This window comes from Ailuropoda melanoleuca, chromosome 6 (assembly GCF_002007445.2).
Source record: "Ailuropoda melanoleuca isolate Jingjing chromosome 6, ASM200744v2, whole genome shotgun sequence".
Lineage (NCBI taxonomy): Eukaryota > Metazoa > Chordata > Mammalia > Carnivora > Ursidae > Ailuropoda > Ailuropoda melanoleuca.
This window is the reverse complement of record NC_048223.1, coordinates 9,150,612-9,222,700: the sequence shown is the minus strand read 5'-3', so window position 1 is coordinate 9,222,700 and position 72,089 is coordinate 9,150,612.

Sequence of the window (72,089 nt, the reverse complement as noted above, 5' to 3'; positions counted from 1 at the left end):
ACATGGAAATAGATGCATTTATTTTAAGTAACTTGTAACTCTGGACGGGAAGGCCCCCTCTTTTCCACCCTTCAAGTCTGTGTAAATTAGGGCTCGGAAGACAGTGGCGTTGGTGGTGATTTTCCATACCCTTTGGGAAAACCACTCCGTAGGTGAAATTCCCAGTCTCTCCCTGAGGAACCAGAGTGGTCAGAACGACCCCGGGTGTCTGTGTGGGTGAGCGAGTGTGCTGGGCACAGGGTCCGAGGGAGAAATGCCAAGCGGTCAGCTGGGCTCACAGCCGTCCCTCGGCCTCCTGGCACTCCTGCCCAGACGCTGATCAGGACATCTGTGATGGCCACCCCAGGGGCTCCAGGGAAGAGATGGAAAAGTAGAAGGACATGACGGAAGCAGCTTTCTAGCACGAAATACCCTCCCTGAGGCCAGTTCAGTCTGGAGCGTAGATACCTGCCAAGCGGCCACATCTTCCAAAGAACCAGCAGAGGGAGCTACGAGTAGAAGCCAACCCACTCCCAGGGCCTTAGATGGGAGCATTAGCAATTCTGATTTCCATCTGCTTCTCTCCGGCGTCCACAACTCACAAGTAACAAAGGACTCCTCCTTGAAGTTGTGGGTGGATTTGCGTTCTGACGCTGATAGGAGGCGCGAGTCCGGCTGGGTGGCGGGCTTCCCACGGAGCGCGGCTTAACCGCGCAGGTGCTGCCCGACCCCTCGTGCGAGTCCTGGGCCCAAGCCCCCGCGGAGCAAGCAGCGTGCTCCCCCCGCACCCCCGACCCCTGAGGGACAGGGTGGCCTCTCAAGAAGGAGGCCGTTCCAGGCAGACAGGTTTTCCAGAACCAATGCGAACAAAGCCAGGTGGGAAAGGCTCCGCTCTTCATTAGAGGGATGACAATTTCCTTCACTGGAAGGATTTTCTGCTCAGCCAGGATTGGTCGGGGTGGGGAGAAGCTTGGGAAAACTTTATGAGAAAACTTCATTTTATTTTACTGTTACTTTTTCCCTTTTTATTTGAAATACAATATAAATATCATAAAAGGCATAGAATACACAAATCTTAAGTGCACAGCGTGATGGCTTTTTACCTTTGTGGACGCCCATGTAACAGCATCCAGATCAAGATATTAAACATTCCCTTTTTTTTTTTAATATTTGATTTATTTATTTGGCAGAGAGAGACAGCCAGCGAGAGAGGGAACACAGTAGGAGTGGGAGAGGAAGAAGCAGGCTCATAGCAGAGGAGCCTGATGTGGGGCTCAATCCCAGAACACCCAGAACGCCGGCATCACGCCTTGAGCAGATGCTTAACGGCTGGGCCACCGAGGCACCCCCAAGATATTAAACATTTCTAGCATCCAAGAAGGTTCCTTTGTACCATTTCCCATTAATACCTACCCTCCAACAATAATGGCTATTTTGACTTTGTCACCATTGATAGATTCTCCCAGCTGTTGCATACATCCAGCATGTTTACTTTTGTGTCTGGATTTTCTTAAATCCAGTATGACATCTGTGTGATTTGTCCATGTTGTGTTCGCCACCAGTAATTCATTCTTTCCTAATGCCAGGTAGCATTCCATTGCATGAATATACCACAATCTGCTTATCTGTTCTTCCAATAATGGACATTCTGGTTGTTATCAGTTTTGACTATTATAAATCAAGCTGCTATGAACACACATTCTGGTACAAGTCTTTGTGTGGACATATGCAATCATTTCTGTTGGGTATACGTTGAGAAACAGAATTGCTGGTTATAGGGTAGGTTTATGCTTAGCTTTAGTCAATATTGCCTAACAGTTTTGTAAAGTGTTGAACCAATTTACACTCCTGCCGTCAGTGAGGGGAATTCTACTTGAGAGCTTTTAAGCCAAGAGTGTCACGGCCACACCTCTAACCTGACTCCCCAGTGTTTTCCTGGCTCTCCTGCGGACTCCACTTAGGACAGCACCTGGCCCTAGTCGTGACTAGGATCATGGGTCAGGAGCTCTCTGAATGGTACCGAGCAGTACAGTGAGCTCAAGGCTGGAGTCGGTCCCGGTCAGTGTTAGGGATCAGTGTGTAGCCAAGAAGAGAACAAGTCCATCTTCTGATCCAGGCACCGAACCAGCCTTTTTGCTGACACTCAGTGCTCTTCATTTGCTGTGATGTTGGTGACAGGGATGCTGGTGGCTGTGGGTACCACTTAGCTCCTAGCACGGGCCACTATCTCTCCAGTCCCCCGAATAATCTGATGTGGGGATAACATTATCCCTGCTTAAAAACTGAGGAAACCAAAGCTCAGCAAGGTTAGACAGCCCCATCCCAGGTGCTCAAAATGTGGAGGGGCTGGGGTTCATAGCCTCATGTAAAACTCCTGCTTTTCTTTCCTTTTGTCAAGTTACTTATTCTTCGAGAATATGCATTTGGCACAGAATTGAAAAGATACAAATAGGAAACAAAGAGTAAGCCATCCTTCTACCTCCTGTTCCACCTAGCTCTTCTCTCCCAGAGCCAACTGCCATTACCAGCTCCTTGGGTGTCCTTCCAGAGACTGTGTATTTACAAACACAGACAGGTATTCACAATAGTATTCTTCCTCCACACACTGTCCTGCATCTTGCTTTCTTAATTTAACAAAACATGTTGGGTAGCTTCTCATTTAGGTATACACAATGGTGTCTTTTCCACAGCTATACTGTAATTCAATCATTCCTCTTTTGATGGACTCAGGTCATTTTCAATAATTTGCTATTATAAACAATGCTGCCTGAAATATCCCTGTACCTGTGCCACCTTGCACGTGTGCAAGTGTATCTGTATGATAAATGTCTGGAAGTGAGATTTCTAGGTCAAGGATATGCACATCTGAAGTTCTAAATATTTCCAGTCTGCCCTCCATTGAGCAAAGCCAGCGCAACAACCCCAGATAATCTACGAGACATCGGATCTCAGAGAATTGAAATACTCACCATCATCCCAATCTCTAGGCTTGGTACATGGCATTTGTTGAATGTATCAAGGAAAGAATCATTCCCCTTGGCCAGACTTTGGGAGGGATTGCTGTGGCAGCTACCAGCCCCCAGCACCAGGGCTATTCCTTCACTTCTCTCTGATGGTCTTGCCCTTGTGGGGTTGTCTCCCAGATTAGGTAGGAAAAAGACAACTAGAAAAGATAACTTAAATCAGGCTCTCTGAAGAATGCCAAAGTTCCTGGTGCTTTTTCTACTCTTCACTCAACCTTCTTAAATTCTCCCAAATCAGGGACAGGATTAGTCTCAAACCTAGGTTTCGGAGTGAACCCTGAGAGCGAAGCTGCCTGTGGGTAGGAACGAACTGAGCCACTCCTGGTGGGATCTCAGGCACTGTATCAGATCAATGGCAGAGAGGCACGGGGTGTGGGGGCTTCCCAGTGCCCCTCAGACCTCATCTACAGATAGCTGTCCACACCCAGGCTCAGCAGGTCTTAGCCTCCATCCTGAACATTTCCCTAAATAGCAGGCTGCAGGGGAGGAGATACCTCCTTTTCCAGGACAAAAGGCACCTGCCAACCACAGTCTTCATTTACATTTTGTCGACTTATTAAAGTGAGATCCAAATGTTTCATTGCTCTCAATTACACTTATTAATGGAAGCTAAAAGCTTCTGAGGGTGAAGCTTATTGGAACATATGGTCAGCCTTCCATTCTGAGAGCCTGGGGCTGAGGAGCACAGGGAGGCGAGAGGCTGGGATTTTAATAACCATTTGCTTTTTCCTGATCCTCCTTTCCCCCAAATAATTGAATAAAAAGAGCTCTCCTTCTTAATTTATGAGGAAGGATTGGACAATTTAAATCAGAAAAAAAATCAAGAATAAGCTAGGAGATCTACTCAAATAGTATTAAATAATATCTGTGGACATAGAGTTCAGAGTTATTTCTCGGACTTTGCATTATTTCTCAATGGTTTTAATACTTGGCTAGAAAAAGATTGTGAATTTTGGGCTCCGTGAAAGACTCCATCAGGGCCTCATTCACAGATGAGCAAACTGAGTCTCAGAAAGTGACCATGTCCAGAGGAAGAGCTTGAATTGTAAGAAGTAGAGAGAGTGGCTGATGGGTTGGGATCATCAGGGAAGCTTTTTGGGAGGGGGTGGGTTAGGGTTGTGATTTGAAGGATAGATAGAATTTGGTCACATGAAGAGCAGGGAGAAGGTACCGAGGCGGGGGACACTGATTGAGCAAATGTGCAGAAACAAGGCCCGGCAAGATGTGCCATGTAGACAGTGAACATGACAGTTTGGTTCTAAAGAAAGGTTCATGTAGGTTAGTGGGACATGAAGCTATAAGTGGAGGTTAGGACTTTGGAGGAAATGGCTCTATGTTTGCATTTTATCTTTGAGTGACCTTTGGGGGCTAGCACCTAGGGGGTAGTGAAACAGATGACCTGGGCATTCAGCAAGGTCATTCATCTTGGATCTGACTCAGCAAACATTCACATAGTACGTGCCAGGCACTGAGGTTGGCGCTGAAGACACAAACAGGAAAGTGCCAAGTGCTGGCCATGAGGACCTCACAGGGTCACGAGGGAGTTTTGGTCCAAGGTGGGAGCCAAGGAAGAGTGGTTAGGAAGGAAGTCACAGGTGTGAGAAGATGTGGTCTTTTGTCAGGATATTTGTGGTGGCGATTGGAAGGAGCACAGATGAGGAAGGCTTTCGAACAAGGAGGTAGAGGCCAGGGGGATGATGGGATTTTGATGAGGAGGTTGGGGGCTAATGTTGCCTGAATGCTCCCTGATAACCCTGAGAGCAGGGTTTCTCAACCTGAGCACTGCTGGCAGTTAGGGCTGGGCACTTTGTTGTGGAAGCTGGATGTTTAACAGGATCCCGGGTCTCTACCTACCAGATAATAGCATTCCCCAAAATTTGTGACGATCAGAATGTCTCCAGACACCGTCAAATGTCCACCCTGGGCAAAAAAATCACTTCCAGTTGAGAACCATTGCTCTTTGAGGTAGGTGTGTTATAATCTCCCCTTTGCAAGTGAGGAAATTAAGTCTCAGGGAAGTTAAGTGACTTCCCCAGGATCCCTTAGCTAGGAAGTTTTGAACCCTAGCAGTCTGGCTGTGAAGCTTGTGTCTTCACCACGGTGAGGCTGGATGAGTGGGAGAAATAGAACTGATTCCAGCTAGGACTTGAGGAGAAGTGGCTGCTGAGCTTGCAGCCTCCCAGAAGCCATTCCCTGTCAGTGCACTTGGACGGGGCTGGATAGCAGGGCAGGCAGAGCTTGGCACTTAAGGAAGTGGCAACTGGTCAACCAGAACACTCCCAAACCAGTAACCCTGAACATTAAGGAGTCAAAGAGAGAAACATTTAGCTTTCTGTAAAGCCAGGCTCCCAGGCTCCAGAGTATCTGTTACTGATTTGTTGCAATATTTCAGAAGTGATTACCCAGGCTGCTTTGGATTAAAAATGCATTTTGTGATTAAAAAGTTGATAGGAAAAAAAAAATCTAAATCTGGAGATGATGTTTGCTTCTCCCCAAATCTAATTCAGGCCTCACACTGCCACTGTAAAATCTTTTGATCCATCGCTTCATCTCACACTGAAATAATGTAGAGTAAGTTTATAAACTAAAACACCTGGTAAATCAGTTAAAAACACATTGCTTCTTGGAACACCTTCCCGGCCTCTTCCAGCCCGTTCCATGCTGTTTCTTAGCATTCATTTATTTATTTGACAAATGTGATGTTGCGAATTTAATAGCATTAAGTTTGGAGCTAGAGGTATGTAGACGAGATACAATTTCTGCCCCCAAGGAGATCACAGTCTATTGATCAGTGTGGGACAAGCATGTGCATGAGAGCAGGGGCATAGGACATCCCAGGTGGTGGACACAGCAGGTGCCCAAGCTGGAGGCAGGACAGAGCTACAGTTTTAGAGGAATTGTGTTATCAGTTAGGATGGCTGCAAGGCAGAGTGTAGGTAAGAACATAGCATGCATTCTAGGCAAGGTGCTCCCCACAGGGTCCTCGTTCCTTTCCATTCTGGCTTTTGTTTCTGTGTAGTGGGCCCCCTGTCTACCTTCCAATACTTTGCTGCCTTTCAAGTATCAAGTCCCCCATCCACAGAGCCTTCTTAAGTACTGTTCTCGGCCCCCTCTCAGACTCCTCATGGCTCCCAAGGTCCACACCCTCCTTTTGGTAATAATTTAATTTTTATCAATAGACTGAGGTTCTTTGAGGGCAGGAGTTCTCTTACAATTCTCTGGTCTCCCCGCAGACACTTAGAAAGGGCTGTACTCAGCAGACGTTCTATTATTTATGTCTTCTGGAATTTCAAAACATCAGCCTGAAGAGCTGGTGTTGTTCATTCCAGGAGAATTTGACTGAACTCTCACCTGTGGGCATTCTGGTTCGTAGGGTAACACCTGATATCACACGTTCCTGGGTTTCCTCCCATTTTCTTTCGTTGGTCCTTCTCGGTCTTCCATGACAGTTTCCTGCTTCTGTATGGCCTGGTGATCCCAGGGTTTTGGTCTTGGATCTGTGGTCTGTTCACTGTCTGTTTGCTGCCTGGCCAACTTCCTTCCCCATGGCTTTAGCTACTGCTCTCTTGCTGAAAATTCTCAGTCCAGCTGAGAGCTCTGCATCCCAGACCTGTCTCTATCAGGACTGCTACTGTCCCCAGGACCTCCAAACTTACCAAATGCCAAATAAAATTTATCATCCTCACCACCCCAAATTCCACGCCTCCTCCCCTTTCTGTCTTCTACGGCCTGCTCAACAGCACCAGTGTCAATTAAAGATGCCATCCAGGAATCTAGGCAACACAGAATTCCTTTTCCTACCGCAATCTTACCAGCAGAGTCTCCCATCAAATTACTTCTGGAACCTGCACTTTCCTTTCCATCTCTCTTCACTATTAGTTTAGAATTCATTCTCTCCTGCTGAGATACTTGCCCTCGATGATGGCTCTTCCTGTCGCAATGGGAGTCCCACTATCTTTCTGAAAACCAAGACTGATCTTTTTTATTCTTCTGTTTTAAATTCTTCAGGCAAATTTTAGGGATGATATTTAAAGTCTTCAGTTGAAAGCTCCTAAACTCCCTCCTGCCGTCGTTTGCATTGAATTATTAGATGGTGGAGACCGGGGAATGCAGGGACTACATAGTGTTTGTTGAATGAATAAACATGTTTTGATTCTCTTGGATGTGATGTGAGTGTATTTTTAGCTTGGGGATGGATAACATAACCTCCCATCCAGCATCATCTCAGGGCCTGTTGTGCAGATTAACAGGGTCTGACCTGAGACCTCTCTGCGTGTTCTGACATGTCACTATCTGTCCCAGAGAAGGTGGATTTCCTGTCCTGCCATTAGGTCATTGTCCAATGTCCTGCTTTATCACTCAGGATATGTCAGGGATGAGTGTTCTTCAAACGAGAACTGGCCTCCTTTTTATTAACAGGCTTGGCTGATTCCATAAAAAAGAGGACTTCGAGCTTTACTCTATAGTATTTGTGAGAGAATCAGAACGCTAAGAGATTTTTATTTGGTAGGAATAAATCTATCTAACCTGGCAATGCTTGCTGGACTATTTATTACTTTACTAGCAATAACAATATCTTATGTGTTAATGCTTTTGTGATATAAAAGTGCTTTCTCATGCAGTGTCTCATTTTTATTGTTGATCTTTGCGAGGTTGGAATGGCAGGTTTTACTGTCTGAGGAGCAGAACTGGGATTTGGACTTGAGTTCAGTGGACTCCCAGTCCAGTGCTCATTAGACTAGGGCCACAGTGTTCTCTTTGAAACACAGCCCACCTTTGTGACATTGCAGTTTCCAAAGTGGCCTTGTGTATGTATATTTTTCTAGTTTATTGTATTTAAGGAAAATCTTTCACTTTCTGCCTTTTCCCTCTTGATTTATACCTCATCTTCGGCACTGGTAAGGTAGCTGACTAAGATAGTGGCTGAAGTTCTTCTGTTGAAGCATTTGTACTGCACACTTAAAAGTTGATTAAGAAAGTCGATCTCATGCGCTTTTTTTTTTTTTTTACCACAATAAAAACATTTCTTAGCTGAGCACTGAGAGGTATCCTTGCCATATGTGGGCACCAAAAAGCCATTGCCACCCAGAGAACCAAGACAGGGGACCCTGCTAGCTGTGGAAGACAGCCCTGCATTCCAGATGATGAGAGCAAGCTCTCCTGAAGAGAAGAACTGCAGGGCCGGCTGGATTGGTGGGGGGCTATCTGGTCTCGGGGGGCCTGGGTCCGCAGGGCTGTGGAGCATGGGCGGCACTGTGCAATGCTACGGGAAGCACTGCCCGGTACACAGGGCCGAGGAGGACACCACAGGAGCTCAGCACGTCCAGGTTCACTTTCTCTGTCTTCCAGCTCTGGTGACCAAATTCTCCCTCTTCGAAACTCAGCTCTAATGTCACCTCCCCTGGGAAGTCATTGCTCATCCCTCAACTCACGGTGAGTTCTTCCTGGCTGGGTGATCCGCTAGCACTTTTTGGTTCTGTCTTTCAGGGAGAGGCAGGGTAGCATCCGGCCCAAAACTTGCTCTCTGCAACCATGCTGCTGGGTTCAAATCCTGATTCTACCACTCACTAGCCATGTGACCTTGGGCGAGTTATTTCACCTCTTGACTTTATTTATGAAATGGAGATGATGATGATACCACCTATCACAGAGCCACTGCAATGAGCGACACATTTAAATGCCCTGTGACCACCATCATGACTGGCATGGTTTGGCCACAATTAGAACTACTTATGTGAGTCCACTGCATTGAGCATTTAATCGATTTAAGTAGGTATTTGTTGAATTCCAGACTTTACATAATAGGTAGTCAATAGGCATTTGTTGAATTGTTTATTGAGTTGAAATGAATCAAGACTTATACAGGAAAAACAGTATTGAATCGGCCAACCAGTCAATGAAAATTTTCTTAAGTGCTGACCGAGGGACTAGCCCGAGCGAAGATTTGTAGGCCTTAGTATAGTATAAAACGCAGAACTCTCTGTCATATCTTACTGGTGTTTACTCTAATGACAATTAATAAATTCCTTACAGGACCAAACTCAGTCTACCACAGAGCAGGGTACTTCATAGACATTTAAGCAAATGTGTAGTGAATTAAATTTTCTTTGAGCTTATTTTTTCTTAAAGATTTTATTTATTTCAAGAGAGAGAGCATGAATGGGTGTGGGGGTGCAAAGGGAGAGGGAGAAGCAGGCTCCCCGCTGAACAGGGAGCCTGATGTGGGGCTCAATTCCAGGACCCTGGGATCATGACCTGAGCTGAAGGCAGATGCTTAACTGAGTGAGCTACCCAGGTGCCTCAAATTTTGAATTTAAACTAAAAGGATCAGTTTATTAAAAAAAAAAAAAACAAAAACGGAGTCACCCAAATGCTTTCAGGAAACAGTTCCCTATGGAAATGGTGATAGCCCCATGGTGTTATGTGCCGCTTACTGAGGAGCATAGAAATTACTGGTATCTTAAAAACTGGAGTCTCCTTTGATTTTTTAAAAAGATTTATTTATTTATTTGGGAGAGAGAGACAGAGAACAGAGAGTGAGTAGGAGGAGGGGCCGAGAGAGAGGGAGAGAAGCAGACTCCCCACTGAGTGGAAAGCCCAACGTGGAGCTCTGTTCCAGGACCCTGAGATCATGACCAGAGCTGGTATCAAGAGTCAGACGCATAACTGAGCCATCCAGACACCCCTTCTTTGATATTTCAAAAACTTTTTATTTTGAAATAATTACAGATTCACAGAAAGTTGCGAAGATAATACAAAGATGTCTCATGTCCTCTTCACTCAGTTTGCCCCAATGGTTACAATTTTTATGTCATTGTAGCACAATATAGAAACCAAGCCAGTTACGTTGGTACGATGTGTGTGTAGTTCTCCTCTGAAATATGACTTCTTCTAACGAAGAAAAGTAGGGAGAAAAGATTCAGTGGAGAGAGCCCCAAGTCCCCTGAGTAGGCATTGGCCTGAGAGCCCCTGGAGTGGGGGTGTCTCAGCCCCCCGCATCCTCTAGAGGCCCTTATGAGATGTTAAGGAGCTGGCAGGTGGTCCAGGCTCCCCACCTCCAGCTAGGCAGAAAGATGGGTAAGGAGGAAGGACATTTCAGACCTTGAGATGTGTGTGCTGGTTTTTCTAAACCCTGTCTCAGCTTGCTTTTCCCTCAGCTCAGAGATTAACCGTGTCCCAGGACATAATTCTTCAAGGGACCCCCAGTCCCAGGCTGGGCTTGGTGCCTTCTGCTAGGCTCATAAGCACAGGGTTCCAAGGGCTTGATCCACATTTATGAGAAGGAGCCGAGGAAGAGCCAAGTGTGGCTGAGACACCCACAACTCGCCCTGTTTATGAAGCTGCAAATAACCCGCTTACCGAGGTGTCGGCGATGGTATTTTATAGGGGTTTAGAACACCTCATAAAGGACTTTTATTTAGCATGCTTAATTTTAAATAGATCCTTAAATTGTAGGGCATCTAAATGCCAGTGTTCTTTGAATATTTATATACCTTCTCTGAGGAGAAAAACGGCAGAAATGGCCAAAACAAGGGGAAAGCCCAGGCTGCCATCCCCAGCTGCTTCAAAGGGAAAGGTTTGGAGATGATGGGAGGGTGCTCTCTCTCTCTCTTATTAGTGAGGCTGGGAGAGAGATGTGGCATTTAAGAGCTCTCTGGCATCTGGTGCTGAGACTGGCAGAGAAACCTCATCCTGCAAATAACACGCCCCCCACCCCGAATATATCATGAATCATCACTGAAGCAGAGCCCGGTGCCAGGCACATAGTATATGTTTGACCAATGCTAACTCCCATCAAATGGTATTATTATTATTATTATTATTATTATTATTATTAAAAACACTTATTGAGCACTTACTGTGTGCTGGGCACTCTTGCAAGCACTTTACAAGTCTTAAATCATTCGATCATGGGAATAACCCTATGAAATGGGATCTTTATCATTTTTTAAAAGAATTTATTTATTTATTTGAGAGAGAGAGGGAGAGTAAGAGGGTGGGGACAGGGGCAGAGGGGGAAGGAGAGGGACAAGCAGATTCTGTGCTGAGCACGGAGCCTGACGTGGGGCTCGATCCCACGACCCTGAGATCAGGATCTGAGCAGAAACCAAGAGTTAGATGCTTAACCGACTGCACCCCCAGGTGACCCAGGATCTTTATCATCTTACAGACAGAGGTGGAAGGTACAGAGTGGTTAACCGAGTGGCTCAGGGCCACACAACTAGGTGAGTGGCAGAGCCGGGGCTCAAACCCAAGCACTCTGACTCCAGAGCCTTGGCTCTGAACCACTGCTCAGTGCCGTCTCTGTTGTTAGGTTTGCTGCCTCCGGGATCACCGGGTATCGATGGTCTACAAGCATTGCTGGGTCTAGACTTGAACATGCACCAGTGTTACCCGAGGGCTTGTAATACAGACTGCTGCCCCCACCATAGAGTTCCCGATCCAGTGGGTCTGGGGTGAGATGTCAGAATGTCCATTTCTGATAAGTTCCCAGGTGATGCCGATGGTGCTTGTCTGGGGACCTTACCTTGAGAACTATGGGGATAGAGCAAAGGCCAGGCGTATCTGCTCTTGTATCCAGCATGGGGTGGGCTGTCACAGCCTTTCTCCTCCCCTTGCCTGTCCATGGTGTCCCAAACTTCACCTCCTCCTGGTGTTTGCTCTGATAACCTGCTTCTCCTATTCTTCTTTTCTTGACCCTGTAGGGAGCCTATGGTTGGTGACCCTCCATCCAGCCCAGGGCCAGCTTCATGGGTGTAGTCACACAGGGCCCTCTGTTTAGAAGACCCCACACTCGGGGTTTAATGCTCTGTGACTGCCGTCTTGAAATTCATAATAATCCATCTTTGAATCTGTGTTTTGTGAGTGAAGTCTGAGGGGACGATGGAGTTTTGCCCATTTTCTCATTCATACATTCATGTATTCATTCATTGAACAAACCTTTCCTGAACAGTGATGAGATTTAAGAACGGGGCAGGGGGGTAGGGGGATGATAAGAGAATCCCCTCCTCCAGAAGCTCATACTCCAATGGGGAGGGGGAGGGGGGCCGGCACCTAGGCTATGGGACGGTGACGCTGTAGCAGGGAAGGGTGAAGAAGACGGGCAGCAGAAGGCGGGCGTGATTCCTCAGCCCCAGGTCTGCCATCTCCCCTCCTTGCCTCTGCCCTCTGCCGGAAGGACCGATTTTTATGGGGGAGGGGCCTTTCGCTGTATGCGAGTGATCTTCAGAGAAACGAGAAAGCGCTTCCTTGCACCAGGTGCGCTCAGTCAGGCTTTCAGGGCCCCGGGGAGGACTCTGTGCTTTCTCTTGCTTTTGCCGGTGAGCAGACGAAGGATGAGAAGGAACACCAGGAGCAAGTTGTTCTCCTGCGCTGTGTTCGGAGAGTGCTAAGCACAGTTCAGGAGATGGCCCCGGCAGAAGACAGTCCGGGGAGGCTGGCTTCCGGGTGAGTCCAGACAGAGAAGCTTCTGGGCCTTCTCTCGTTCGAGGGCCAAGCGCATTCGGATAGCTGCAGAACTCTGCCCCGGACTGCGCGTTCTCTGAAAGTCACTCCCGCAGGGTTAGCATTTAAATGTGGTGTGCACGGCCTGGAAGGGGGCCCACGACAGCCACGGGCTGCTCCGCCGCAGGGCCACACCTGACTGCAGGAGAGGGAGAGGCACGTGTGCTCAGGGCAACCATCTGCGGCCTCAGCCAGGGGCACCTGTCCCGTGAGGCCAGCACCACCGCAGTGCAGGGCAGCCGTCCGAGGGAACGATGGGAGCCTTTAGGGTAGAAAGCCGGGACACTCAACAGGCGCGCCTGCTATCGTGGTGACTAGACAGCGATGTGTCACCCTGGGAAGGATGTGTTTTTGTTTCTGCCACCCTCTGCCTGCACTAAGGCTTTGGCTGTCTTTGTCACCCACCAATTAGCTCAGTGAGAAATATGGTCGCGGCCACCTACAGGTGCTGCGTGCTCCTCACGGGGATGTGTGGGGACGCTGCCGAGCTGCGCCCATCCAGCGGGGAGACACGGGGTGCTGCACACCATTTTAGGCGCTCTGTTCAGAGTCTGCCTGTGTGGCTGTGGGGAGGCAGAAGAGAAGCTTCTGGCAGAGTCAACAGGGGTCAGGAGAGAGCTTGGAAAAGAGGGGAAGCAGGAACTGAGTCCTGAGTGATAGGAGCCCAGCCTTGAAATATTCAAGTTTTAAGACCATTGAATTTGTGGTCAAAGAGATCTCAGGCTAAAATCCTAGTTCTGCCACTTAGCTGTGTGACCGTGGACAGATTAGTCAACTTCTCTGAGCCTTGAGTTCCTCCTCTGTAGAATGGGTCCAATACAGCACACTTTGGAGTAATATAATAATAGTTCTCCTTAAGTGGTAGCTTACACTGGGACACAGGTGTGGGCAGAGCAGAAAATGCATCCTTGCTGTGGGAAGAGCCAGAGCGTGGGTGAGCAAGGCAATGGCCAGCACTTCAGGATGGCTGTCATTTAACAATGTCATACTAGTTTCAGGTGTCCAGTATAATGATTCAATAATTCTATACATGACTCAGTGCTCATCACGGAAAGTGCACTCTCGATCCCCATCACTTATTTCACCGTCCTCCCACCCACCTCCCTTCTGGGAACCATCAGTTTGTTCTCTGTAGTTAGGAGTCTGTTTTTTCCGTTTGTCTCTTTTTGTCTTTGTTCGTTTGTTTTGTTTCTTAAATTCCACATATGAATGAAATCATACAGTATTTGTCTTTCTCTGACTTGTTTCACTTAGCGTTATACACTCTAGGTCCATCCACATTGTCACAAGTGGCAAGATTTCATTCTTTTCAGGGCTGAGTAATATTCCATTATATACATATATACACCACATCTTCTTTTTCCATTCATCTATCGATGGTTGCTTGTGTTGCTTCCATATCTAGGCTATTGCAAAAATGCTGCAAAAAACATAAGGGTGAATATATTTTTTTGAATTAGTGTTTTTGTTTTCTCTGGGTGAATACCCAATAGTGGAATGACTGGATCAGTTGGTGCTTCTATTTTTAATTTTTGGAGAAATCTCCGTACCATTTTCCACAGTGGCTGTACCGATTTACATTCCCACCAACAGTGCATGAAGGTTCTTTTCTTTCCACATCCTTGCCAACACTTGTTATTTCTTGTGATTTTGATTTTAGCCATTCTGACCTGAATAGATAGTTGTCCAAAGAAGACAAGGAGACGATCAACAGGCACATGAAAAGATGCTCGACATCACTCATCATCAGGGACGTGCAGATCAAAACCACACTGAGCTGTCATCTGACACCTGTCGGAATGGGCTGTGGAGGGTTTTGGAGCAAAGGTGTGGCAGAGTCATGTGAAGCACTGCTGTCTGCATGTGCTGAAAGGCCCCGAAAGACCTCCCTTTGGGGCCCTGGGTTCCGGCAACTGGCGTTGTAGAGAGAGGTTGAAATGAAGGGAAGCACTGCACCTTGTCCTCCCTGCCACTGTCGACTTGTCATGCGCATTTTCTCGGTGGACATGGACGAGGCAGTTGGTCGGCACATCCCTGGAAGGGCAGATGGTGTCACAGCATTGCTATCTACACCAGGAAAAGCCTCCAGTGGAGCCGGGTAGAAGGGAGCCAAGAGCTGGCACAGAGAGAGAAGTCAAGCCCAGTTCACTAATTATACCAACTTCAAAACAAACAGAAGATATGGGCTCTGCACACGGCGTGGGGAAACATCAACATGCATAAACAGGAAGGCATAGGAGCCATATGTTGGCCACTCTCCACCCACACAGCTTCCCCAGAAGCTGGCCGTTCATCCAGAGCCTTCTGAGGATGACTGGCAGGGAAACATACATACAGATGGGAAATGAGCAGACAGATCAAGTCTGCAGTGACCGCTGTCCTCGTGGCCCCATCTCTGCTGTCTGTGACGCCTTGGACACTAGCGCACATGGCGGGGAACGTCTTAGGATGTTCCTAAGGTAGGATGACCCACCTGGGGGGAGTTCACGGGCTCTTCTTTTGGCAATCTTAGGGTCATGCGAGCGCAGACCCTGCCATCAGAAGCGTTGGGTTTAGGAGTTAGTTCAGCCCCTCACTGGAAGGGTAATCTCGGTTCAATGGACCTCTCTGACCTGATTTCCCTTAACTGTAAATGGAAATAATAATGCCCACCCTACAAATGAGCCACTCATTCTTTCAGCAAATATTTCCTAAGCGCTTACTCTAGCTCAGACCATGTTCTGGGACTGACAGACAGATGGGGGATAAATACGACAGGCCCACAAGGAATTTCCAGTCTAGCAGAAAAGCAGCCCCCCAAATAGGTGCTCACACATAGGGCTTTCTGGCAGCCAGCAGCGGGCATCTAACCCAGCTTGAGAGGCCATGAAAGAAGCTTCCTGGGGGGTCTCCACTTCCGTGTGAAGCAGGGCACAAGGGCTGAGAGCAAGGAGTGTGAGGAGTTGTAGGAATGTAAGGAAGATAGGAAGGGTGTGAAATGGTCAATGAGGAGAATATGAGAAGCAGTCAACCAGGGATGGCCAAAATGGTGGCCGAGAAGATCACTGGGACAGTTGAAGGGAGAAGCTATGTGGATGGAAGCAAGTGATAAACAGCTAAGAGCAATAGTGCTGTCAGTTGTGTTGGAACTTACTAATATTTTCCCATATGGAACCTCCGCTTGGTGTACTTGTTGGTTAAAGTGGCCTCCCTGCTCTGTGTTCCCTGAAGCCTCCATGTGTATTCCTGCCCTGTCCATTTGCTCGCACGCCCTGCTTTCCCTCTCCATTCAGGTAAAGCCAGCCTATCCTCCAAGGCTCTTCTCTGGGCTGACTTCCTCCAAGAAGCCACCCGGGAGCCACTGTTGCTCTATTTGTTGTGTGAGTACCTTCCCTTCTGTCTGGGGCTGCAACAGCCCTGGCTGACAAGGCCTCTCACTTGGCTGAGTTCATTCTCCCTTGGGTCTCTCTCAGGTAGCTTCCTGACTCCAGAGATGCACTCAGAGACCCAGCTGAGAAGAACTGACGGGAGGGTCTGCCCTCAGAGAGCCAGGTGATGTGGTGGGAGACAGACCATCGTAAGAGCTGTCATGTCTGTGGAATAAGGATTCTTCAGGCCCTGCAGGAGCGGGGACCACTTCCTGTCCATCTCTGGATCCCAGATCCCAGCACACACAAGGAACTCTGCTTCCTCCTTCCCTCTCTTTCGATTCCCTAAGACTTTGCTGAGCACAGACCCTGTGTAAGGATCAGACATTGTCTGATGAAAAAGAGTTGAAAAACATTGTCCTGGGGCGCCTGGGTGGCTCAGCCGTTAAGCGTCTGCCTTTGGCTCAGGGCGTGATCCCGGTGTTGTGGGATCAAGCCCCGCATCAGGCTCCTCTGCTATGAGCCTGCTTCTTCCTCTCCCAGTCCCCCTGCTTGTTCCCTCTCTCGCTGGCTCTCTCTCTCTCTGTCAAATAAATAAATAAATAAAATCTTAAAAAAAAAAGAAAAGAAAAACATTGTCCCCCAAACTGTACAGTTTTAGCTGCTCTGGTTCCTGCCATATTGTAGCCACTTCCTAAACATTTGTCAGCCTGAATGAGATGTCTGCTGAGGAGAAACTTCTGGCTCTCTGAGGATGAGTCCCTGACGCCTCTTCGTCTCCACCACTACTTGGTTCACAGAAACCGCTGAGCTTCTTCTCCATGCTCTGGGGTCTTCTGCCCTCAGGGATGAGTGACCAGTGGGGAGATGGAGCAAGGGCCTCAGAACCTCAGAGAGCAAGCTGTGGGGCATTTCCCCCAGTACAGAGGCTTCTGGAATGCCTGAGTGCTCCACCAGGACTACATTTTTTACTCTTCATGCTCTAATCTGCAGGGTGTGGGACTATTGATGGTCTGGGGAACTGCGGGTGGGTGGATTTGCTGAATGACTCCGTTGCTATTTGAGGAAGAAGAAGGCAGGAAGGTTTAAAACAGAGGGTATGACAGAGAGCAGCAGAGACCTAGTGCCCTCACGGCAGCATGCATGGGTGAGGACCTGTTTTCCTCTGAGAAGGACATACCCAAACACCCGAAGGGCAAAGGGAGCCAGGTGGGAAGGGTGTCTCAGTCACTGGCAGCATGCTAGGATTATTTTGCTATCCTTCCTGGGAGGTGCCCATATGTTGTGGAAAGGAGGTACACTTGAAGAAGTGAGAGGACCAGTGAGTGATGGAGCTGGGCGCAGTCTGGGTCTGCCTCAGTCTCTTTCCTGGGCTCTTCAAGACCCGCAGCAAGTCAGAAAGGATTTAAAGCATTATCAGAATCCACATGGGACTTGGTCAGGTCAACAAATCCATTAAAGAATCAGATTCTGTTCGTTATACTTTTGCCACCTAAGTGTCCAGTGCTGAGCGTAATGGGGGGCAGGTGGGGTGGGCACCAGGTCGGAAGGAGAGGAAGGCCCAGGCAAGCGGTCTGGCTAACTGCTATAGGCCCAGCCACTTGAGGGAGGGTGTGAGGGCCATGCTGAGGCACTCAGACTATCCTGAAGGCAGTGGGCCTGTTGAAGCATTCTCAGGAAGGGCAGGCAGTGAACAGGACTGTTTTAGGAGGACCTGTACATGGGAGAGGTGGCAGGGCTAGAGGCTGTGAGATCAATCAGGCACTGTTCTGTGGAGGGTCTATGCCAGGTCCTGTGGGCAAACAGCCTTGGAATGTCTCGTTGCTGCCCTCACAGAGCTGGGGGACCAGACCTGTGCAAATCCTTGACAGGTGTTCCAATATCGAAGTTGAGGTAGGCCAGGGAGAGGGGACAGTAAGAAACCTCAGAGGAGAGTGAGCAGGGAGGCTTCCTGAAGGAGGGGGCATGCACACTGGGCACTGAAGGAAGTAGGAGGCCCTGACAGGTCCATACAGGTAAGACAAAGCAGGCCAGGATAATGCAGGAAAGAGCAAGGCCTAGGGCATAAGATATGGCTACATTCAGCAAGGTTTTCTCTTTGGCCAGAGGAGAGCAGGACAGGAACTGGAGCGGGCTCTGGGGCCTGCTAAGGAGTCTGGGCATCATTGTGACAACTGAGGGCCTCAGAAGGGCTCTGACTCCTCGGAGGGTGTTGTGGGAGGGCGGGCTGGCAGAGGGCAGCAGGGTGGGGCACTGGATCTGACAGTCTGGTGGGGGAAAGAAAGCTGATGCCGAGCCATTGTGGGGAGCAAATGGCATGTGGTAACAGCTTTAGCACCAATGGCAGCTGCGAGCGCTGGTGGGGTGCAGGACACAGGGGAGAAGCTAGCTAGCCTGTGTCGGGGGCTGCCTTCTGGGTGCTGGACCTGTGGGAGTTAGGCAGTTACGGCTGGAGATGGCAGCCGGAGCAGAGGGCAGGCGATTCACACTCTGGTCTCTCTTCCTCCTGCCTTCCTCACTGGCTGTCAGGAGCTTGGAAATGCAGCCCTGAGGGGTCAGCAGAGGTGGGGAAGAGCCAGTGTGCCCCCCCCGCCGCCGGGCCAAGGCTGGCCATATCACAGACCCTCCATGGATATCCTGGCTCTTAGGCCCTGGCCCTCACGTGCCATCCCAGTGTCCATGGAGTCCTGGCCTCAGCAGCCTGGTGGTAAGAGAGCACATGCGAAGTGACCCCTCCTGGGATATAATGATCAATGAGGCCTGCCCATGGGCTCCAGGCCTCACCTTCCACCACCTCTGGATTCCTCATTGCCCACACCTCTCACTCCCTTTTTGCCCAGTCGGCACTTCCCTGCCTCTTCACAGTAATCACCATTGACAGCTATCGACTGGTGGCGACCGGCTGAAATCTGAAGGTGCAGGGGCGGGCAAGTTCCTCGCGTTCCCGCTGTGCTGCCCCAGATACAACAAAGTGAGGCACTTAGCTCTCATCCACTTCTGCCCAAGCCTAGCACTCCCTCACTTCCCATTTCTTTTCCTAAACAGGGCCTCTTTGATGTGTAGGTAAGGATACCATGACCTCCTCCAGAAAGGCTTCCCTGACTGCTCTAGCCTGCCGTGGCATCTTCTCCTCGCTGAAGTCTGACAGCGGGTGGGATCAGCATGAACCCTTCAATGCGGGGACTAGGCTCTCTTAAGGCAGAGGTTCCCAAACTTAGTGTGCATCACATCCCTGGGAGGGCTCCTTGAACCACAGACTCCTGGGTCCCACCCTGGTATCTGTGATTCAGTAGGTCCCGGATGAGCCTGGAGCATTTGCATTTCTGACAAGTTTCCCCCATGCTGCTGTTGCTGCTGGTCTAAAGTAATAATTACGGCTCAGTGGGCTCTTGCCATTTCCTTAGTGACCCAGCAGCAGCCTGTGGGGGAGGGGACCCTAACTATCACCAGAGCACTGACCTAGTGCTCTCTTGGTAAAAACAGCTGCTTAGTAAGTCACGGGTCATAGAGTAACTAGGAAAGATTTCCTTTTTCCCTGTGAGTGATGGGGGCAGGGAAGAGAGAAGAGTTTGAGGTTATTGGGCTGAATTTATTATGCTGTAAAATCTGAAACTTACCACGTATAACGTCTCTTTCCTCTTCTGTTAAACGAGTTAATACGTGAAGTGTTTAGAGTAATGTCTGCAATGTGTGAAGTGCTACAGAAAAGCTTCTTATTATCACTACCGGTGCGTGTGTGTTGGGGGGTGGCGCTGGAATTCTGCCAAACTCCTTGGCCTAAGGAACAATGTCTGTGCCAGGACACAGTGGTGACAGCAAGGGCTGCCTCAGCTTTGGACTAGTTACGCTCTTCTCTTTTCCCTGGGGTGAAATATGCCCAAATGTCACAGCACCTACCTTCCGAGGGGTGGATTATGGATGAGTTTTATTTTCTTCTTTATACTTCTCTGCACTTCCCTAATTTTCTACTGCAAACGTGTATTATCACCATTATAAGCAGAAAAATGTTATTTACATAACGCAGAGTATCTCCAGTACAACGGTACACAAGACTCAAGTTCAATCACTTTACCACCAGTATGAATACTATATGGTTCTATCGGGGGACAGGGGGCTACCAATCATTCATTCTTTCTTTCATTTATTTATTCATTCACTTGAAATATCGATTGGGTATTCAGCATGTGTCACCCCCATCCTAGGATTCGAAGATACGAAGGCAGAGGAGCACGCAGTTAAGGGCGTGGCTTCGCATCAGGAAGACCTGGTGTCTAATCCTAGCTCTGCCACCCACTGGCTGGGTAACTGGACAATTTACTTGACTTCTCTGTGTGTCTCCAGGTCCTCATCTGTAAATGGGGACCATAATGCTAGCTTCCTTCCAGATATCTGTGAGGATGAACTGTGGGAAAACCCATACATGCCCAGCATGTAGCCAGCACTTGCTGAATGCAGGCTGCTATAACCAGGGTCCTTGCTCTGAGACCTGGTTTCTGTCATGGTGTTGTAGTCATATCGGAGATCCAAGGACACCCCCATGGATGGCTTTCTCTGCTCCCCAAATGCTTAGTTTGGTGAGGATTATCACCCTCATCTTTGAGGTGGGGGACTATGAAGTCTAGAGGATGAAGGGGATGACTCAGAGTGCCACACAAGCCCTCAAATACTTGGCTTGATGGGACCCCTGTGTCATATCACTGGGCATGTAGCGTGACACAGTGTGGCAAACTTTCTCAGCTGATGGATTTGTTTTTTGCTTTGCGTCGAGGAGCTAAGTCAGTTTGGCTGCCTTTCAGGCAAATCTCTAGCTCCAACATCCACTAAACTAAGGGAGACCTTCCTTTCTAAGGAGTGAAGGCCAGAAGAGTGATCCTAACTTCGTCCACATCCCACACCTGCCACTGCAGAAATGAGGCCTCACGGCACTGGATTGTGCTGAGCAGCAACAAGACCCCTTAGGAGCTGAAAGCTGCCACCTGCAACTAAGTATTCTTATCTCACGAGCACAATGAAGCTTAAAACACTCATGAAAACATCCTTCAACATTAATAATAAGATTAGAATAAATTGGGCAGCAATGGCATGCTGATGAAAAAGTGGGTGCCTTGGGAGCGTGAGAATCAATGGGTTGCATACAGAAGGCTTGCTAGCTTCATGCAGGGTGTGCCATTTTAGAGAGGGTGGTGTCACTTCTCCAAGGGAGAGACCTTATGTGTCCATCAAAGGCTATCGGTGCCCTTCCTGAAGAGGAGCCAACATAGGTAGGTGGAAAACCAACCTCTCTGCAAGGGAGGTGAAAGACCCAGTCTGTGGTCCCAGCACCAGCACCAACCAGCGCTGTGGCCTTGGATAAGTCGCTCATGTCTGAGACTCAGCATTCTTATCTATAAAGTAAGAGTAATAATGGCATCATCACAGAGATGTTGGGAATATGAAATTACAGAGTATGTACAGAAGTTGCTTGAGACCTAGGGGGTGGCATATAAAGGCCATATAAATGGCACAAAAATTTGGTGAAGCTTCATTTTTGGTACTATTAGGGGCTAAAGTCTCCGAGAAATGAAAATTTTCAATTAGGTGGCACTTATGTGGGTTTTGTGATTTATTCTTTTATTGAGAAGGCTCTTTTCACAATCCCTTCCAAGCCTCTGCCTTCTTAGACACTGCCTATTGCTGGGGCTCTTTGTTTGTTTGCTTCTCTTCACTATGAGGCTATCACCTGTGGTTTTTTCTTTTATTTTTCATTATGGAAAATTTCAAACATATACAAAGTAGAAAACATAGCATAATGAACTCTCATTTATCCCTCATCCAGCTTCAGTAATTATCAATCCATAGCTAGAATTTCCCCCTCCATAGTCTCTTTATCCCTCTATACACTTTACCCCCATCCTTCCCCTCCACTCCAGGCAATTTTAAAGTGAATTCCAGCTATGGTATCATTTCATTACTAAATGTTTCAGGTTATACCTCTGCACAATAAGGACTCAAAAAAATCATAGCCACAATACCATTATCACTTTACAAAACTTAGCAGTAAGTCCTTAATTTCATCAAATAACCCATGCTCAAATTTCCCTGAATGATTCATACATTTTTAAAATAGTTTGAATCATGATATAAATAATGTCCATCCATTGTGATGGGTGGATAAAACACTTAAGTCTCTTTTTGTCTACAGGTTCTCCTGTATTTTTGTCCCTTGCAGTTTATTTATTGAAGATGCTGGTCTGGATCATTTGTCCTGGAAAGCTTATCAAGCTTTGGATTTTGTGGACTGTATTCTTGTACACAGTTTAATAAGTTCCTCTGTTGCCTGTATTTCTTGTCAAGTGGTAGTTAGGTCGAGAGGCTTGACTCTAGTCAGTTCAGTTTCTATGACCCCTTCACAGGTGGTGCTGTGTACTTCCATCAGGAGTCGGGGTGTCTGGCTGTCTCTCTCTGCCATGGTGGTAGACAGCAGTGCTCGTTGCCGAGACCTGTTAATTCATTGGTGGTGGCGAAATGTTGCTATACCAATTCTATCATTCCATCTTTGTTCATTAGCTGGAGATGTCTATAAATAGATCCTTCTCTTCATCAACTCTGCAGTTACCCCGAGGGATAGTTCATTTAGGAAAAGCAAGATAAATGCTTGATTGTTTCCTCTTCTCTTCACCAATTTTTAAGATAATTAGTTGGTTCCTTTGTGCCTTCCAATGATGACTAAATCATTTATTTTTGATTTTTATGAACTCATGGATTGAAAATATTTGAGGTCTATTAATCTATTCCAATTTTTGTCATGATTGAAACTCAAATAGTCTCCCTCCTGCCCAGTGCAAACCTCTTTAAGTTTCCTCCTGAGTCCTTCTGATGTGATCCTAGAAGACTTTGAGAGTTTTCCTATTTAAGTATGAGAAGATGTCCTAGACCCACCCTGTGTAATTCCTGCCAGAGCTTTGAATCAAACATTTCTACAAGAATTCTTGGTTTCTTTTAGTGGGAGATGGGCATAAGGAGTGCTTCATGTTGCTGGTTTAGTCCTTGTTTCTAGGGATTTTCAGTGGACAATAAGAAAAATGTATGTGTGTGTGTGTGTGTGTGTGTGTGTGTGTGTGTGTGTGTAAGATGAAGTATACTGCGAGTTAATATTGCTGCTACCAGTTCAGATTTAAGATGATAGGATTATACTTAAACTCATTGATCTTAAGTCTATATGCCTTTTCTTATTGTGAAAATATCATTTCTCAATATCACTCATCTGCTTTCTTGTACAACATATGCACAATAGTCTGAGAATAACAATACAAACACCACCATGAACATTAGAATTTAAACATTAAACATGGGTTTAAGAATTTTTCGCATTTCTTTTTGTCCTTAGGCTATATTCCACTAAGGATGGATGTAGAGTCAAGTTGCTGCGTTAAAATTGCACTGATTAATTCCTCTCTGTGTGGTTATGCTACCAACTAAGTATAGAATTAGGTTCGCTTATTTCATTTTGCTTTTGATTTTAAGGGAATTACTTTTCTAAAATTAAATTTTGTTTTCCATTTATGTAAACTATTCACATGGTTCCAAAATTCAGTCTATAATGCAAGGGATGTTTAAAGAAATCTAGCCCTGATTTACTTGTAATTTAAGCAAATACATTTTATATATTTCTCTCTATACATAGCTTCATCTTGTAAATAATTGGTAGAGTGTACATTTTCTTTACCTTGCATTTTACACTTAATGTATCTTAGAGATTTCTCCCTAGTAGTATATGGATTTATTCCTCCTTCCTTTTTATATATGATCTCATTTTTTACCAATATCATTATGCCTGTCTCTAAGCAATCGACCTTCTGCCCTAAAGTGTTGAGTCTTTGTGCTTTGGAATGCACATCTCCTAGCTTACAAGGATTGTGTGTTGACTAAGAGTTAACAGATTCTGAGTAAGGACCCATGGAGCTCTATAGTTAGGAATGGGTCTGGTCTTTCGGACGGGGATTAGAATTGCTGAGCTTCCAGTACGTTTGTTGCTCAATAAAATTTAGTTGAATCAAATTGCTTCAAAGTGTTTTAGACCATTTTGCAATGATCAGAATAGTCACTGTGACAATAAGAGCCACTACATTCCCCTTAGATGTATCCATGGCGTTTGGTCTCTTGGGCTGGCAATGACATTGGTGTCTGAGAAATCATTATTTAGCTATTAGAATTTCTTTTGGAAAACCTGTCATTTCTGGGGATCATGTAGGCGTAAGGATAAAAAACATCATTTGGCAGGATTCATCTTAATGAAAGGTTGTTCTGTAAACCAGGGAGGGGCTCATCGATTTTCTTCCTTAGCATAATTTGATTGATTGATTCAACCGTTCATGTATTCGCAACTTCTGAACCAGTTTTTTTGTGTGTGTACCTACTACCTCCAGATGCCATGTTGGAAATTGGACCTGAGGGAGTTGGCCTTCCTGCTGTGAGCCCATGGGCCTCTTTCCTCATTTTCCTGGAACATTCCTATATGACCTGTCCATTCTTGATCCCAGATGCTGATTTCTCCTTCCTAAAGAACACATTGAAACCCAGGCAGGGGGTGAGGACTGGCTCGGGCCTGCAAACACTTGCTCAGCTGAAAGGAGTACATCTTTACATCTGGATGCCTTCAGACACATGCCTTCAGTTCATCCAGCTGAAAGCATCTGTTTATTTCTCATAGTTAAATCTTCAATGAACTCAGGTCAAAAAGATCAGGTCTTCATAAAAGACTTAGGCATTTTTTTTTTTAATGAAAGCTTTTATTGGTTAAGCATTAATAATGTAGTTGTTTGTGGCATGAAAATAATCGGCCCTTTTCTAAATATAAACTCTTCTCTGTTTTCTCGCAGCTGACAGGGTCTTCAATTCTGGGCCACAGTTGGCCTTGTCATCTGCAGACCCAACTCTTTTTTTAACAAAATATAAATGGTAGGCATAGTATTGAGATAGGGAAACTGAAGGACTCCATAAAAGTCTGCCTGCTTGCTAGGACCCGCACCCCCACTTGACGCATACCTCATAATGCAATAATTGTGTGTGTCCTCCCTAGAAGGGACAAGGAGTTCATGATTTCTTTAGAATAGATAACATCTAAGGAAGGACCAGGTGAGAATGACCGGACAGAGCCATCATCTACGTATTCCAGCTCACTGACACTAGTTCCAAGGAGTAACACCTGGGCCCTTGTCTTTGTTCTCACCTGTTCCTGGATGCCTGAGAAGACACATACACCAGACTGTCATCCTCAGTCAAAACCCTCAGACCCTGAAGAGAGATGGAACTCTCTCTCCTTTCCTTTCTGAGTCTGCCAGACACTCTGTCTGCACCTGCACTCTCTCCACACCTTCACTAGACTCTGCTTTCACCTCCTGCTGACTGCCATTTGATTTCCATCCTGCACATAGCCAGGTACCCTCTTGGCTGGTTCTGCGGACTCCCCTCTGGGCTTCCAGACCCAGCCTGCCAGCATCAGGCATCAGTATGGCCATTATAATGCTGTGTCAACCCTTAAAACAATTTGCTTTTAAAGGCAGTTACAAATTATTCTCTATACACCTTCAGCCTGCATTATTGAACTGCCTCTTGGGGTTACGTGAGGATGCAGCAAAGGAGAGAATGTGAAGACCGGCAGGAGGCACTGCCCACTGGGAGGGGGAAAGGTAGGACCTCACATGCATGTCCTCACACACACATTCATGTGGACACACACACATGCACACAGATGCACTCACAGAACACATGCTCATGTGTGTGCACACACATTCACGTACTTCACATGCACAGATTCACGCACTTGTACACACGTGCAAACTTGTACGTGCACACACTCATGCATGCTCCAATATACACTCTGCTAATACATGTATACATAGACACTCACACTCACATCTACCCACTCACACACTCATGCACACTCATACACGGTCATAAAACACACACTTATACATATGCACACACACTCCCACCCAGGTTCAGAAAAACACATACTCTTAGGCCATTTTTCATCATTATGGAAGTTCAAAATGGTCATTTAATACAGAAGCTACTCCATTTTCCCAGGGCTATCCTCTCCACTGTGTTCAGAAATGAGACATCTGGGTGCAAAGTCATCTACCGCCACTAACTTTGTCCTGAGTGTCCTACTGGGCAGCAGGCTCTCTATGGTAAACCCAAGAGCCTGGTTTTTGCAGCAAACTCTAGCCCCAGAACCAATGTCTGAGTCAAGGGAGCATAATCTCTGCTCCCCGGCTGGGAGAATGAGGTAGAAGGAAGACTGGGATTTGCCCAAGGTCATCCATGAGGTCACAGATAGCCTAGAAGCTGGCTCCTCCAAGAGCTTGGCCAGTCCAGCTTTGAGCTGATGTGACTTGCTTGACACTCCCAGGAAAAGATGCTTGTTTCTGGTTTCTAAACATTCCCTGCCATTAATGAAGCCTTTAATCAAACTCATTCATTGTATTTTTCATTATCTAAAATGACCCCTGGAATAAGGCCCCCTACACTGTTCGGAGAAAGTAGCTGTATATTTTGCATCTCATTTATCAAACTTTTATGAAATAGCAATTATGTGCGTGCTTCACGAGCCAGGCACGCTCTGAAATTGCTGGGAATGTAATTTTTCTGAGCACTATTTCATCGCTGCCTCTCCAAGTGACAGAAAACAAAGCTGATCGTACAAGGGAGACTCTGCCTTCAGAGGGGAAATTAAAGAACCGTTTGCCTAACACACATCCTCTCCCTGGAAGACCAGATTTACACTGAGGCTTTGTTCTGGACGGAAGGGACCTAAAAGTCAACCCTCACACCCTGGGAGGGACCCATTCCCTGTGTCAAGTCACACGACACAGAGCGGCCACACTGCCCTGCCCTGTGCCAGCCATCCCTCGCTCGGCACTTCTTTCAGCCTCCCCCTCCTGGCCTTTGAAGGAGCTGGAGATAGGAGATTTTATTAAGAATCATTGTGCATTTCTCTGAGTACCCCAGGGGTCTCCTGTGTCAGGCCCCTGCTGACTACTGACGACTGCGCTGTTAAACCATTTCCCTTCCTTTCTTCCAAGCAGTAGCTGGAGGTCCCCCTACCAGCAGCCTCAGGATTCTCCAGGAACACTTCGAAATGCAAATGCCCAGACACCCAGAATCAGAAACTCCGGCGGGGGGGGGGGGGGGGCCCCCNCCACAGTGATCTGTGTTTAACAAGCCCTCCAGGTGCTTCTGATGCTTGCTCAGGTCTAAAAACCACTGCTCCAGAAAAGAGGGGGAAAGAGACATATATGTCAGCCTAACGAGCATTTTCAGAGCTGGCCTCAGTGTTGGAGAAAGAAAATGTTGTGAGCAGCCATGGCCTACCCGGGCCTGGGTAGGGGGAAGGAACTGACGCACTGAACCCTGCTGCAGCGCCAGGCGGGCTCGGCGACAGGGTGGGGCAGTAAAGGGTCCCTTGGCCTCTTGCTAGAAGGGGGCCTGCCGAGAGCCCTGCCTAACCCAGGGGCTCCCAAACTTTATCGCATGTGGGAATCACCTGGGGACCTTTAAACCTACTGCTGCCTGACTCCCACCTCCAGACATTTCTGGTTTAATTGATATGGGGTGTGTCCTGAGCAATGGGAGTTTTAAAACTCCCCAAGTGATTCTAATGCACAGCAAAGCTGGGGAGTCAGTGGTTTAACCTGTTGGTGGACTTTCAGACGGTGGGGAAGGGGGAGGGGGAGGAAACTCAGCTGTCCTTCTGCGGCCTCTCAGGTTACAATATTTAGGGGGTCCACTGTCCTGCCTGCGTAAAAAGCTGGTGTTGGTGGTCAGTATTACCTAAAATAAATGCACTACACGTATAAAAAGGAAGTTGCCGACGAGTCGTGACTTTTCTGAGGCAGAAAGCATGCTGTTGCTCACCTCGGTCATTCGGCTGTAGGAGTGCTAAGCCCAGCCTGGCCAGGGCCCTTGGCGGCCCTCCGATGACAAGACTGCGACCGTGTCCTCAGGTATCCCCAGTTACTTGCTGTTCCTTGTCAGCCGTCCCGGTGGCGGGTGGTATCTGGAGAAGAACGAAGGTTCTGGGGCCCCACTGGCGCCGGCTCCCGCCCTGCTGCTCGGCTTCCTCTAGCTCTGCACCACTCACTGTGGACCCGAGGATGATTAAGCCCCTGCACGTGGCTGTTGTAGGGACGTGGATGAGTCTGACTATGTCAGTGGGACACCCGGCACCTTGCAGATTCCTCCACACCTGTGTGCTGTCCTCTTGCTCTCAGCCGGGGCCTCCCTGCGAAGTGACTCCTCACCAGACCTGATCACACACTGGAAACACCTAAGGAGTTAAAATGCTCACACCTGATCCCTGTCCTGCAGCTTCTTTCTTTCTTTCTTTTTTTTAAAGAGAGAGAGCACAAGCAGGGGGAGCAGCGGAAGGAGGGGGAGAAGCAGACTTCCTGCTGAGCAGGGAGCCCAGTGTGAGTCTCGATCCCAGGACCCTGGGATCATGACCTGAGCCAAAGGCAGACGCTTCACCGACTGAATCACCCAGGTGTCCCTGTCCCATGGTTCTGATGTAATTGGCCTGGTGTGGCCTATCCTGGATTTTTAAAATCTCCCTAGGTGTTTTCACTGTGTGCTAATGTGAGGCATCTCTGGTTTGCCAGAGTAAAGAATGACCTCCCCTGGTGTGCTCCGTGATGTCTGAATAAGGACCTGGGGAATCCCAGCCCAGAGGAGCATGTAAGGGCAAGTTTTGGACTCTGAAGTAAGCCCGAGAAACAGGTGCTTGGAGGGGGGCACTGCACCCCACCCTAACCCCAGAGACAGTGGCTTCCTCTGCTCTCCTAGAAGGCCAGCCTCGGCTGAGGCCTGTGAGGCTGGTCTGATGCTTGATCCCCTGCCCACGCTCACATTCTCCAGCTGTCGCAGATCGATCTTCCTCGCAGCCTGCGCAGTGGCCTTGCACGTGTACTGCTCCGGGGGCAGGAGGTGCTCAGACATCTCCGTCCCCTGGCCTCCTGGGCCTTGACAAGTCTCTTCCCAGCTGCCCATCCTCACCGCACCCCGGGGAGAGAGGCACTGCTCCCTCTGTTTCTCTTTTGCAGACTTAGCCACAATGCTTCATTTCTGGTTTAGAAGAACAGAGTTAGTTCAGTGACCCAAAGTCACAGAATGACACACAGAGGACGGTGCTTTAGATGTCCCCCAAGAGGAAGACGACTTGGATTAGGCCAGTATCATGGGATGCCACAGTAACTTGTGTGGGGGGTGGGCTAGGGCAGCTTAAAATGAGAACAAACCATTGGTAAACAAGAAGCTTGGGAAACATTTTCAGCACTGGGAGTCAGATATGCCACCGGGGTCAAGTTTCATCCGGACCCGGCACAGGGAGAGCATTTCGCCAAGTTACTCTGAGCTGAATTTGCCGGTTCTTTCTCACTATGTTCCCAGAATCACCACAGACCGGCCCAAACCACCCTACGCTATGACGGGGATGTACAGGAGGCAACGGCATGCCCCGTGCTGGGCACATCACCTTGCCTTAGACTGCAAGTTTCTGCCTGTTTCTCAGTGAGGCTCAAAGGTTGGACCCAACCTTTGACATTCCAAAGAGGTCATGTCTAAAGGCCTTGGTGCCTACAAGCCAAACATGCACATATGAACCAGAAAGTGAGCGCCAGACATCGGATTCATCCCAGGGTGCCCAGAACTCAGGCGAGGGCCTGGCCCACAGTAGATACGCCGTGAACATTTGTGAGGAACGGTGGAGGGTGCGCTAGCCATGTATGAACAATGGCACAATGGCAAGGCCATTTGGCCAAACAATTGTCATGTCTACTTGTGCCCGGCACTGGGCTAAAGCAGTGAACAAATACAGATCACTTCTATATTTGTTTTCCTGGAGGGGAAGGCGGGCAGCAAGCAGATCATCACACAAAAGCAGTTTTTCAGGGTGGGAATCTAGTCTGGTTTGGGGTGGGGGTATTAAGGACCCCCCCCAGGACATGACCTGTGAAATGAAATATGAAGTGAGGATTAACCGGCTTGAGAGTGGGGTCAGATCTCTCCCTGCGGAGGGAACAGCCTCTGTGAGGGCCCTGAGGTGGGAAGAAGCAGGGCTCCGGTCAGTTCCTTAAGGTGGGAGCACAGACAGCGGAGGAGCGGGGAGAGAGGCCGTTGGAAGGTGGGGGCTCTACCTTGAATGATCTTGAAGGCCGGAGACTAGCAGTTCGGTTTTTACCATAGAAACCACCGTCAGCCAGTTCTGTCCCTGAAGGCGGTCTGTGCAGGGCCAGGCTGTTGGCTCTCAGTCCAATCCCTCACTTGCCCTGGTGCAGGAGGCCTGAGCGTTGATTTGTAAAAGGGCCCTGCTCCCACGTGATTCTCCTGTATTCTCAAGTTCCGGGACCTGTGACTTAATAAATGTGACACTGCTAACTGAACCGAGTTAATTATACTTAGGCGCCACTAAGGACTAACAAAGAACCATGGGACACCGGTCTCCTGGTAGGTGGGGGCACGTAACCTGTGGGACAGAGCCCCAGGCAGTTCTGGGGAGAATGAGGCCACCAGAGCCATCAGCAGCCCACACTCCCGGCAGCTGGGGGCTGGGCTCACCTCCCACCTCCTGGAGCTAATTCAACCCTGTTAGCAGAGCCAGATATGGTGGTTTTCCCTTTCGTACTCCATATCCCTATCTCCTCAGAAAAAGGGCCCCCCCTCTGTGGAACCACACTCACCACTCAGGTACTGGGATGGCCCTGTCACCCCTCTGGGAGGCTCCTTCTTGGTTTCTGAGAACCGCTCTGGGACTGCTCAGGATCTGGGTTTCTGCTAAGGAAGAATTCCAGCTGCCACAGGAAAAGAGATTTTCCCAGAGGGATCTGGGGTTCTGGGCATGCGATACATGCTGAAGAGGCCCCAGTGCTTCCACCCAAGGCCAGGGCAAGGCCAGGATTGGGAGCCTGGGCTTTGGGTTCTAGTCTTAGTCCTTTCTTAAACCCCTGGGTGGGAACTTGGTGGTGGGATGTGCTGTGTCCATTTCCTCTCTTGTTGATGGCCAGTGGTGGCAGTTTTCATTTTGGGTGCCATTTTGGGTTGATGGGTTGTGCTGTCTTTGGAGCAGTGCATTTCTGGGCTTAGCTGACAAGAGACCCGTGGTTGATTAGAGGTGCTGCCATGGCTGAGAAAGAGGCTCATGTCTAAGAATTATTGCCTTGGTTGGGTGGTCTTGAAGGTCTCTTCCAGCTCAGGCCTATGGAAAACCTCCATGAAACTTTCCCTGACTTGGCCGAAACACATTTTTCTTCCTTTTAGTTTTTAGCTCATGAAGTTTGTTTGCTTGTGCTTCTTATTCAGGCCCATTGGCAGGTACAAAATACTGACTAATGATAGTTCTGGCTTTATTTGGGTATATAATTGGACTTTTCCATGATTGTGTAATTTTCTTATTTAACCATTTGACTCTTTAAGTAGATTATAGCTCCTGGAGGGCAAGTCCTCTGGTTGCCCTACATTCCCTAGCCAGCTCCCTACGCAGATGGTGTTTAATACAGGCCTGTTGAAAAAGATGTGGAAAGGCCTCTTTGATTTCATTTAGTTTTATCTGACTGTGGTTAATTGTGAAGCACTTGGCCCCCAGTTGGTTCTGGCCTGCAAATTTAATTTATAATTTTGATAATTATGATGGATGATGGAGCCCTGCTGAGATGCCCCTCACCAGGCAAGTACATCCCAAGTGCTGCATGTGTTGGCTGCTCCTAGATCGTAGGCGCTGTTTTCCCGAGAACTGACCTCAGCTGAAAAGGATCCAGTCTTTTCAGGAGGTTACACCAGGAACTGTCTACCAAAGACTGACTCTGATTTAGGGGATGGGTATACAAAAGGCTGCTCCCCTTGACTCCAGGAGGAACTGACTTTCTCTTTCGGTCTGCGCTTCAGAGGTCCCCATGGGATCAGGCTGAGACCACAGTGTGCTCGGCTCTTCCCCCGCTCTTCATGCTTCCCTCACTCCCCTTTCCTGAGTGCACATTCCCAATACAGACCCCATCTCCAGCTCTGTTTCTAGGGAGAGTGCCCAAGACAAAAGTGATGTTTGCATTTTATTCTCATTTGACTCTTAATTTCATCCATCAGAGGGGAAAAAAAGGATCTATTCAGCCTTCTGTGTTGCTAGTTCTGGGCTAGGATCTGTGGAAGATTTAATGAGAAAGAAGGCCTTATCAACCCACATATGAGCCTTTCTAGCAAAATCTCATTTTAGGCATCTTATCCCAGAGTCTCCCTTAATTCTGGAGATGACCCAGGAAGTTCAGCATTTCTACATCTTCCAGCCTGACCCTTCCAGGCAGCATCCTCCATGTAGAATTAGCTCCCAAATTCTTTGTCACCCTTAGGTTACCATAGTTATTGCACCAACTACGGTCACTGTGTGCATTTTCTGAGTTATAAATTAGGACTCATGGTAAAAATAGAGCAGAACATGTCCCCAGTTTAAAGCTGCAGCACCAGAAAGATTATGGGGGTGTAGAATCCCTCTGCCCAGGAGGCTATGCAGGTGGCTGCTGGCCTGTCCAAGCTTGACGGCCCTTGAGGGCCCTGGCTACCTAAGGCCTACTGATGGGGTGTGTACTGCTCTTGTGGGAGCTGTGCAGGTCGGGGAAGCCAGGGATGTGGAACAGGGCAAGTATTGGGAGAGCCTGTGTCTCTGGAGGGGGCTTGCAGAGCTGGGCCACCAACTTCTTACCATGCTGGGATGTGAGGGCTTTATATGGAAACTTAAGAATCTGGGAAAACCTCACATCCCATTGATTAGACAACCTGCACCAACCTTTCCAAGGCCTGGGATGGCTTAGAAGGTACAGGCAGGAATGGACAGAGCTGTGGAGAGCCCCTAACTCAACTCAGGACCATGGCCCTAGAAACAGCCTGAGAAGAGGGAGAGGACTAGTGAAGGAGGGAAGAATGGCAGCTTGGGGCACGTGGAAGACCAATGGGGTCACAGAGATCTGGGCCCAAATCCCAGCTCTGACCCCTACTAGCTACATAAACTTTGACAACTCACATAAACTGTCAGTTTTCTGTTGTAAGATGGGGTCATATCTATCCTGCCGACAAGAATCTGTGCTGTTGTATGAAAGATGCCCAATATACGGTAAGTTCTCTATAGACATCCAGGCCTGCATTTCTGGGTCAAACTTTCTAAACTGGTTTTATCTGCAGCCACACCCCTCCCAGTCTGGCCCCTCGTACTGCTGACAAAGCACTTGATTTCTGAATGGCAAGGTTATGAGGCTTCCTCCATCATGGGCTCGAGGCTGAGGCCCCTACTTACAGAGAAAGGTACTTGCTTTGATGTCTCTGAAGCCTGTTCAGCCCATGTGGCCCAACGTTGTGGGGTTTGCATTGCTGACAGTCCTGAGATTCCCTGTACTTCCCCTGAGTCGGCCCAGGAGAAGAACACCATGGCAGAATGCGGGCAGAATTCAGCTCTAGTCTCCCGCCCCGAGGTCTGCAGCAGCTGCTCTCCAATTAAGTATCTGGTTTGGATGAGGCCACTGACCCTCAGTTCACCCAAGTAAATCCAGGTCCGCAGGAATGCTGGGGATTTCACATAAGTCTCATACGGTTTCCCTTGAGGCTTTGAGGTTTGGAGACTTTCTGTGATCACAGTCTGGCAGTCCTAGGTATTGGGGGTGGCTATGTTCTCAGAGCCCCAAAGCTGGAAGGGCATACCAACTTCCCCGTCAGCAGCACTATGGCAGTCTGTAGGTGAAGCTTCCTCATCTGAGAGCGGGTTACCCTCTGGAAGATTGTCACGACTTTGCTCTCTCTAACCTAGTTCACACTCAATTCCTAGAGGCCTTTCTCCCTGGTCCGAGATGCCCAACACCAAGGGTCAGAAAACTTAGCCCATGGGCCAAATGTGGCCCACCACCTGTTTTTGTAAATAAAGTTTTATTAGAAGAGCATCATGCCCATTTGTTTACATCTTGTCTATGACTGCTTTCATGCTATGACAGCAGAACAGAGTAGTTGCAACAGATACCATATGGCTGTGAAACCTAAAATATTTACAATCTAGCTCTTTACACAAAAAGTTTGCCTATCTCCTCCCTATGCCATCTAGGCAGACTGAGTACCAGACCATACACTGGGATAAAGACAGGAAGAGATGGGGTCAGAGTTTCCTTTCTGACAAGAAGCCCCCTCTCCTGGGAAAGTGTTATAAACACCTGGCAAAGGGACATCTGAGGCTGCATAATGCAGGTGGTCCAAGGCATGTCCTAGAAGATGCCCCAAATAGAGGGTTTAGAAATCAAGGATTATTTTTAAAAATGTTATTATTTGAGAGAGAGAAAGAGAGAGAGAGAGAGAGAATGAGCAGGAGGGGCAGAGGGAGAGTAAGAGAGAATCCCAAGCAGACTCCATGATGAGTGTGGAGCCCAACCCAGGGCTCCATCTCAGGACCCTGATATCATGACCTGAGCTGAAACCGAGTTAGACACTTAACTGACTGCACCACCCAGCTGCCTCAGAAATCAAGGATGTTTGGGAAACACATTCCTTAACCTCCTCTTGAAGAGTCACAACGTATATCAGCATACTAAAGGCTCTGAGAAGTCCTGTGGGTAACAAACCCATTTATTTTGTTTAACAATGTTTTTCTAATGGAAATTGATCACAGAATGCTTTTTTTTTTTTTTTTTTTAACAAGTGTACCCCAACCATAGGCCACAAAATTTAGAAACAGATTTGGAAAATAATGGCCCTAGAGAAAAAGTTGATTTCATGGATTTTAGAAATTACTTATTCATTAACTCCCTGTACTCTCACCTGGTTCTAGAAGAGGGAGGAAAGGCCACTGGTACAGCCTCTCCCTACACAAAAGCACCTTTGTGGGTGTTGCAGAGTCTGGGGTACTAAGAGTTCTTTCCTTCTCGGTGACTTCTGGGAGTTAGGGAGGGACCTCAACACCAGCATTGTGGATGGTGAGGTGGGATGCAGAGAGAAGTCTCTGCATCTGAGGTCCTTCCTGCTCCTCCTGGCCTCGTGGAGAAACATGGGCATCTTGAAGGCAGGCAGCCCCACTGGAGAGCGTGCTAGAGGGTGGCTTAAGCTGTGTATTTGCCCAGCCCTTCTTGCCAATCTCCTCTATCTCATATGTTGGCAGGAGTGGCTGGGAACTGGAGGAAGGGTACACAGCTCTAAGTGGTGCTTCTGGTTGGAGTTTGGGGCTGGACATTCCTATTTTGGGCCAAAGATACAGAGAGTACCTGAAGAAACAGACCATCTTGGGGGCGGGGATTGGTAAGTTGTCACAACACTCTTTCCTGGCTGCCAAACCCTGATGTGTGATGCTGCCCCAGAGGTCTTTTAGGATCATGAGTCAGCAAAGGAGGAGCCAGACAGAGCCACAAGACAGACCGTCAAGGTGGGAAAGTGACAGAGCGCTTTGCAACTTTTAAACAAGGGCCAGAGAAGGAATTTTTGTTCAGTTCACCACTGAAGGTTCAGGCCTTGTCTCTCAGAAGATTAGCTATAAGGTACAGGTTATGAAATGGAAAACAAGCAAATCTGCAAAGCAGAATTACACCCACTGAGAAAATGAGCAGGACACCTAACAAGTCATTAAAAAAGATCTGAATGAAGCAGCAATGAGAGTCCATTTTATCTGGATCAGAGTAGCAAGACTTTTAGAGAGGAAATAAGTGATGAAAAGGCTGCAGAAGGTTGGCCCTCTCCCATGCCGCTGATGGGAACAAACATTGCTGCGACATTTCTGTTTGCCGCAGGAGCCTTCAAAATGTTGCTACCTTTTGACCAGATGGTTTCATTTCTAGAAATCTGTCTAAGGGAACGATCAGAAGTGGAGAAGAAAAAGCTTCATGAACAAACAATGCAATACAATTTATAATGTCAAAATATCGGAAGCCTTCTAAATGTTCAAGAGCAGTGCAAGAATCAAGCAGATGGACCTTGCATACAATAGAATATTTTATAGACTATAAAAATGATGGCTACAAAGATGTTTTGAATGACATGAATTTGTTTTGATATAGCACTAAACGAAAAAAGCAAAACTGCAGGGAATTCTCTTAACCATCTACGTAGTATAACGTGGTAGCTAATAAAATATGAAGACTACGTCCTTATGAATGGCAGACCTGTGAGTCTTTTTCAGTTTATAAATGTATTTTCCAGGTTTTCTACAATGATTATAGATTATGTGTCTAACCAGAATATTGGAGCAAATCCTTTAGCAGTGCGGAGATGGGGGAGAAGCCCAGGCCAGAGTCATCGGAAGACCCCTGGAGAGAGTGCCGAGGTGAGAAGGGCGCTGTGTAAAATGGCCAGTGTCCCTGCATGAGGTCTGCCGGGCAGTCTTGCTGTTCCCACTCCACAGCTGGGGAGCCCGAGAGCGTGGGTCACGCTTGCTCAAGGTCACTTGCCGGCATTAGTAGTCAGGAGGCGAGCCCACGTCCCCATCCCAGGCACGTGGCTTTTTCATTAGGCCCAGCTGCCTGGTGACAGGAGGAACCCACGGGCAGCTGCTGGCATCTCTCGGCCCTCGGCCTCTGATTGTTTATCTGGAGTGGCTTGGTGGAAGCCCGCCTGGGACGCCCGCCCCTGGCCAGTCTGCGCTGCTCACGTGCGGCTCCCCGTTTGTCTCGGCACCAGCTGCTCGGCCTCGTGGGGGCCCTGGGTGGAGCTGGCAGCGTGCGGGAGTGCACGGACATGAAATCACGGAACAGGTAATGCGCGTTCCCATCAGCAGTGTGTCACGCTGGGGTGACTCTGTCGGCCCTGGGGTGCCTTCCAAAAGCAGCTATTTGTTTGAGCAACACGTGATCAGAACGTGCATTCTGGATTTTTTTTGTTTTTTGCAAGGTTTTCTGGGGAAAGCAGCAGTAGAGGCAGTTGCCAGGAAGCTGAATGTGTTGTAAAACAGCCCACAGAAGAAGAGTGGGTGACTTGGTGTGAAGAATAGGAACTCTGGTGGCAGACAGACTTGGGTCTGAGTTCTGCCACCACCGCCTCCCAGCTGAGGATCCTTGAGCAAGTCACTGAATCTTTCTGAGCCTCTGTTTTCCTCGTTTGTCAAGTGGGCATGAGATACCAACCTCACAGAGAAATAGACAGTAGGATAAGGATACTCCATAAACGTACTGTTATGACTAATGACAATGATGACTTTATTTGAAAAAAAACCCATGGGGCATCTGGGTGGCTCAGTTGGTGAAGCATCTGCCTTTGGCTCAGGTCATGATCCTGGAATCTTGGAATCGAGCCCTGCATTAGTCTCCCTGCTTGGTGGGGAGTCTGTTTTTCCCTCTGCCCTGTACCCCACTCGTGCTATCTCTCTCAAATAAATAAAATCCTTTAAAAAAAACAACAACAACACTGAGTACTTATTTTTAAATATAACTGGGTAATAACTGATTTCATTCTAAGCATGTAACTGAAGGGTGCGATGTGGAACACAGAGGCACAGTATGGATCAGTTGGAGCTGTCTGTCCGGAGTCTGCAGGAAGGATGAGCACATTGCAATGGCTTTGAGGAGGGCAGCATTGTTAAGTGGGGGGCAGTGTAAACCCCAAGGCAGACCGCTGCAGGCCCCAAAGTTCTGCCAACACTGAAAGAACTATAAAGAAGTCAGACTCTGAGCTTGGCTTGGGTTGGGCCTTTGCTGAGGAGGGAGGAAGACCTCGCTCTGCCCATGGGCCACCTTCCCATCCTGCGTCTCCACTCACATCACGCCCAGCCTGAAGTGGTTTCTTGGCTTCTCTCAGTTCCATTACCCTTCCAGATCTGTTCTTCCCGCTCCTACCCCTGTCTCTCCACCCAGGAGTCACCAAGTGGGTCAACATGGTTTCCTTCTCTCTCTGCCACTCTCACTGTACCTCTGTGTGAGCGGCTGGGCAGAGGAGCGGGACAAGCAGTGGTACCAAACAGAACCAGGCCATCTGCCACATATCCGTTCTGTGGCCAAGGGCAGGTTATGCAACTGTTCTGACCATCAGTTTTATTTTATTTTTTCTGAATTTATTTTTTAATATTTTATTTATTTATTTGAGAGATATATATATATATATAGAGAGAGAGTGAGAGAGCGAGAGCAAGCACGAGTGGGGGGAAGGGGCAGAAGAAGAGGGAGAAGCAGGCTCCCCACTGAGCAGGGAGCCTGACGGACTTGATCCCAGGACCCTGAGATCATGACCTGAGCTGAAGGCAGATGCTTCACCGACTGAGCCACCCAGGCGCCCCAAACATCAGTTTTATTATACAAAAATGTGAATCGTAATTACAGTTATCAACTGCTGAGCACTTATGTGCCAGGCACAGTGCAAAGTGCTATGAAGACGTTATTTCCCCGAGTCTCTGTGCATATGAAGTAGGCAGTGGTGTGCTGGTAGACGTCTATAACTGACTCTCTAGAAAGGGCAAGCCTTGATGGGTGGTTTGCCAATGTCTGTAGTGTAAACATGTTCACCACGGTTACTTTCAACCTGCCAACTTAACATCACCGATTCCAGAGCTGGGAAGACTGGTGCACGACCAACCCCCGCAAACCGCGCGAGCTGGTATCCACCATGCCTCGGGAGGGAGGGAGCGACATGCCATCATCCCTGTTTTGTGGGTGAGGAGACTGAGCCTGGGAGGCTGGTGTGACCCGCCTGAGCTCCCCCAGTGGGTGACTGTAACCCAGACCATCTGCGTTCCTTCTGCTTCATGCTGCTGTGGAACTGGCACAGGGATCCCATATGATGCGGCATGTGGCCTGGCACGCGGTAGGTGCTCAAGACCGATGGCTGCCGAAATCCTTATCAACGATCATGTCAGCAGCTGGTGTTCCAGGCTTCCTCAGCGGCTGGGCGCGAGCGCCTCTGGAAGAACTGGGGTGGAGGGCTCCCCGGCTGCTCCTCCAGCTCCGCCTCCCACCCCCGGGAGGTTCCCTCGTGCCCTGTTTCCCTGGTGAGAGCATCAAACACTGCCTTCCCCCTCCGCTGCCGTGGGGCAGTTTGTCAGTTTACATATTGAGCCCAATGTTTCATAAACGCATTCACGATGACCCATTGCCCAAAGAAGAGAAACAGCCTATAGTCCTGCTGGTCACTGTGGAGTTGGAGAGGAAGAGAGAGCCTGTGTGTCCTGGGTGGTCATCCGCCGGCGACAGACGCTCCTCAGGGATCTGTGTGATCACCCCTTGGTCATTTAAAGAAAATCTCTCCCTAACGCATGTACACACACACAATACACACACACAGCCAGATTTTCAAACACCACGGGTCAGGAGCGCTGGTCTCACTATCAGGAAGAGGGTTATGAACACAGACTGAGGGTTCCTTTGAGTATCACCAAGGGAATATGGAGGAAACCATCGGCTTCCTCATAGGGAGGTGCAGATGGGGGACACGGCTTCCTTCAGGGTCTGGGCTGGAAGTGGGATTTTCCCTACGAGAGCAGCCTCCTTCCAGAGATCAGTCTCCGGGCACATGGCTGTGAGTCGGAGAGTCCAAGCAATGGCGAGAACAATGAAAATGGACACACCAGATACCCGGTGAATCGTCCATTTTAAGCCTCACCACAGCATAGCAACGTAGGGGCTACATTACATCCTTCCTTCATGGCTGAGCAGAGTGGGCTTTGGGGAGGTAAACAATTTGCTCCAGGTCAGGCACTCAGTTAAGGACTTTACAAGTACAATGTAATATTTGGTCCACCCAGTCCATCATGCAGTTAGTGCTATTGGTTTTCCATTTGATAAAAATGGGGGCTCAGAGAGGTTAAGTAAACCACTGAGTCACAGAGCTAATATTGATGGAGTGAATAGGTATCCAGGCGTCTTCGATTCTGGAGTCTGTACTCATAATAATGAGCTGGTTGGCTCCCCTGGAAAACCTGAGCCTGTCGACCTCCCCCAAGTCCTGGCCTCCAGCCTGCTTTCAGCTCTAGTGCTGCAGCCCAGCATTCAGCCTGTGCATAGCCCCTGGGGGAGAAATGTGTCCTGATTTCTAGATGTTGAACCCTCAAAGGCCTTCTTATTGCCTGCAGGTGCTGCACAGGTCCCATCTCTCTCTCCCGTAGCATGCCAAGTGGGCAAGACCCATCCCTTCCTCGCTGGGAGGACCCTGCCAGCTGGCTGGAGGAAGGCAGTGTATTTTTTCCACCTCTGACCCCTTTACTTAGTCAACCTTGTTTTGTGCTAAACCTACAACAATCAATTCTCTGCAACCCCAGTCTCTGACCATAGCCAGTGCCCAGGACTTTGGGGAACTGGGAAAATGGGTGGTGCTTTCCCAGGGAGAAGGGCCCTTCTGTTCTCATTGTCACTGCCCTGGTTCAGGCTCCATTACTTCTCATCCAAGACTAGTTGTGTAATTCGCAAGACCCAGGGTAAAATGAAAATGCAGGACCTCTTGTTCAACGATCACTAAGAATTTCTGGATACTGACAGCAGAGCACTAACCCAAGCACGGTCCTTTCTAAGCATGGGGCCCGTGTGATTGTAGCCAGCCCGTCCCTGGACTATGGCAACTGCCTGCTGACTGGCCTCCCTGCCTCCCCTCTCTTGCCCCGTTTTCAAACCATTCTACACCCTGCAGTCACAATGACTGTTCCTGATTGTACCTGCGTGGGAGTCGTGCACTGATTCACACATTTAAGGAGTGAAAGCCTAGGTGAACATGGCAGGTGCTCCAGAACTGTTCCCTCTAGACTCTGTCTTTTAGCCTCAGGACTATTGACATGTTGGGCCAGATAATTCTTTGTCGTGGGAGGTTGTCCTACGTAAGACTGTAAGGTATTTATCAGCGTCCAAGTATCTAGATATTTTGCTTCTACTTTCTAAAGGACAGAAGCAGCCCACATCTTCTCCCTTGCACATCATGATGATTTTAACTGTCTCCAGACATTGTCGAATGTCTGGTCGTGGAGTGGGGGGGGCATCACCGCTAGTGAGCACGCTGCTGTAAGCCCAGAGAAACTGAGTGGGGCTCCAAGGGTGGCAGGTGAGGAGAGGGCCATGCACCACTTTGCCCTAGAGGTCACCGTTCAGGCAGGGTATGGCTGCGGGGGCTTTAGCGGGGCCATGGTTGTCTTTCCTGACATCTTCCTCTCCCTCTTCCCTGATACCACACCCAGGTAAAACATCAGGTTTGAGTCCCTAAAACTTTTTAAAAACTCCGTTTCAACTTTCAGCTTATGTCATTCTTTGGGTATTTTAAGGATTTTAGAGGTTGCTCAGACAAAGCCAATTTCCCTGTGCGATAGGTGAGGAGACGGAGTCCCAGGGAGGCACAGTCGTTTTTCCAACATGGTGGACATCCGATGCTTTTGCTGGCTTTCCCACTCCCTTTGTATAAGCTAGCATTGCTGTGATTTTCTCCGACGAATCACTTTCTTTGAGGAACCAAATTCTTATGCCACGTGGTGGGCTTGAGCTGACCCTCTCTTCCTGCTTTGGGGGTTATCACATGACTGCAAGTTGGCCAGCCAGAGTTAGTCCTGGAATTTGTGCAGAGACTCTTGGGAGTGAGGCCCCTCCTATCTTCCAGAGTTGCTGAACTGGTAGGAGGGAAGCCTGGAGTTCTTGGGGGAGCACTCATTCAGGGAGAGCGAGAGAAAGTGGGCACCTGGAGGAAGGCAGAGCTGAGAGACGGAGAGACTGCGTCCTGCAGGCCTCGGTTGACTCCCGAGTCTGGTCGGGTCTGCAAGCAGACGTACCCCGGCACTTTGCAGTTTTGTGAGCCCATAAAATCCTTTTTGTACTTCTGCCAGCCAGCAGTGTTGGGTTCCTGACACTTGTAACACAATGGATTGTGACATACCTGGGGGGGGGGGCGAAGCTCAGGGCTTATTTACAGCAAGACGCTGCTCATAAAGGCTTGCAGAAAAGCTTTCCTGGGGTCAGTTTTGTTGGTGACGGCCCCAGGAATGAGCCCCCGCCCCTGGCAAGGGTCACAGTGAGACAGCGCTCTGGTGGCACATACCACCACGCCGCTGTGCGGTTTCTTTACTACTCGTTAATGCATTCATAGGGAACATCTACCTGGAGACACAGCAAGGAGCAGGCCTCATAAATCTTTTAAACTGACATGAAAGAAAGGCTTTGATTTTCTCCAAATCCAGGGTAGAAAGGGTAGCTTCTCTGTTTCAAAAATATTTATCTTTTAAGCATCTTCAGGCCCAGAGTTCATCAAGTGAATCTTCCTTTTAGCCATTGAAGCGAGCTGTTAAAAGCAGCCAGAATGGAGACCTATTTCTCTTTCATTTTGCTACCCCATGGCTCCAGCTTTTACAATGGGTCCCATCTCGGCAAGCCTAGACTGTTCTGTCCAGCACTCTGGATTTTCATGATCTTGTCTGGTCCCGGGACAACTCCCATCCAGTGGGGGAGACAAAGAGTGAATAGGAAATTGAACTACTGGGGACTGAGTGTGCCTTAGAGGGAAGCATGGTGGCTGTGTGAGCACAGTGGCAGGGTGCCCAGGCCAGCATGGGCATCAAGAAAGACTTCCTGGCAGAGGTGATGCTTACTTGAGCCATGGAGGATGGCTGGGATTAGGTAGCTGGAAGAGAGGAAGGCACAATCCAGGGAAAATAAATGAATGTGCGGGTCTGGTGGGGGTGGCTGAGGAGAGCTGTGTTTATTCAGCCTCTTACTGAAAATTCCTGGTGTCCAGCACTTTAAGAGCCCAGTGAAATCTATATCTTTGAAATGAAGCTGGCAGGGGTCATAGCCTCAGCCCCTGGTCCAGAAATAGTAGGGCACAGTCTTAAAACAAATCTGATGGGGGTGCGTGTGCAGGCAAAATGGACAGGTGACAGCTGGAGGTGGGGGCAGGTAATTTATTTCTTACCACTGCCAGCCTGCATTTGTCACTGTTTACTATAAGCTAGTATCCCCTAGCTGGGCCAGGGGAACCCAGAGACCCTGTCTTCGAGGAATTCACAGACCAGCTGAGCAAACAGATGATGCCAGCACCATGTGAGGACTCTGGTGGTGCTGGCACCATGTCATGGTGTCTCTGTCTGTGGGAAAGTTGGCACAAGGAGCTTGGGAGCCCCAAAGAGGGCAGCCCAATCTGCCTGGAGAAGTCCGAGAAGGCTTACTGGATGAGGTAGCATCAAGTAGAGGTCTGAAAGACAAATGGGAGTGAACCAGTCAAAGAAGAGTGCCCAGGGAGAGACTAACCAGGTGGAGGGGTATGGAGGGTAAAGTCCTGGAGGGGAGAGAAAAATTGTTCCATCAGGAAATTGAAAATGGCTGGGTATTGTAGGAGGGCAGGGTTCTGGGGGGAGGTGTGGCATATAACCTGGGGTAGATGGTGAAAGACAGTGTGGGGCAGAGATGGGGAGAAGGATTGAGAACTGTTATACAGGGAGAATCAGCAGGACTAGGCGTGGGAGCGAGAGCTGAGCCAGAGTCCAGTGATTGGTAATAAGGAGGGAACGTAGGAGAAACAGGTTTAGGGAATAGCAGACAAATTCCATTTTACCACGTTGGGCTGAGATGTTGTGGGCTAACCCACACTGAGCGCTGGAACTATGGGTGGGGAGGCTGAGGGTGGAGAGACAGGTGTGTGAGTCATTAACAGCCTGTGGAAGTTGAAGGCAGGGGTCAGCCATGTTCATGGGGTAGAGGATGGGGGAAGGAGGGTAGAGGATGAGAGTACCACTGGACTGCAAGATCTGGGCACTAGCAAGAGCAAGCTCTGGCCAAAGATGAGCAACCAGAGAAGAGAGAGAGGAAGGAACCAGGAGGAGGGACAGAGGCAAGGAGGGAGTCGTCTCTAGTGTCCACAACCACAGAGAAAGGGGGTGTGGGGCCTGGGCTGGATAGTATACCTCTGCTCAAGGGACAGGCTAGCACTTGGGGTCTGAAGAGTCTGTGTCAGTTCTAGAGAGCATCTGGGTCATAGCATGGGACTTGGTCACATGGTGGGAGCCAGTGTGTAGAATATGCACTAAAACACGTGATTAGCTTGTTTGGAGCTGAGTCACTGAATGAACTAGTGGGGGGATATGGAGTGGTTTTTTTGGGGGGCGGTCCATTGCTTTTTCCCTTCTATTGTTCTTCTATTCTACAACATGGCCTCCTGGCTCCCTCCCTCCCTCCCTCCTTCCTTCCTTCCTTCCTTCCTTCCTTCCTTCCTTCCTCCCTTCCTTTCTCCCTCCCCCTTTGTCTTTCCTTCCTTCATCAGTTTCCTTAACTTCATTCATCCATTGGCTAATGCTTAGAGAGGGCTTAGAACAGTACTTGGTACACAGTAAGAGCTCAATAAGTGGTAGCTTTTAAAAAAAATTCTTGGTCATTGAATTGTTGATTGTGGCAGACCACTGCCAGGTGATGCGCAGTGAGTCATTCCCTTGTAGAATCCCCTCCTCTCGGGAGCAGGTGGAACTTTTGCCTTGCCTCCAACCAGCGGAATGCGCAAAATGATGGACTATCTTTTCCTTGATTAGGTTACATTACATAGCAAATGTGATGGGATTAACTCCTGTGGTTCCATCATGTGATGTGAGACTCCTTAGCTGATGAGAGAGAGAGAGAGCAAGAAGGAGAGAGAGAAGGAGAGAGAGAGAGAGAGCACGTCTCCTGCTGGTCGTGAAATGGGAGCGGCTCTGATGTGAGTATCTGACATGGCAGGGACGTGTGAGAAGCTGGTGCTGGGGTCTGAGGACCTCAGTCCTACAACCGCAGGCACTGAATTCTGCACAACCACGTGAGCTTGGTAGAGGAGCCCAGCTCCAGTTTGGAACACAGCCTGACTGATGCCTTGATTGCAGGCTTGTGAGACCCTGAGCAGAGCATCCCTTGAGGCCGTGCCCAGACTCCTGACCACAGAGACTGGGAGGTAATAAATGTGTGTTGTTTAAAGCTGCTCCAGTGGTAATTTGTTAATGGAGCGACAGAAAGCAAATACATTGATACTCACGCAGTTAATGAACGATATGAAGTGAGCCCCAAGTGGCACGGTATTAGTTGCATGGGGCATGTCTGGAGTAGACACATGAGACATAGTGCTTATCTTCAGAGGCTCCCAGTGAGCTCCTGAAACACTGGGTTCCCAAAGCCAGAGTTTGCCTGTCGGCAGGAGATGAGGGCATGAGGAAAGTCTTCTAGACAAAGGGAACAGCTTGTGGCAAGGCCCATAGGCCTGAAGGGGCTGGAACATTCTGGCTGGTGAACACTTAATGGGGGAAAACTTGGTACCTGGAGTAGACCTAACTGGGCAACATGTCTCCTATGGCCTTGACAGTCACACTGGAGAAGCTGCAGAAGAATTCTAGGGTCGAGGACAGGCACTCTGGTCTTTGCTGTCGGTGCAAGGCCAGCATGGCGCTGGTGTGCCTTTCCTGGGAGGTCAGCTGTCATGTGCACAGCCTCCTTAGAGCTCACTGGGCAGGATGTGGCTGTGGTCAGCTCGAGGCTGGAGTACTACCAGTCAGGGTTCTTGGAGAGCACCCCATGGATGGTCCCTCTTCCTAGAGCTGTGGCTACGGCCAAGGTATTCTGGGGTTTCAGACCTTTCTCACTTGCTGGAGAAAATGCTTCTGCTCTGGGCTGCATATAGAAGGGAAGAGATGGTTCAAAGAAACCTAGAAGAGGTGATGAGGGCTCCTCACTTCAGCAGCAGAGACACCATGAGACCTCTCCCTGTTTCTCTCATCAGCTATCCAGAAATCCAGAAAGGAGATAGGGGTTTTGCTGTAGGCATCCAGTCTAACTTCTGAATGAAGACTTTCTTCTCCGCCCAGAGCCTCTCTGCTAAGAAACACCACCGGCACCGAGTCGGGAATGCATGACACTGATTTCTCTTGCAAGGAAGCATTTTACTTCTTTCCAGGACAGGGATGGAGCGAGGCAGTGTTTTATGGGCATTTACTGGAAGGTGGTGTCTGTGGGCTCTGCACCCTGATCAGATGCCTTTCTCCCGCATCCCCTGGCAGCCAGCTGTGCTGGCGGGGTCTGCGGGAGCAGGGCGCCCCTGGAATGCGAGCAGGAGGGCCTGGGCGAGTGGCCGTTGTCTTGCCAGCCCCGAGGCTGACAGGCAGTTGTTATTTTTGTTCGGAGGTCTCTGCGCTGGGAGACTGGCGTCGCCTCCCGTCTCAGCGTGAGCCTTGGGAATCACACGCTCCGTGGCAGCTGTGTTGCTGTAGATGTGACAGTAAATATCCAGAAAATTGAGTGCTTTCTGGTCCTCAATTTAAGAAGTCATTTGCTGGATGGTGCTAAGAGCAGTCATTAAACTTGAGAAAGCACCCTTCTGCCTCACTCCTTAATTAAATGGAAGAGAGAAACAGAAACCTGGCTTTGGGAAGCCCCAGGCCCTGAGCGGAAGTGCCTGCAGGAAGGAGGAGACGCAGACGTGGTCTGGCTGCCGCTTCTCTCGCACCTGTGTCTGGGCGCGGGCGTGAGCGGGCGTGCATCCCCAGAGATCCGAATCCGCGATGTCTCCCGGCTGGAAGCAAGGCGCAGGGGGGCGGGGGGCAGTCAGGAAAGGCCTGGAGAGCTAACGGCCATGCACTGAGCTGTGTCCCCTCCTAATTCATGTTGCAGTCCTAACCATGATGTGACTGTATTTGGAGATGGGGCCTTTAATGGGGTAATTAAGCTTGACTGAGGTCACGAGAGTGGGGCCCTAATTTCATAGGACCCGTGTCCTTTTAAGGAGAGGAAGAGAAACCAGGTTGTGTATAGGACACACGGAAGTTTGCCATCTACCAGCCAAGGAGAGAGGCCTCAGGAGAAACCAGGCCTGTAGACACCTTGCCCATGGACTTGCCAGCTTCCAGAACTGTGAGAAAATAAATTCCAGTGGTTTAAGCACCCTGCCTGTGGTATTGTGTTATGGCAGCTGGAGCTGACTGACACAGGGACCATCCCCTGCTGTCGGAGCTAGCAGGAGGGCAGGAGGGCAAAGTGTAGAGGGTCAGGTAGGCCTTGGAGGCCAAGGCCAGTGAGGCCCCCTCAGTCGGTCGCTCTTCCCACAGGAGGGTGGTAGAGACAGAGGTCTCAGGGGTGGGGATTTTGCTGGGGTGGGCTTAGGCTCTGGGGCTCTGGTTTGCGAGAGGTGCTCTCCTTCTTTCAGGCTTTCCCTCACCTGCAGTACACCCTCTTTCTGGAACTGCCTTTTTTGGGCACCCTTCTCTGGTTTGGCTCATAGAGTCAGAGCAACCTAGAGTCCCCTCCGCTTGGGAGGACATACGTCTCCTGGCTTCCCTGTGGAAAGCCCAGGAGGAACCCAGTCAGGTGTCACTCTTGCAGAGAGGCCTGGGTACCTGGCTTAGGCCAGTGGCCCTGAGCTGATGGGGGAGGAAGAGGGCACTGGAGGTCAGTACTGGGCCGTGGGCCTAGGGAATGGCACTCTGGACCTGCTCGGGCTTGTATGTACAGTTGGCTTAGTCTGGTCTCTGATCCAAGTATAAGGAATCTTCCCATTCCATGGGGCTGCCTGCTCAGGAGACTTTCGGGAGCAGTAGGCAGCTGGCATAGGACACAGGTTGGACATCCTAGCCATGGCTATTTCTTACTGACACAGAGCTTGGGGGGTGGGGTCACACACTTCCTTGGGCTTCCAGGAGGCTTGTCACACCCAGCAGTATTTGCCCCGTGGCTGAAGCACGCTAGTCAGGGAGATTCTGCCCATCCCCACCCCCCACCCCACCCCAGCAGAATGTTCCTAAAGTGAGCAGTCCTCTGGCAGTAGGACACTCATGGCCTGAGTGCCTGGCCTGGACTCCCCGCCACTCCTATGTCCTCTGCTCCTCCCTCCCTAATCCCTGACCTTGGCTTTAGCCACTGTGGGCCTTCCTAGGACTGGCTGTCTGACCTCTCTCTGCATGCACAACCAGTCTCCTCCTCTGCCGTGGGGGTCAGGGGAGGAAACCCTGGCTTTGACCTGCCGCGTGGCAGGGTGCAATGCGCTGGTCCTTCCAGTTACATGAGCCAACGTGAAGTGGTTTGAGAATAGTTTGTGTCAGATAGCATCCCGACAAATACTATGGATTTGGGCTTTTTTTTTTTTTTAAACTCTGTCTCATCCTCAGTGAGGAGAATACAATCTGCCCCAAGACACATAGTGGGGATTAAGCCAGTCGCCGCGAGTACAGTCTGCAGAGCAAGCGTTCGAGGAGCCGTGCTGGCCCAGCCGTGATCACCAGGAATGCTGGGGCTTCTTCGGCACCACCTTTCCGGTCAGCCCTGCCCTCTTCTCTCCTCTCTCTGGTCTTTGTAATCCACCACAGCACCAGTTCTCCCCCAGTCCACTTGCCACACACTTGCCATCGTCGTGTCACCCCTGCACAGGGGACAAGCAGGGGGCTGGGGGTCTGACCTGCCCCTGGCCCCCATTGCCCACTGTTCGGACTGCACCCCAGCTGCACCCAGCCTCCGAGCCTCCTGTTGGCCTCAGAGGGGCTCCTGTGATTCTTCCCGATGTCCGGCCCATCCCATCCCTGAAACACGTGAGAGGTTTGTTACTTGGATATATTCTCTCTGCAGAGAGTGTACCATTCCCATGGTTTCCTAAGATCAGCATTCTGTTTTAAGTTGTATTGTGTGAAAAATTGTTGGGCAATAATCCGTGGACCAATGAACACGACACATCGCGCGTGAAGTCTTTACCAGTGAGTTTTGTTCTTCTTGAAAATATGTTTTTGGTAATAAAATGTAACTTTTCAAAAAGTCAAAACAATAGGTATGTGTTTCTCGAAGAAGCGTCCTGTGGTCTGCATCTTACTTTAAATAGCTCAGCCAAACTATCTGGGAGAGTGAGCAAACATGGTGAGGCTGTGTGGCCAAAAGATATTTTGATTATGATGAGGGTATAGCAGTCTTGCTAACACTGTTTGCCTTATTTTCTTTAGGACTAACATTTTCTTTATTTTTTTTTTATTATGATGCGTTAGTCACCATACAGTACATCCTTAGTTTTTGATGTAAAGTTCCATGATTCATTGTTTGTGTATAACACCCAGTGCACCACACAATATGTGCCCTCCTTAATACCCATCACTGGCCTGTCCCAGTCTCCCACACCCCTCCCCTCTGAAGCCCTCAGTTTGTTTCCCAGAGTCCACAGTCTCTCGTGGTTTGTAGGACTAACATTTTCTAAATAAAACAGGAGAAAAAAGAATGGGTAAAAACCTCCGGAAGTAGTTCAGAGTAAAAGTGGGTGATGTTAATTGTCGATAAACATCCAAATCAGGTATACATATATTTTGAAAGTGACACATTTTTTATTAGGCATTTCAGGTATTTTTGTGGAGCCATCTGGCATCTTGAGTCGCGTTCTCAGCATTCACAGCTTTACTTCTGAACACTTTGCCCTGACCTATTTCTCCCACCTGCTGTGTTCTGCCTCCCCATACCCTTGGCTGTGACCTGGCGATTCATTCGCCTCCTTCTGTCCCTTCCTTTCCTGGCTCTGAAGGTGGGGACTTGGGAGAGCACATCAAGCTCTCAGAGCTGACCACACCACCGTCTCAGGTGGCCTCAGATAAGCACCCCACTCCTGGGGGTGGGAGCCTTCTATTCTTCAGGGGCCTGCTGACGTGCAGACAGAAATTCAAGCAGAAGTTATATAAACGAAATCAAGGTTCCCTGTGCTTCTCTGTTATTACAAAACAGAAGTGGTAGGTTTGGTTTTCCCCATGCTTAGGGAGTATGTTTGGGATGGACTGCCTTAAAGTACAGGCCATGTGTCCTCTGTAAAAGTCTGGGGGGCCCCAGGGTCATCTCAGAGCTGTACACACAGACTGCTTCACAGCAGCTGAAGGGAAGTACAGAGTGAGGCCCGGGAGTGGCCAGCCAAGGACACACAGCGTGTCTGTTGATTCACTGTGGGTCCAGAAAGCAAACACAGGTTCTCAACATGCACCTGAAATCAAACTTCCCAAGTGCAGGTGTTTCCAGGTGCAAGGTGACTTTCGGGTGACCCACTCCCCCCACCGGCGACTTCGTGCGGCATGCTCCTGGGTGCGTAGCCACAGGGGCTTCACTACTTACACGTCGTGGACAGCCACAAGCCGCACAGGGTGAAAGCTAGTGAGAAACGGCACGGTGCCCCTGCATATGCTATAGCACCCCGTCTCACACAGTACCGTTTCCGGGCCCAGCTGAGGTCCTCCTGCTCCCGGGAACCCTCCCCTGCTTCTTGGCTGATGGTCCTCAGGGCTCCTTGCCCTGCCACTCCCTGTGGCCCTTCCCTGCTCTGTGTTTTGTCCAGAGTGATCGTTTTGTGGTGTTCTAGCAGTTTACTGGGCTGCCCTGGCTGTCTTTGATGAGTTGGCGTGTCCGTGCCAGGACCTTCCCTTTGCACAACTTCAGGGGATTCCATTCACACAGAATACGTGTGGGAGAAGAAAAGAACGGGAAAAGCCATGTGCAATGTGGCTTATGTGATGAGGTAGCCCAGGCCCTTGAGGTATAACATCCCATTTCCCGAACGTTATGCACCATATTGAAATGTACTCCTATGGCAGAGCTCTTGCGTTGGCTGAAACACCTTAGTATCATCCATCAGCAAAATCTAAATGAAACTAGACAAGCACAATCTTCAGATGGACCCCAGGGCAAGGATGGTGCCCATGCAGAGGCCGCAAAGCCAGGCCTGCTGCTCTCTGCTCTTCTCCCAGGCCTGGGCTGGCTATGACCGCCTGGGACCCTGCTGATCGGGCAGCTGTCCTCCCAGAGACAGGCACCCTTGGATTGGGACAACCTGGAGGAGTTGACAACTGTCCATCCACACAAACGGGGACTCACTTCCTCCACCAGAGGTTCTATGACTGAAGAACAGTCTTTGGAGAGAGGGTGTCAATGGCATCTGGGACTGGGATTGTTCTCTCAGCAGCCATACTGTGGAGGAAACCCTGAGCCCCTGCTTAGAACATAAGATCTGGGAGAGGATTCTTTCCCCCGAGAATCCTGTAATTTATAGAAGACAAATCTGATCCACCAGCACTGGTCTTAAAATCTATGTCTGCCCTCAGGAGGGACTCATGGGTCTCGGAAGAGGCCCTGACTCTGTTCCCCACTTGCTCCCAGAAGAGCTAACTGCGACACTTCCTTTATTAGGTGCTGTAATCATTTCCTGTGACTGCTGTAATACATTGTCATCAACTGCATGGCTTACGACAACCAGAATTTATCCTCTTACAGTGCTGGGGGCCAAAAGTCTGAAATCAAGCCACAGGGCCATGCTTCCTCAGAAGGTCTGAGGTGAGAACCCTTCCTTTTGTCTCCAGGCTTTTGGTGGCTCTGGACGTGCCTTGTCTTGTGGCCATGTCCTCTAATCTCCACCTCCTTCTCTGTGTCTCTCTTATAAGAATGCACATGATTGAATTTAGGGTCCACCCTGATAATCCAGGATAATCCCCTCAAGATCCTTAGCTTAATTACATTTTTTGCTGAATAAGGTAATATTAACTGGTTTCAGGGATTACAATGCAGGCATATCTTTTTGGGGTCCACCATTCAACTCATTACAGGGTGTTATTTACGGGAAGAGCCCACATTTTATCAGGCTGTCCACGAGAGAGTACAAGGCCTGGCATACAGGGAGTACTCCCTGGACATTTGTAGAAACGATGGCTGCAATGCTCACTCGGAGGGGCCGTGAGTCTGAATAGGCGTTGGTGGCTGGAAGGAAGATGGTGTGGGTTCTGCTCCTCTCCCTGTCCTTGACAGAGCAACCTCCTTTCCCAGTGATGGGTTACAAGACGAGACATAGCCAAGTCTCTCAGAAGCGTGTCTGAGCAGGGAAGCCGTCTTCCATCCCACCAGTCATAACTATTTGGGGGGCAAAATGAATACTGCAGCAGCTGTGGAGGGATGGTATGCGGCATGCTCGATTTTTATCCTGGCCCAGTCAAGACGACATGTGTTGGGATGCGATGTTTCTGCTTGTCTTCCCAGCAGGCTGATGGCTGGACTTTGATGTAAGCTAACCACCTGTGACCACCAGGGTGGGGTGGGGGACAACTGAAGCCTCCCAGGACTCAGGACTTGATCTCTGGCCGCGGGGCTCCTGGGATGGCGATAGCAGTTGCTGGCCCTCTAGCCTCTGCCAGCAATGGCTGTTGGGGAGGAATGAGACAGACATAACTGGGAAAGCTGGAGCGCGGCGGGCTTCCATTTGGTACTCTGGGAGTGGCTGGCACCCGAGGAAAAATGAGTAGAATCAGAAATGAGATAAGAATGTCCTGAAAACCAAGGCCACTTGGGAGATGTTGATGGGCACAACAATTCCTACATGGCCCAGAAGATAGAGTGTGATGCCCTCCCTCGACTACTGGGTCTCTTTGCTGCACACAGCAGCTGACATGGTTGGGAATGTTAATTCAGGCTCTCTCCCTCTTGGCCGTATGGAGCTGCTACTTGCAATCTATTGTTGTCTCCCCAGATTTGCTGTGTGACCCCCTGAGCCCTGAGCAGGAAGCAGGATGAAAATCCCTCTGCCTTGGTTTCCCCTTGGCCTCTGCATAATTCTGCCCTGCCTGGAGAGGTGGGACTCAGAAGAGGCCTCTCACTATCTGCTTCTACTTGTTTCCCTTTCTCTTGTTCACTAAAGGTGGGATTCCTACTGCTGGTTCCTATTTAAAGTGATTTTCCCATATGCCATTTCCGCTCCCGCCTTTTCTGCCACCATAATGGCTGGCTGGATGCTGACAAACACCATACATGCACTAGAGGATAAAAAGCACATCAGTTTAACATTTTTAAACATTAACCCTGTTTTTTCTTATTTTATCTACAAGAATGTGTGATTGTATGCTTTGCATAGAATTGTGGCAATGATACTTTCTTTCCTTGAGGAACTCACTTTAAGGAAGGAAGGAAGGAAGCAAGGAAGGACGAACTTTAACTTAAAAAGTTTAAAAAAAAACAACAACATGTAAGAAAAACCGACAGCAAGAGCTAACCATTCTAATCAGGAAGGAGGGCAGAGCTCTGGAGGACTCCTCGCGGTTCTCTGGGGCACAGAATCTCCAGCATGGAATGGAGCTTGGAGTTAAGAGTCAAAAAAGATGGTGGTTTCAGCCACCATGTTTGCAATGTGCCTAATCAAAACCCTTTGCTGGGGTTTCCTTGACATTCCATTGTCATTCCTTTGTATTAGAAGCATATTGCCAATGCATGTGTAATAATGCACTTGTCTTTCCTTGCAAAGATTCCATCCAGTTCAGCCTGCATCTTTCTGTGGCTTAAACCTGGAAGTCTCACTTAAGTTAATAAGTGCCTGACCTTCCCGAGGGAAGTATAAACAGAATCTTTTTGGGTGGGGGAGGGGAGCGTAAACAAAATCTTGACTCCAAGTATTATGAGCGTTCTTGCTGGAGACATGCATTGGCTCATCGTACCACCCTTGCCTATTACATCCTTACAACACACCAGATTAGCTGGTTTCAGTTAATTCAGCCAGCTTCAAATTCTTCACAGGCAAGGGCTTAACTTCGATTCTGATACCATATCCATCTCATGCCATTTTAAGATGGTTCAGTGATTTCACTACCTTAAAAGTTGCACACAATTTGATTGCTAACTCACAGCTCAAATGTTTCCAAAAGGAAAAAAAAAAAGCTATTTCACAAATCAGTTTCCCCAACGGTTCAATTTTTTGGTCATGAGTTCTCCATTTAACCACTGGAACTGGATCATTAAAAAAAAATCTATTCTCAAATCATAACATCTGAGAGACCAAGCATACTCCTGAAACATAAACATCAAAATAGTCTTTTAATGTTTCTAATTATTGCCATTTATTTTAATAGGTTTTTCTGATCAGGAGTAATGCGTGCACATTGTGGGAAAAAAGTTAACCATAAAAAAGCATAAACTGTGAAAATCCTTTTGAAATCACTGATAATATATCCACAATTAAGCATTTTGGTGGACGTCCGTCAGGCTTTTTTTTCTCTGTTAGGTTGAGTCACATGTAATTGCAAATATTCAATCATTTTTGGTCTATAGAACGGCAGTTACATATGGTCCTACCTAATAGAGATATATACATACAAAGTTCTACATTTGTTTGCCTAATATGTCTAAAACAATTCTCTATGTTTAAAAATACATTTTTATAGTAAAAGTTTTCCCTGGATTTTATTAAATAAGTCTCATAATTTATTTAATTAGTTTCCTGTTAGTGGATATTTGTTACTCCCTCCCCCCGCCCACTTGTACAATGTGCTATTGTAAATAAGACTACAATGAACATTCTTTTTCCTGTCTGTTTTCTAAGAACTACTTTTTAGAATTCTGGGTCAATAAGCTTGAGTGTTTTAAATAATATTGATGGTGCAGACCAGAAAGGGGGGGTGTGGGGTCTTGGAAAGAGCATTAGACAGGGCTTTCCATGTGACTGGGTTTGAAACCTGCCTCATTCGATAGCCTAACCTGACTTTATCCTTTGGTAAATGGTGTTATATTGATTTTTAAAGAGTTGATATAAAGGTTAAATAAGATATCTTATATCAAGTGTCTACTGCATTCCCGATCTCTAGACGAAGCGCTGAAGAGTTAGCTCCATTCCTGCAAAGGCTAACTGGCCTAGCCCACCGTAGTGTTTTGTCCAGAGGAACAGAGCCCTTGATGATGGGACTTCAGACATGATGGCGGCTAGAAGGAGGCCTAATACCTTTTCCTCTTCCTTCTCATTTTTAACCTCTCTCCCTTTGCTCCCAATTCCTAAATCCCAGAGGCTAGCATTTGTCCCTCTCTGCTCAAATTCTTAGGAGGCTAAGCCTTTTTACGAAATGCCCCACCTCCCTCATGAGAAGAAGGAGGCAAGAAGCAGTTTAGTGTAGGATTCACAGCACAGGGATGCCTGGAACCAAATCCCAACTCACCTGCCTTGAAGCTTTGTGATCTCGGGCTGCAGAACTGACTGTTCTGTGCTCAGTTTTCCTCTTTGTGAGGCAGGAATAAAAATAATGTCCCTAGAAGACCAGGAGAAGTTAGCACAGGTGGTGCACTTAGAACAGTGCCTGGCACATAAGATCAGTAAGTGTCAATCATTTCCACTCCTCCCTCACCAGAAAGCAAGCTCTGGAAGAGCAGATATTTTAACTGTCCTGCTTGCTGCCAATTCCCCAGTGCCTACAACAGTGCCTGGCATGCCTCAGGCCCTCAGCCAGGGTTTATTGAATAAATGAGTGCTTCTCTGAACCCCTTCATTGCCAGAGCATGGCTGTGAATGCTGTTGGTGCCACGTTGTTGTTGTTGCTGTTTTTCGCTCACGACAGAGCCATTCTAGAGTGTACTCCTAACTTCTTTCTCAGTGGTAGAAAACGTACAGTTTCTCCGGCATCCATATTTAATGTGACTTAAGCTGCAGGAACATGTTCTTTTAGTGCATATGGAGTCCCTCCTGTGTCTGCACGGTCTGACAGGCACTTTATTCAACAAGTGTTTGTGGATCTGATCCCAGTCCAATGGCCCAGGCATTTCACCCATTGCATCACACGGGAGGGCCATGTCCAGTTACCAGATGCCCGGCTTTGAGCAGAGCAGACGCACATGTACACATACTGCCCACATCCCCTGCCCTCAGTTAGGGCTTCAGCATTTCTTCCCCTAAGCCACACTCAGCACAAAGGATGATGAGAACAGGAAGAGAGTGGCAGAGGGAATTCACGGTATCAGACCACTTCAGCTCAACAAACTCTTCGCTGAGTAGTGCCATGTACCAGGCAGGGGCTGGATAACAGGAAAAGATGTGAGCAAGACATAGGGACAATAAGGAGGCCATAAGCCTGTCAAGGGAAGGGACTCCCTCTTATTCATCTCTGAATCACAGGGTCCCACACAGAGCGGTCTGGAAATGGAATAAATGTACCAAAAAGAATCATTTTTTGGCCTCCCAAATAATCGGGATGCGTGTCTTCTGAGAATAGAAAATTTTGAACTGGAGATGTGTGGTAGTCAGAAAAATGGTCCCTCAAACTCTCCATGTCTTAATCCCTGGAATCTGAGAATGTTTTCATTTTAGCAAAAGGACCTTCACAGATGTGATTACGTTGAGGATCTTGATATGAGGAGATCATTTTAAATTATCTGGGTCGGATTAATGTAATCATAAGGGTGATAAGAAGCAGGCATGACAGTTGCTGGACCTTCTAGATTTATAGGAATACCTGGAAATCTGGATATTAAAGTAAAAAAATTATTTAAAAAAATATTGACATTACAGGCCAAAGAAACTTGTCTGTAGATGTAACTTGGCCCTTGGACCACCCGTTTTTAACCTCCACAAAGACTCGTTGGGCTACATTTTGTGCCAAGCAGCTCAATCACCTTCTATAAAATTAGATTTTCCCCTAAACTAGCTTTGCTGACTCAGGGAGGTTGGGGGTGGTTCTTACTGGGAACCCCAGGGGTTGCTTCTGTGGGCTACCTCTGATTTTAGAGACCATATTCGATTTTATTCATTCAACCAATATTTATTGAGCTGAGCTCAGCATTAGAGATCCAATGGTAAATAGGACCAACATGAGAAACCTGCTTCCAGGAGCACAGAGTGTACCAGAAGGCGTGTACAACAGACACCTAATCCCATTAATAAATATAATTGACACATGCTAGAAATGAAAAGCAGAAGTCTCAAGAGGAAAGTATTATAATGAGGGTCAGATTTAACCTGGGGAGAATGGTCAGAGAAAGCACCAGGAGAGCCAGGTGATGAGCAAGGAGGAACTTCTGGGCCGGGGTCAGTGCGTCCAGGGCTGCGTGGGGCTGAACAATTGGATGAAGAACTAGTGATGTCTGGGGCTGGGAGGCTGGGAAGAGGGCAGGAGAGAAAATGACTGAGCTCATCCGCCCTGTGCCTTGTGGAGTGAGGCGGAATTTCAACAGGGAGAGAGATGGCCCCTCTAGTGAGGAAGATGGGCAAGATGGCATGCCACACTTTCATGTGTCTCAACGGGCACCGCGATGCTGAGTGTGGAAGAAAGGAGTGAACGAAGGGGAGACAGTGGCAGTGGGCCACATGAGAGAGGCTAGAGGACAGGACTAGGGTGGGGGCATGGAGAAGGATAGAAGTCGTCAGAATATATATTTGGAGGTATAGCCAATTGGATGCAATGATTACTATATTTTCATTAAAGATTACTGCTTGGGATAAGCCAAGACTTGCTTGCTGCTGCTGGCAACAAAATTCCTGGTTAGACTGGATCTGGGTGGAGGATGATAATTTGCTCTTCGTTTCTCAAGTGCCCTGGATCACTCCTCTTTCCTGAGAGGAACCCTTTAGCCCCTGTGCACCCACAAACATGTGGGCTCAGTGTGTACAGGCTAACATTCACCTTCTGAATTTGGTTTAACCAAGTGGTTTCCAAACATTTTACCCCTGCTACCCCGGAGCTGAGTTTGGATTTGGGACACACACCAGAGATTCTTGGCTCATGCCTCCCAGGGGAGTAGTGATAGTCATTAGTTTGTTAAATGCCTGGCACTGTTCTACATGCTTAACGTATGGTTGACCGATTTAATCAGGCTGTTATCCCCATTTTGTCAATGAGAAGACTGAGGTATAGAGAGGCTAATAACTTGCTCTAAGTTGTACATGTGGCCAACGTCAGCACTGGTAACTGAACCCAGGCAGCCCGGTCCAAAATCCACAAACTTAGGCCCTTTCCTACAAGTGCGAGCATCACAGTGGTCTTCAGATGGTGGGGTTTTGTGAGTACACTTCATTCTGTGTTGCTGTGAAAGACTCACGAAGTGACTTTGCCTTCATCACCCCATCAGACCACCCAGTAATGCTGCCAGAGGGGATTTGTCCTCAACATGCTCACCTTGGGGTCTGCATGGCTAGTCCTCCAGCCCATGGTGCTCTGCCCTACCCACTGCGGAAAAGGCGAGGTGGTATTGAGCCTCCTGCAGGGGGTGCTGTTAATTAGACCAGGGATCAGCCCTTGATCCAGGAGGGATCTGTTGATAGGGTGTCAAGAGCCCAGAGGTGGCCAGCAATGACAGGCTGGCCCCAAGGGGGATGAGCTGAGCTAGCTCAACAGCAAGGACTCTGTAGGGCTTTGCCTAGAGGATACAAATGCAATTGGCCCATAACTAAAAGAGGCCACCAGGGAAGACACGCAGAATCTAGTGAGGAAGATGGGCAAGATGGCACGCCACACTTCCAGGCCTGAGTTTCCCTTCCCATACATTCCCTGTGAACAGCAATGCATTTTTCTGATAAGGAGGTTGCTCAGAAGGCTGTAAATGCCTCGGGAGGCATTTTCCTGATAAGAAGCCTCTAGGGTGATGGGTAGTAAGGAGGGCACGTATTGCATGGTGCACTGGGTGTTATATGCAAGTAATGAATCATGGAAATTTACATCAAAAACTTGGGATGTACTGTATGGTGACTAACATAATATAATAAAAAATTTTTATTAAAAAAAAAAAAGGAGGCTCTAGGGCAACTGGGTTGCCCACACCACTGACAGAGAATGGCCAGCTGCTCTCAATTTGCATTTCCAGGAAGCTGGTGCAAGTGAAACCCCAGACTTCCTGGCAGAAGAAATCTAGTTCTCCAATTACAGACTCCTGTGACAGAGGGCCTGTGTTTTGCTATTCCACTAGGGTGGGGCGTTGGTTGGGATGGATGGCCCAACTTCTCAAGCTCCCCCAGTGTCATCATTCCAGGGGCACCCTGCCTTTGACAGAGGCTGTATCTTTGTTACTGCTTTGCATCCTCTTTCAGATTCTTAAATTTATGAGATGCGACCTTCTGCGAGTCAGTATAGGACAGTGCTTCAGAACGCTCATCTTATGACGTTCCCCCTTTCCATTCTTTTCTTTTTTTTCTAAGTAAGCTCCATACCCAGCGTGGAGCCCAATATGGGGCTCGAACTCATGACCTGGAGATCAAGACCTGAGCTGAGATCAAGAGTGCGACCCTTAACCAACTGAACCACCCAGGCGCCCTTCCCCCTTTCCATTCTTTAACCTCCCCCTCCCCCTCCCCCTAAGTGTTCCAAGTGTAAACAACTTTGGGAGGTGCTGCCTGCTACTTTGCCTAGAGACTCACAGAGCACATTAGTGTGTTACAGAGCTCTCAGAATTCTATAACAGGGAACTTCAACATTGCTTTTCCTAAGGTTTCCCAAATGAAACTGACCCCTCAAAAACCTTTTTTTTTTTTTTCAGATGATAGCTACTGATAACCCATAGAACCAGGATTCTGTGGAATAGACTTTGGAAAATTTTTCTCTGAAAGATCTCAGGCAAAATCATTCAGCGTGCAAAAGACCACTGGCAGCTAATCCTGTCTTGGCCTCGTGCCAGGCACTGGGGCCACTAAAACTTCAGGCTCAGGCCCTGTTGCTAGGGACCTCAGCTGGGGGAGGGGGACAAGAAGGAAGAACACAGGAAAGGGGTCCCCAGGCCATCCTGAGGCAATGAAGTCACCCTGGAAGAGGGGGCACTTGAAATGAGTGTCTAAGAACAAGGAGTAATGCACCGGACAAAGGCCCAAAGCCTGCAGTAGCCATATTCAACAAGAGTGGATAATTAATACAGATCGTTCCAGAATGGACTGAGCACAATACTTGATGTAGTAAATGCTTAGCCATCACTTTCTAGTTAATGGGGAAAAACTATAGATTTTGGTTCTCAGCAAAAGCACCTTTAATGATTAAGCTATAGACATTTTTCAGGCTCATTTCCTTTGTAATTGAGAAATCGGAGATTTGGAAGAGCCATCTTGGACCCCTACACAAAACTTACTGACCTGTTTCTGACTTCACTGGATCATGTGGAGCTGACGTTGCCAAGGGCCAGTTTAGGTAAGACTGGGCTGAGGACCTGGCACAAGCATGTCTGTTTACCTTTGCTGAAAGCGAGCAGATGGAGGGAGAGGTTTATGCTTTCTGGACAATCATTAATAAGCCACTTAGAAACTGTATCAATTCACTCCGCAGTGAACCAATATTTTCCCAAGTGCAGAATGTAGTATTTCTGATACCTACCGGGCACCTAGTGCTGTGTTAAATTTTTTTCATACAAGTTATCTCATTTAATTCTCTTAATGATCCTATGGGGTTAGGAAGATGTTATGTTCATTTTACTTATGAAAAAAAATGTGGTTTAGAAAGTTAAAGTGATTGTCCAAGGGTGTGAGTAGGACTCAGACTGAGAAATATTTGAAGGCAGATCCAAGTGCCCATCACACTGTTTAATGGTGTCTTTTGTAAGATGGGGAAGTGAAGGTAGACAAAGAGAAGCCTCTGGGGGCGCCTGGGTGGCATAGCGGTTAAGCGTCTGCCTTCAGCTCAGGGCGTGATCCCGGCGTTATGGGATCGAGCCCCACATCAGGCTCTTCTGCTATGAGCCTGCTTCTTCCTCTCCCACTCCTCCTGCTTGTGTTCCCTCTCTCGCTGGCTGTCTCTATCTCTGTCGAATAAATAAATAAAATCTTTAAAAAAAAAAAAAAAAAAGAGAAGCCTCTGACCCACTTTCCTTGAGATGTAGGCCAGCTGCACCTGACTAACCATCCTGCAACCTGGAAAACCAGCGCCTAGATTCCAATTTCTCACCCCCTCCTGATTATCTCCTTTAGACAAAGGATAATTTGTCCTTTTCCCTTCTACACTTCTTGCACTGTGTGGGTAAACGTCCCCCTTGATCTGTGAGGTGATTCCTTCTGCAAATCTACTTCACCACCAAAAAAACCATCAACACCGACTGTGGTTTATTGGCCGCTTTATTGGCATTTAAGCGGAGAATTCAGAAAATATTAGAGTACTTCCTTCAGCTCTTTTTTTCATTTGCCATGTCTTGGAGGTGAGTGGTATACCTTTATATTTAGCATGCTATTAAAGCTAATTATACCTCTGAATCAAAGGAGATCATTCAAACTAAATGGGAAATGATTAAGAGCAGCAGAGTCTGATTTTTCTAGTAAGATGGGGCTCCAAAGAAACCTAAATGTAAAACTGGGATTTCCATCAACTGGGGAGATGAAGGCACAGCCCTCGCATGGATGGAGGGTTGGAGGGCACGAAGCTGGATTTTTCTGCTGCATCTCTCCTTGGGGTGAACAGCCCAGAGTCCAGTGTTGTCCTTGGTGCTGAAAAAAATTTTTCCACAATGATGAGGAAGGTCTCAGAAAATCACATCATGGGCTAGCACCTTGGAAAGTTGGGTTTTTATTTCTCTTATAAAGTCACGGGCTCCCTCTGGAAGACGAAATTAACTCAGTTCTTCCTGATCTGATTGCATTATTCCAACACTCATCAGCATGGCTGAATGTCTGAAACCAGGAGGCCCTTGTTGAGTCTGGGGCTCCATGGCATGGCTCCCCATCATAAACTGCCTCTATACTTCCAATATAGAACCCCAAGCTCCAGGAAGCGTAATCCAGGTTAGAAGCACAGACTCTGGGATATGAATACTGGTTTAATGTTTTCTGATTTGTGTTTAGATGCAGAATATTTGATTGAAAATCTTAAGTAGATTCCTGAAATATACAATAGATTATAATTCCCTGCTTCCTTGAAGTAGGGGAGAAGCCACATCGTCCTACCCCCAGGAAGCTCCTCAAGAGTGTGTGGATACCCGATGGATTGATCGTACAAGCCTGAAAACCAGTAATTTAGTCCAGTCTTGTCCTGGCTCTTAACTGCTTGTTTGATTTTTTTTTTTCATTTGAAACTAAGCACAGAGCACCTCATTCAGGAAGCCTTCCCTGATTTCTGTTCTGAGCTAGGGGTCGTGCTCCTTTAGCTCTGTACTCCCTACTATCACTACACTGATCACTCTGTTGGGTAGCCGTGTGTCTCTTCTACCCGAGGCAGAGGTTCTTGAGGGCCAGGATCATGTGCTTGGAACATGGTAGGTATACAAGGAATACTAATAGGCTGATGTTTAATGAGCCTCCCACTCAAGGCAAAGCAGGAACTCATCTATAGCATTTTCAAGAAATAATTTCACGGACTCTGCTTCCACATCTCTAGGGATAGGGAAATCACTCCAAACTAAGGTATCCTTTTCCATGTTAAGATTCTTGTGATAGTAAAAGTCTTCCTCTTCATTTTGAGCCAAAACTTGTCCCTCCATAGCTGATACTTTCTAGGACTATATCGAATAAGCTGGTGTCACTTCTATTTCATAAGACCTTCAGAGATATTACATTCCTCATTTCTGGGCTAATCTCCATCTATTCCTCATGGGCCATTATTTTGAGTCCTTTTGCCTATTTGTTGTTTGTCTCTGCACACAAAAAGTTTGTGTATATCTTCCTAAAATCTGGAGTTGGATTTTGAAAGTCGTATATGAATAAGCATCTCACGCTTACTGCTCTTAGCTTGTTAAATTATTCTTTAGTTTCATCCCATTCCTCCAGTTTAGCATCTCTCCTGGGTTTACTCCTCTATACTTTTAGGGTCCTTCTCTGTTTCATATTAGAAAACTTCTAAACTCAAAGGTAAGGAGATGTCCCACAACTCTTTACTTCTTTTACTAGAGTGACTATTGGTGTAAAGCCAATATTTCTTTTATATGGGTCACCTTGAGTTGGAAATAAAAAAGCAGGATCTATGGCTCAGGGAGATTTGTCTGTTTTGTTCACTGCCATTTCCCCAGTATATGGGAGAATGTTGGGCATATCCTAGGTGCTCAGTAAATATTTGTTGAATAATTGAAACATGGAACATGGAACAGGCATTTCCTGGACCCAAACACAACAGAGATGATGCCAGAACCCATGGCTGAAGAATTAATTGACTATCATCCAAGGGTCCTCATACTTCAATATGCAATGTAAGAGTCTCTCCCACCTCTTGCTCATGTCTGCAAGTTGGGAAGGTACCCAGGTCAGGATTAATTTATTTCCAGTAAATGGTGCCTAACAACACGGGAAAGCCAAATGGAGCCTGATGACAGGAAATAGAATGAGTAGAAATGTTGATAAAAATACCAAGGATAGTTTATATTTTGGGGGCCTTACTATGTGCTTAGCACTTCACATGTATTTTCGCATTTGAATTCTCACTGTATCCCTATAATTTTAGAAAGACAACATAATTCACAAGTCCACTGTCTATCCATAGATCCCCTCAAGACCTGCCAAGCTATGAGTTTCCTGAGGGCAAGACCTGACTCAGCCTTGGCTGAATCATCCTGTGTCTATGTACAGAGCTGACCTTAGGGAAGATCCATTTGCCTGAGACAAAGAAGATAGATGAGAACAGGGGCAACTGGGGAAAATGAATCTACTGAGAAGCTGTTCTTACTCCTGGAATTGGGAATGGTAGGTAACATGGCAACATGAGAAGAAAAAAATGTGTATGTGTGTGTGTGCACATATATATATTTAATAATAAATGCAAGCATGTTTTCTTATAGCTAGTTTTAGATAAATTGGAATCTGATGCTTTGGAAGCCAGGATTGTCTTCTTTTTTTTTTTTTTAAAGTAAGCATGATTAAGGTATAATTTAATACCGTAAAATCCAGCCCTTTTAAGTGTACAGCCCAGTGAATTTCAACAAACGTATGCAGTCATAACCACCACTATAATCAATATATAGAACAACTCCATCACCCCAAAAAGGTCTTGTATCCCTTTACATCAATTTCCTCCTCCTACCTCCATTTATGGAAACTGCTGATCTTACATTTGTCCCTATAATTTTGTCTTCTTCACAATGCGATATAAAGTGAATCATACACGATGAGCCTTTTGGGCTTGACTTCCTTAACTTCACATAATGCTTTCCAGATTCAGCCATGTTGCTGCATGTATCAGTAGCTTGTTCCTTTTTTTTCCTGCCTTTTCTATTTTCTGGAAGAGATTATGTGATTGATATTATTTCTTCCTAAAATGTTTGGTAGAATTCTCCATCTGGCCATCTGAGCCAGAAAGGTATATTTTGAAGAACAAGCATTTGTCGGCTATTTTGAATACTTGGACATTGGATGCAGGGATCCCTTTGCCCTTTCTTCCCTCTCCAGGGAGGGGTGGGCATGTTCACACATTCCAGGAAGACCTTCCAGCTGCTGCTGGGTGGGTTGCAGATCAGAATATAGAGGGTGGGGGGAGGGGGGAGGGAAGAAACTGGTGGCAGGAGTGAAATGTCAAAAAATGGCAGTCAGGGCTTTCAGAGCAGAGCCCAGGAGATAGCAAAACAACATGCTTCACACCTCCTCACGGCCTGTTTATTCAGGAGAAAAATCACAGCATCAAGGTCACATTGTTGTTTGTTTGCTATTTCTATCCTCCCTAGAAAGAGGGAAAAAGCAAGCTTCAGAAAGAGGCTCCTTCTCAGGAGATTTCCAGCCTTGTCCAGACCGAAGTGGTTTGGACGAGCTTTAGATAAATATCTGATTGCTTTTATGGGCTTGGTGAGGCAAACTTCCATATGCTTTGAAGTGTTCCTGATGCTGCTAAAAATTCTCAGTCTTTAACACCCTGGGGTCCTCCCAATAGGGACAGTATCGATTTGATCATCCCCGGGCTCATATCCTAAGGACGAATCTCTGTGGCTGCTCTCAGACAAGCTTGCTGAGACTTGAGCCCTGGAAAGTCCTTCTCCACCTCGAGCTGGACAGGATGTGGGTTGTGAAGGGATGCCCTACCTGAGCGCTCACAACAGCACGCACTGCTGGTACAGGTGTGGCCATTTCTGATGACCTGATTACAGCGTACTGGTCCAAAAGACAGGGACTTTCATCAACAAGAAGGGTGCTAGACATAAACAAAGGCCGCCCACTAAGGGAAGGGGTACAGAGGGGACTTGGGTGCCAGAACCAAGTAGCCTTAGCAAGTTCTCCAGGGAGCTCGGCTTCACCTTGTGTCTTATCCTCATCCCTCACTTTAGCTCCCTACATTCCACCTCCTGCCCTTAGCGTCCCATCCACTCTACCTTCCCAGCTCTTCAATAGGGGTTTCTGGAGGGGTTTTTTGGGGGGCGGGGGTCACTTCCAATTAGCTGCTTCCCTAACATTTATTGAGCAACCCCTATTTGTTTGATCCATGCTCAGTTAGGAGTCCCATCTTTGTGCTCCCATAGCATCATCATGTGATAGCTAAGGGGCGACCCGCCCCCCTTCCTGGGCACACTGGTCTGGCTGATAGGTAGGCTATTAATGATTAAAAAGCAATACACACTTCACACCTGTTAGGATGGCTGTTATAAAACAAAACAAAGCAAAGCAGAATAAAGTATGCATTGGTGGGGATTGGAGAAATTAGGACCCTTCTGCATTGCTGATGGGGGATATAGAATGGTGTGGCTGCTGTGACACATGGTATGACAGTTCCTCAGAAAATTAAACCTAGCATTATCATATGATCCAACATTTCCCTTCTGGGTATTGACTCGAATGCAGGCACTTGAAGGGCTAATGGTGCACCCATGTTCATAGCAGCATTTTCACATAGCCAAAGGGGGAAGCAACCCATCATCAACTGATGAAGGCAAAAATGCAGCATAAAATGAAACATTATTCAGCTTTTTAAAGGAAGGACATTCTGACACATGCTACAACACAGATGAACCTTTTTAAAGACGTTATGTTAAGTGGAAGAAGTCAGTCGCAAAATGACACATACTGGATGATTCCACTTATGTGAGGCACTTAGAGCAGCCAAATTCATAGAGACAGGGAGTAGAATGGTTGCCAGGCGCTGGGTGGCCAGGGCTAACGGGCTGTTCGTGTTTAGTGGGAAGAGTTTCAGTTGGGGAAGATGAAAACACCCTGGAGACGGATGGTGGTGAAGGCTGCACAGTATGAATGTACTTAATGCCACTCCAACATGGTCAACACGGTCAGTTTCATGTTATGTACAGTTTACTGCAATAAAAAAAAAAGCAATACATTCCATCATCTTTCCTCCTCAACAAAAGACAGAGTCACCGAGCTGCTTCTAGACGCTTATTGGGAGAATACATGAGGTAAGTTTTATATCAGTTCTTTAACTATCAAGTGCTGTCCAAATATAATTTCCTAGAGGGCAGGGGGTATGTATTAGTTAGGATGTTTTGTATTGCAGTTAATAGAAATTTCAACATAAGCTGGCTTGGAAAACAGCGGGGATTTCCTGGGTTGTTAAGTAAAAATGTCCAGCGGTAGGTGTAGTTCATCAGGGCCCCGACTTGTCTTTCTGTATATTTTCCTAACCTGCCATTCCCTGGGTGTTGCCTTCAGCATCTTCCATGTTACCCTCGTGGAGCAAATGATGGTCTTCTGAGAAACAGTGTCTCCCATGTCCTGAGGGAAGAAGAGAAAAGAGACGGAGAAACAATACTCTTGGACATTTGCTAGATTTCCATTCCTGGTTATAGTCCTTCTGGTCTCCAGCTGCATTCTGTTTTCTTTCTTTCTTACTTTTTTTTTTTTTTTTTAAAGACTATTTTTTTGACAGAGAGAGCCCGCGGGAGGCANGCACAAGCAGGGGTAGCGGCAGGCAGAGGGAGAAGCAGACTCTGCTGAGCAGGGAGCCAGACATGGAGCTCAATCCCAGGACTCCGGGATCACGATCTGAGCTGAAGGCAGACGCTTAACCGACTGAGCCACCCAGGCGCCCCTCCAGCTGCATTCTTATCCTTAAGTGCTGACAGCCAACTCACACCCTTAAAGTAGTTCCTTTTTTTTTTAATTTTTAAATTTTTTTAAGTAATCTCTGCACCCAATGTGGAACTCAAACTTACAACCCCGAGATCAAGAGTCACATGCACTACTGACTGAGCCAGCCAGGTGTTCCATAAATTCTCTTTTTCTGTTTAATGCAGCCTCAGCCAGTTTCTGTAACTCGGAATCAGAATCCTAACAAACATGGCAGAACTTCTCTAGTTTATACCTTGCTTTCTTTTCCTTTTTTATTTTTCCCCAGTCCTTTCTGTTTAGGCTTCTGAGTGAGTTCTCTCTGCTAAAGGAACCAGGCTGTGAGCTATACTAAGCTGAGAATTGCTCACCAACTCTGCCCCGTCATTAAACTGGCTCGTTGTCCTACCACCAAACTCGTGTGCGTTACTTACTTCCTAGGAGGCTTCCAGGCCTCTGCTGTAAAAGTGTTCCTGCTAAGCACAGCCAGCTGCCCCTCTGACGGCTTTGAGGGGAGTGTATTTTAGGATTAGGGTGTGGCCCTTACTAACCGTGACTCCCTAAATTTATGGTAAATGCAGGCATTGAGTCAGCCACCTCTTGCCTCCTCCTCGGGCCCAACGCGGAGTCAATGCTTACAGCTGAATCTAGAGACAAACTGATGGATTGATGACGAAGAGACAGCGTTACATTTCTGATTTCTCACCAGCAACTGTCTTCCTTTACAAAATAGATCCCTCGGCATGATAAGAAGTTATATTAGTTCAAAGTAATCGCTTACGCTAGTCAAATTGCTCTGCTTAATTGCTTCTAAAAGTGAATAGAACTCAAGAAGGGAAGAGCTGTAAAGGCTGAGTCTTTTCTCCAGCTGGATCCTCTTACAAGCAGATATGATGGCTTCCAGTTTAAAAGAAGCCGGATGATTAGAGCCACATCTAGTTTCCATTAGGCCCCAAGGGTAATGGAAAAAAGGAGGTATCTGTTCCGAACAGAACAACGTTCGGTTGCTTAGTCTCTTGTTAAATCAAACTGTAGACCTCGTTGGGGACCTGCCTCCCTCAGAAAACAAAACAAAACAGGAATTCTGTGTATGTTTTTCCACGATGCTGTTATTCCATTATTTCTTTGTATTCTCTTGGACCTGGAATCTGGGGGCAGCTGGTCCTCATGAATGTGCTCTATCATCTACCTATCTATCATCTATCATCTATTTATCTTCTATCTTTTTAATGTTTAATAAATTGAAATGAATTAAGTAGTTCCATTAAGCAGGTAAGGTATGGAGGTCTTTAGAAGGGGATAGACATGCAAATTAGGAAAAGAGCCTGATGAAGTTTTGTGTGCTGAGTCCAAGGACTCTTGATCTCAAGATGTGACAAAGTGGAGGGACGTGTCTAGGAATATATGCGAAAATAATAATTGGCTTCTTTGAATTAGAAAGAGAGAGCTGAGGCAGACAGAAGACCTCCCAGAAGTCAGCCTTCATGAGTTTTCAATGCAGTTATCTTGGAAGGATATTAAGAAAATAGGTGGTGGTGATGGAGGGAGAGAGGGCGGGGAGAGTTATGGGGGAAATAATGTTTTTGAGAAGCATTAGGAGAGAGAAGAGCAATTTGGAGGCTTTTCTGTACAGTCTGAAAAACAGCTCGTATTTTCTGTGTAAAATGATCAAAGACAAGATTCAGGAGGGAAAACCTCAACCAGCCTAATCTTCAGCAAGGGCTCCAGCTGATGTTAGAACTTTCCATGGTTGGAAATGGCTGAGGTGTCAGCCTGAGTCTTCTTTATCAAAGCTACCACACAGACGTTCATTAGAAGCAGATAGATGACCATCTGCTGGTCACGGTCACACGCTTTCCTACTTAGAGAGGAAGTGGACAGGGGGGCTGCTGGCCACACCACCGTCCACTTCAGCCGATGAGGTGGCCAGAGAGTGCCTGTAGCCATACACAGAGGTTCCAGGGAGCTGTAACTTAGGTTGGGCCTAACAACACGGGGGCTTGGATGGGCATGCCCCCCACAGAGCCTCCTAGAGCATGAAAGACAGTGTCAGGGGCCCAGAGTTTTGTGGGTTGAGCAGGTAAGGTATGGAGCTTAGATCTGTCCTCTTTCAGAATCAGCTAGGCAGCCCCAAATAAGAATTATTTCCTGAGAAAACAGGATCTCAACTTTGAACGGAAGCCTCAGTTTCTGTCATCGGGAATATCAAGGTCATCGTGAACCTACCTCATGAAGTTGATGTGAAGAATAAAAGCAACAACCTAAGGCCTTAGCACATGTTTGGCACATATAGGTGCTCAATAAATTTTAGATGCTGTCAGTATTAACGTTAGTATATTTAATATATTCCCCCAGACACTATCACTCAGGAGAACAGCACACATTCTATATCTTTCGAATAGAGGCATTTAACACAGGGAATTGGTCATGCATATCATGGAAGAGCTGAGACACCAAGCCATGGGATGGTGAGGAACCCCAGAGTTTAGCAACAGGAAGCTGCTATCAGTTCCAGTGCTGGAGGAACCAAAGGGGGAGAGTCCAGAGGCCAAGGCTATCAGGGTGGATTCAGAAACATGGTGGGGCCTGGACAGTAGCACATGGAACAATAAGGGGATAGATCTAACAAGAAACGCAAAAAGCCTGCTTGAATAAAGTCATGTGACTTTCCTGTTAGATTTATCCATCTGTCTCTGCAGAGCCAGGGTCATAGGAGGAAAGTAGCTCTTGTGGCTCTTTCTTGCTAAGACACCACCAGGGGTAATGCAAGACAAGAAGGAATACTTTGTTCTTCCTTCCCACCTGCCAGTCTTCCAGGAGTGTCCACATTAGCTGAACCTACCTGGGAGTAAGTTGGCAATGGAGCCTGGGGAGTGCAGCTCTGTGCCGTACAGAGAAGAGCAGCAGCAGAGAAGGGAAAGGATCGGGGGCAAACAGGCCAATGACTGGTGTGACTTACGAAGCCTGAAGCAGCCACCCGCTACAATCCTTAGGAAGTGGTAGAGACGGTGTGTAGTCTCCTCAGCATTTCTGCCCTTTGACTTGTCCCCTACTGGTTACTTCATGCTTGTCTTGCTCATTTAAGTTTGCTTTCAGGGCATTTCTTCTTTCCCAGGAGTGGATGGCTGGCAATGGTTTAAAGAGCTGCGCTATAGCGGGAATTTGCACTATAGAGGGGAGCAAGACCGTGAAACAAGGGGAAGTGTTCTAATGGTGACATTTCAGGCTTTAAATGTAAGAGGCTGTGGTCTTGGTTCAGTTTGGTTTTTAATCCTGTGATCTTCATTCCTAGAGTCCTGAGAATTACAACATGAGCTCTATTTATATATACATTACTTCCATTTGTCGTCACAATCCTGTGAGGTAGGTAGACAGGGATCGATCTCCCCATGTTTCAAAGAAAGCTCAGCGAGGTGAAGAAAAGTGTTCAGTGTGATATAGCTTTAAGAGCTGGGATTCAAATTCCGGTTGCTCCCAAGCGGGGAGTGTCCCTATTCCACATGATGCCTTTCTTAAGAGAAAAAGCACGGGTTCAAGGGCAATGTCATTTATAGGAGTAGCTCATTCTTTCTGCTAGTGAAATGCCTCCTTTATCACTTATTAAATTCCTATATCTACATATACACATATATGGGGTCTGTTTCTGAAATATTTTATTCCTCCCAATTTCATCTATTTATCTAATCCTAATGAATATCACGCTGTTTTAATTACTTTAGCTTTAGAGTATGTTACAATATATATCAGAAAATGTCCTCTCTGCCTTCTCCTTTTCCTTCTTCCTTTTCTTAACATTTTCTTGGTTCTTCTTGCATATTTTCTTTTCTGGGATAAACTTGGAATCTGCTCATCAAATTCCAAAAAGAAATCTATTGGACTTTCGATTGGACTATATTGAATAGCAAATTAATTTGAGGAGAATCGTCACCTTTGCAATAGTGAATCTTCCTATGTAACAACATGGGCTATCTCTCCATTTCTTCAATTCTTTCTTATGTCCCTTGGTGAGACATTTATGGCTTTATTCAAGCAAGTCTTGCACATTTCTTGTCAGATTTATTCCTAGACTTATTATAGTTTTGGTTGGGGACATGAATAAGGTATTTCCTCCCATGACATTTTGTAATTGGCTGTTGCTGATGTAGAGAAAGATCCTGTTTATTGTATGCTTTTGGACCAATCACCTCCCCAAGCTCACTTGGCTTTAATGGCTCTTTAGTGCACTATCCAGGGTTTTCTAGGTAAGGAATCAGATAGTCTCCCCTACCACATTTAAGCTGTTCTTCCTTTTATGCCTTAATTCCCCACATGCGCTTTATAATTTATCTCATTGCCTTTATATCCTGTTTTGAATTGTAGTAATGTCTGTGTATTTTATTGCCTATAGTAGATTGTCTGAGAGTAGAAATTGTCTTATTTATCTTTACGCCATCTCTCCCCATTCCCTGAAGACCCTAGCATATTACTTGGCATAAAGTGTATAGTATATGATCAATAAATGTTTCTATAACAGTTAGGCATGCCTTGTAGTGTAGTTAATTCTGCATATTAAATTCAGATTAGATTGTGTGTTAAAATAACAGTTTGTTTTAACCAACCATATCCTAACCTGACTTCCTTGTACCCTGAAGCTTTTCCCCCAGTTCAGGCACTAAATTGCAATCACATTGCCCTGGGGTGGGAGGGCCTCGGAGTACAACAGAGAACAAAGATGTTAAATTCTTGGCTTTGGAATGAAAAATTCAGGACCAGACAAAAAGGCAAGCTTTGTGGTTCAATGGAATTTCATTTCCCTTCAAACTCAGCCCAACACACACACACACCCCTAAGACTAGAAAAAGATTGTGAAAAGAGGGAAGGGGGCACAGCGAAGCCTCCAGAAGTCAGCAGAAAGAGCCTGCTGCCTGGAGCTCCGTCTGAGCAGGGCCATCAGTGACCCCAGGGAGGATGTAGGTCTTGCTGTGCATGAGCAGAGGACACTGCCCCCCGCTGAGGAGCTGTGTTTGTTGTCCTTTAAGAGGCAGCCCAAGAAGATCACCCCCTGGTGTTAGTCAGCCAGTCACTGCTGAGGAGCTAATGGGAATGATGCCCTCCTGGGCCCTGACGTTTGGCTACATCTCCAGCCTATCCTCCCTATGACAACACTCTGCTTCCCATGGGCTAGGACACTCCTAAGCTCCCGGGGACCACAGGGGGCCTTGACACCTAGGGCAGTGCCAGTGACCTAGAAACAAGGTCCTCCTCATCTGCATTCCCCAACCCTTGGCAAGGGGGCCTAGAAGAAACCTGCTCCATGTCTCCTACTTGGTGGGGGCAGAGGGGAAACAATCACCTGTTTACAAGTCATCTTTCGAGGGCAGAGATTGGCTGAGTCGATGGTGACTCCTCCTCTGTACCTGCACACCACCCCCAAGGCCTGGCAAAGGGCCTGGTGCATGACAGAGGTTCAGCAGCCTTCTGCTGGGTGAAGGTGTGCCGCTCAGCCCACGGAGGCTCCAGGGTGCAGGCAGAGGGGTGGCGTAGAGCAGCTGGAGCCGAGGAGGCCCCTGCTCCCCATCTCAGACCCTATAAGGGGGTTCCCTCCTATCAGCTACCAGTCAGGCGATGAAGCTGCTGGCTGACTTATGGCTCCAGGACCTCAGTGACCTCGCTCTTCAACCCCGTGGAGGAATTAGCCACAGGGCACTAGGCCCGGGGCGGGGCG